The sequence below is a fragment of the Ailuropoda melanoleuca genome, chromosome 16, assembly GCF_002007445.2.
Source record: "Ailuropoda melanoleuca isolate Jingjing chromosome 16, ASM200744v2, whole genome shotgun sequence".
Classification (NCBI taxonomy): Eukaryota; Metazoa; Chordata; class Mammalia; order Carnivora; family Ursidae; genus Ailuropoda; species Ailuropoda melanoleuca.
Window position 1 is genome coordinate 84,383,441 of NC_048233.1, and position 67,535 is coordinate 84,450,975.

Here is a 67,535-nt window from a genome sequence, read left to right on the forward strand (position 1 = left end):
AAAAAGATTTTATTTATTTGACAGAGAGAGAGAGAGTACAAGCAGGGGGAATGGCTGGCAGAGGGAGAAGGAGAAGCAGGCTCTCCACTGAGCAAGGAGCCCGATGCAGGACTCCATCCTAGGACCCTGGGATCATGACCTGAGCCGAAGGCAGATGCTTAACTGACTAAGCCACCCAGGTACCTTGATCAATAGGCATTTTTAAAAAAAATATTAATGAATGCATAGATTTAAACATGTTTGATGTGCTTTGATCTGTTAATATCTGATCATTATTCTTATTGAAGTTCAAATTATTCCATGTCTGACCAGTGGAAACCTTTTCAACTCTGTTCTTCAGGCCTTTTGACACAATTCCACAATTCTGGTGTCCAAGATCTGGAATCAGAAAGCTTTCAGAGGAGCCTGGTTCTTCTTAGTGGGAAATGGTATTTAGAGACCACAGTCTGAGTGCTAGTATCAATAAGTATTGATACCAGGTAAGTCATTGTACATCTTTTCAATAAATAGTTAGGCTACATAGATAATATGAGATGCATCAGGAGTTCACATTGATATCTCCTTTTCAAATTTAGGACTACAGGATTTTAATTTCACCTCAACCATCTTATGTATTTCTCCTGTGTTAAAAAAAAAACAAAACAAAAAAACAAACCAAAAACCAAAAACCTTTATTTTCTTTTTTCAGAAATAGAGCAATCCATTCTTAAGTTCATATGCAGTCTCAAGGGACCCTGAATAGCCAAAACATCTGGAAAAAGAAGAACAAAGTTGATTTTAAAACTTACTACAAAAGAATACTAATCAAACCAATATGGTACAGATATATAGACCAATGAAATAGAATAGATAGCCCAGAAAAATAAACTCTCACATATATGGTTGAATAATTTTTGATCGGAGTGCTAAGATCATTTGGTGAGGAAAGAACAGTCTTTTCACAAATGGTGCTGGGAAAACTGGATATCCACCTTCAATAGAATAAAGGTGGACCCTTACCTTACATCATATACAAAAATTAACTCAAAATAGGTTGAAGACTTGAAGAGCTAAAACCATAAACTGTTTTTTTTAAAGGAGGAAAGAGAGAGAATGAGGGAGTGAGCACATGGGGTGGGGGAGGGGCAAAGGGAGAGGGTGAGAAAGAATCCTAAGCAGAGTCCAAGCCCAGCGTGGAGCCCAACACCAGGCTCAATCTCGCAACCCTGAGATCATGACCTGAGGTGAAATCAAGAGTTGGACGCTTAACCGACTGAGCCACCCCAGCGCCCTAAACTATAAAACTCTTAGAGGAAAGCAGAGGGGAAAATCTTCATGACATTGGATCTGGCAGTGATTTCTTGGATATGACACAACAGCACTGGCAACAAAAGAAAAATAGGTTTCAAAAAAATAAATTGGACTTTATCAAAACTGAAAACTTCTTTGCATCAAAAGGCACTATCAACAGAATAAAAAAGCAACCCACAGAATGGGAAGAAATGTTTATAAGTCATGATCAGATAAGCATTAATATTCAAGATACATAAATAACTCCTGAAACTCAACAACCACCACCAAAAACCCCAATTCAAAAATGGGCAATGGACTTGAACAGACATTTCTCTAAAGAAGTTATAAAATGGCCAATAAACATATGAAAAGATGCTCAACATAATAGCATCAGAGAAATGCAAATAAAAACCACAATGAGATATCACTTCACACCCATTAGGATGGCTGTTACCAGAAAAATAAAATAACAAGTGTTGGTGAGGATGTGGAGAAATTGGATCTCTTGTGCATTACTGATGAGAATGTAAAATGGTGCAGTTGCTGTGGAAAACAGTATGGCGGTTCCTCAAAAAATTAAAAAATTAAACAATACCATATGATCCAGCAATTCCACTTCTGGTATGTGTACAAAACACTTGAAAGCAGGAACTCAAAACAGGTATTTATATACCAATGTTCATAGCAGCATTACTCACAATAGCCAAAACATAGAAACAACCCAAATGTCCACGGCCAGATGAATGGATAAATAAAATGTGGTACAGACATACAATGGCATATTCTTCAGCCTTACAGAGGAAATGACACTCTGATACATGCTACAATATGAATGAACCTTGGCGACGTTATGCTACATGATACACAGCAGACACAAAAGGAAACGTATGGTTCTACTGATACAAGGTACCTGGAATTGTCAAATTCATAGAGACAAAAAATAGAATGGTGGTTACCAGGGGCTGGGGAGACGGTTGGGGGGGATGGGGAGTTAGTGTTTAATGAGCACAGAGTTTATGTTGGGGATGATGAGAAGAGTCTGGAGTGTAAGTGTACTTAATGCCATGGAACTGTACACTTAAAATGGTTAAAATGGTAAATTTTACATGCTACATATTTTACAACAAAAAATCTCCGTTCTCAAGATGCCAACCAATTACTCATTTGATGTGTTTCACACTATACACAAAACACTCTCAGAATAACAACACCAACTGCCACCAATAATGTGGGTATTGCAAATAGAATATATTTTTGCAGTACTTGCGCTTAGGTATATATGACTGGGGGTACATATCCGTTATCAGGTTAAGGTAGTTCATTTCTAGTTCTAGTTTACTAAGAAAGTATATGGTAAATGGGTATTGGTTTTTGTTTTTTGTTCCAAATGCTTTTCCCACACCTACAGAGAAGATCATATGATTTTTGTCCTTTATCTGTTAATGTGGAGTATGATGGAATTGCCTAACAGTAAACCATCCTGTATTCTTGGGACAACACTAACTTGGTTGCAGTGTGTTATAATGTTGACTTTGATTCACTGATATCCCAGGAAGGGATTTTGCAAGTATATTTCCATCTCCTTATAAATGTTAGAAGCAGCTTGTTAATTTCTATAAAACAGCACTGAATCTAAGATCAATTTGGGGAGCATTGATGTCTTAGTATCAAGTCTCTGAGTCCATGAGCATGGTATGATCTACAGTTGTTTAAGTGTTTTTTTTTTAAGATTTTATTTATTTATTTGACAGAGGGCACAACCAGGGGGTGCGGCAGACAGAGGGAGAGCAAGAAGCAGGCTCCCCACTGAGCAGGGAGCCCAACATGAGGCTTGATCCCAGGGCTCTGGGACCATGACCTGAGCTGAAGGCAGATGCCCAACTGACTAAGCCACCCAGACACCCCTAGGTTTTCTTTAAATTTTTATGTAATGTCTTGTAGTTCTCAGTGTACAAGTCTTGCACATCTTTTGTCAAATTTATCTCTAAATATTTAATATTTTATGGTATTTTTAATGTTTTTAATTTTTGATTGTTGCCTGCATATAGAAATATTATTTATTTTAAAATTCATTTATTTGAGAAAGAGAGTGCATGCATGTGGGGGGGCAAAGGGAGAGAGAGTCTTAAGCAGACTCCACGCTGAGCATGGAGCCCGACACAGGGCTCAATCTCATGACCCTGAGACCAACCTGAGCTGAAAACAAGTCAGATGCTCAGCCGACTGTGCCAAACTGAAATGTGCCTTGAAATGTAATTTATTTTTGAATATTGCATCCCACAACTTTAATAAACTCATATTTTGTTCTTGTCGTTTTGTTGTAAATTTCTTGGGATTTTCTACATTGGTGATCATGTTGTCTGCAAATAAAGTCAGTTTGTTTTTCCCTTTCTAATCCAGATGCCTTTAAATCTCTTCCTTCCTCCCTTTCTTGCTTTCTTGTTCTAGCTAGAACCACCAGTACAAGTCTGAATAAAAGTGGTGACAGTGGACATCTTTGTCTTTTCCCAGGTCTTAGGAGGAAAGCACTCTCTTTGATCATTAAGTAAAATGTTTGCTGCAGGTTTTTTATAGATGCCTTTAATCAGGTTGAGGAAATTCCTTTCTACTACTACTTTGCTGAGAGATTTTTTCATGATTATTGGATTTTGTCAAATGCTTTTTCTACGTCTATTGAGATGATTATATTGAATATACATATTTAACTTCATAAAGCGTTAATATAAAACAGTATCTTAACTGCCTCATTCACTTCCCTGCAGTAAAAAGACCTTAAAAAACTCTTTGGTTTTTATCTTACCCCTCATGATCAATATAGAATTGTGGCTGAATATCTTAGTTTCACTTTTTGTTTTAATTACATCAGTTAGACACCATTACTATTGCTCTAAGCACTTTTGTAGTTGATCATTCCTTCTCACAGTCCGAACCATCCTTCCAGGATAATTTTCTCTCCTCTTGAAACACATCCTTTAAGTTCCTTGAACATATTTCCTGCTATTACACTCTTAATTTTTTATTATCTGCAATGGGTTCGTTCTACCTTCATTCTTGAAAGATAATTTTGATAAGCACACAATTCTAACTTGGTTATTTTCTCTCGATACTCTACAGATTGTCTTGTGGATTCCTCTGTTGTGTTGAGAAGGTTGCTGTTATTCTAACTCTTACTTCTTTATTAGAAACCTGTCCTTTGTTTTTGGCTGATTTTAAGATCTCCTCTTTGTCTTTGATATTTACTGTAGTTCCAGCAGAAGCTGTCTAGCCATGGATTTCTTTCTACTTAACTTCCTTGGGATAAATTATGTTTTCCAGATCTGTGGATTGATGTTTTTCACCAGTTGTGAAAACTTTGTATCCATTGTCTCTAAAAATATTGTCTTTCCTCTATGCTCTCCGTATGTTCTTTCTGGGACTTATTAGTAAAATAACTAGAGAGGCCTCAGGCAAAAAAAAAAAAATACTTGCAACACGTAGATCCAAAAAGGTCCTTATATTCAGAATACAGAAAGAACTCCTACAAATCAAAGATGAAAAGGGAAACAATAAAAATTGGCAAAAGAGTTGAACAGAAACTTCACAAAAGAAGATACACAAAGAAATGGCTGATAAACACACAAAAGAATACTCATCAAGAGTCATCAGATTGGGGCGCCTGGGTGGCACAGCGGTTAAGCGTCTGCCTTCGGCTCAGGGCGTGATCCCAGCGTTATGGGATCGAGCCCCACATCAGGCTCCTCTGCTATGAGCCTGCTTTCTCTCCCACTCCCCCTGCTTGTGTTCCCTCTCTCGCTGGCTGTCTCTATCTCTGTTGAATAAATAAATAAAATCTTAAAAAAAAAAGTGTCATCAGAGAATTGCAAACTGAAACTACAATAAGATACCGGTTCACATATTCTACAATAAAAAAGACTAAAACATCAAATGAGGAAGAGGATGTGAAGCAACTTGACCTCTTGCTGGTGAGCACATGAAGTGGTACAACCACTTTGGGGAACTGTTCGGCACTTGTAAAGTTAAATATACGTTCACCCTATGACCAGCAATTTCACTCTTATGTATTTTCCAAAAATGAATTTTTAAAAAAAGCTTTCACAAAATGCACAAGTGTGTTTATAGCTTTTTCGTAATATGAGAAAACTGTAAACTACTCAAATGCCCATTAGTATAATCCATTTGTGAATGGACAAATTGTGGAATCGTCACACAATGGACTACAGTTATTGCACCTTGCACCTTGCACCTTCTGCCGTGGAAAAGCAGCAAAGTGTCTGCTAGGCAGCTTTTAGATTTATTTTTTTGAAGATTTTATTTATTTATTTGACAGAGAGAGAGACAGCCAGCGTGAGAGGGAACACAGGTAGGGGGAGTGGGAGAGGAAGAAGCAGTCTTCCAGCGGAGTAGGCTGATGTGGGGCTTGATCCCAGGACTCCCGGATCAAGCCCTGAACTGGAGGCAGATGCTTAACGACTGCGCCACCCAGGCGCCCCAGCTTTTAGATTTAGACAATAGCACGTACTACATTTGGGAATTCTGTTCTGATCCATTCACTGAGTGGCTTGAAGGCTGCCAGGTTTAAGCACAGCCCAGAGCACGAGAGAGCTCTATGTATGTATAGGTTAAGGTACAAGGGTCTCTGCCTATCATAATCTACGAACTGTCACCCCATCAAATTCAAAGTGATATATTCAAGACTGAGTATGTGCAGATCCAAAGGGCAAATGTAAGTTTCATGACCATATGGCCTGATCTCTATCTATATTATTACATCAATATAGCTCTCTCTGCTCATGCCTTGGGATTCTCTATTACCAGCTAACTGAGAGGAACCAAAAGTGGTTTGCTGCTGTTCTACAGACCTACCCAGGGTGAAAAATGGTGGTTAGGAGTTATCTTCCCAGTGGGCAGAGCTTCAAGCAGTAGATTTGGTCATCAACTTGGTGTGGAGTGAGAAATTAATGGCTCAGAATAGGGATATGTATGGATTTCCAGGCAGTGATGAACTGGTTGGTCAGGGGTCAGAAGTAGCAAGGTTGAGAGGTCTGAGACAAGGAGATGTAGGGAAGAGGCATGTGAGTGGACCTTATGAGAGTGGAAACGAAGTGCATGGATCTTTGTGTCTGGTGTTACTGCCCACCAGACAGCATCCATCACAGAGAGAAACTAAACAATATGGTGGACAAGATGACTTGTCTCATAGATGTAAGCCAGCTTTCCTTTTAGGCTACTCTAGTGTTTGTACAATGGGTTCATGAGTAAGTACTACAGTGGCAGGGATGCAGGTTACCTATGGCCCAATAATGTAGGCTCCCTTTCACCACAGCTGGTAGCAAGTGAATTTCACTGGGACCTTCTGCCATGGAGTGGCTGTGATTTTGTTCATACTGGGATTAGCATGCATTCTGGGTATACATTTGCCTTCTGCACCTACAGTGCCTTGGCAAGGACCACTATTTGAGGGCTTAAAGAGCATTTGATCTACCAACCTGTGACCCATTTTATAGAGAATGAGATGGAACAATGGTCACATGACAGACTCCACTAGTGCTACCACACACTGTATGACCCAGGAGCTATTGACCTGAGAGAATGCTAGAATGACCTCTGAAAGGTAGCTAACGTACCAGCTTAGGAAGGACACTGCCTTCAAGATGCAGTGTATGCTTTTAAGCTATGGCCAACATATGGCCGTAGCTTCAAAGGGAATGTGATTTTACCAAGGACGTAAAATTCCACCAAACCCAAAGCTATGTCTACCGCTTAGTCACGTCGGGCTCCTGGTGCCAGTAAGCCAGCAGCTAAAGAAAGGAGCTCTTATACTGGCAGAAGTAACTAAATCTGATTATTATGAGGAGGTAGGGTTCTTCTATATGGGGGGGGGCAGTGGAAACATATCTGAAACTCAAGAGGTTCACTGACATACCTTTTGGTGTTTCTATGCCTATTGGTAAGTATGTATGGGCAATTGCAGTAACCATAGAGAGACAAGGATGAGGTTTGGGTTAACCCACTGAGCCAGCAACCATGTTCATGGATTGGAAGGTTCAGTATTGTTAAGATATCAATTCTCCCTAAATTTATCTATAGAATCAGTGCAATCTCAATCAAAACAGTGGCAGAATCTAGTATAGACATTGACGAATTGATTTTAAAATTTATATGGAAATGCAAAGGACCTATAATAGCCAAAACACCTTTGAAAAAGAACAAAGTTGGAAGAATTATATTACTTGATTTCAAATTTATTTTAAACCTGTATATTGGGCTTTGATTAAAGAGGGTTTACTGGGGCGCCTGGGTGGCACAGCGGTTAGGCGTCTGCCTCCGGCTCAGGGCGTGACCCCGGCGTTACGGGATCGAGCCCCACGTCAGGCTCCTCTGCTATGAGCCTGCTTCTTCCTCTCCCTCTCCCCCTGCTTGTGTTCCCTCTCTCGCTGGCTGTCTCTATCTCTGTCAAATAAATAAAAAATCTTAAAAAAAAAATAAAATAAAGAGGGTTTAGTGAAGTTTTAAAAAAAAAAGCTATAGTAAACAAGAAAGTGGGATATTAGTGTAAGATAGACCTACAGATAGATGGAACAAATTAGACCAGAAAGAGACCTATTCATGCACATACATGATCAACTGATTTTCAACAGGGGGACTAAGGTAATTCAATGGGGGAAAGGTTGATCTTTTCAAGAAGTGGTGCTGGAATAATGGGGCAAGGGTGGGGTGGGAAGGAAAGAACCTTAATCCTTACCTCACAGCATATACAATAAGCGGTTTCTCGTCTCTGCTGATATTTACTGCTGGTAGTATACTTTCATGTGTTTGGTGGTGGTTGTTTGAGAAATCAAACAACAGTCCTGTAGGCTTAGCTTGAGAAAGCTTCCCTCCATGGAGGGTTCACTTTTGCTTTTTGTTTCTGCTATTAGCTTCTGTGGAGGTAGAGAGCAATAGGACCATTGAGTCCACTTTAGGACTAATTCAGCCGCTCTTGTGGGTTTAGCTCTAACTAGGAGTGTCAAAAGCAGCATTTTATCCTTGTTCTTGTTCTGAGAATTTAAGAGTGTTGGCCTAATGTTAATTGTGTTTGCTAAATATTTGAAATATTTAAAAACTGCAATTTTTTTGTCTTACTGATAAAATTACTGTTGCTACAAATGACTAATACAAAGTTTAACACAAAGATGAACAGTTTAATAAAACAATGTAAATATTGCCTATAAAACCATCTAAATAGTTTTCTTGTTGGAGCTGGTTGGTGTTGTTGGTGGTGCGTGTGTGTTTTTAAGTAGGCTTCACACCCAACATGGAGCCCAACACAGGGCTTGAACTCAAGACCCTGAGATCAAGATCTGAGCTGAAATCAAGAGTCAGGCACTTAACTGACTGTGCCCCCCAGGTGCCCCATTGTTGTTAAGTAGGCTCCACACCCAACGTGGGGCTCGAACTCATGACCCTGAGATCAGGAGTCACGCGCTCTACCAGCAGAGCCAGCCAGGTGCCCATGGAGCTGGTTGTTCTAATAAAGAAGAGCAGAGCTAGTCCTTAAACCTCCCAGTTTATTTAGTTATTTTTAAAGTTTTATTTATTTGAGAGAGAGAGAGAGAGAGTGAGCAGAGGGAGGGGCAGAGGGAGAGAGAATCTTAAGCAGACTCCATGCTGAGTGAGGAGACCCACATGGGGCTTGATGGCGGGGTGGGGGGGCCTTGATCTCACAACCCTGAGATTATGACCCGAGCTGAAACCAAGAGTCAAATGCCCAACTGACTGCACCACCTAGATGTCCCTATTTATTTGCTTTTTAAAAGATTTTATTTTTGGGGTGCCTGGGTGGTTCAGTCGGGTAAGCGTCTGCCTTTGGCTCAGGTCATGATCCCAGGATCCTGGGATTGAGCCCCACATCAGGCTCCCTGCTTGGCGGGGGGCCTGCTTCTCCCTCTCCCTCTGTCTGCCGCTCCCCGTTTGTGCTCTCTCTGTGTGTCAAATAAATAAATAAAATCTTAAAGGAAAGATTTTATTTTTAAATCATCTCTACACCCAACATGGGGCTGGAACTCACAACCCCAAGATCGAGTTGCATGCTCTATCGACTGAGCCGGCCAGGCTCTCCAAGCTTCCCAGTTTAAATAAGGGACTTAGAACCAAGTTATCCGGCAGTTTTTCTTACACATATGAGAAATATCTGAACCAGTTATGGATTTAATGTCTGTTTCTATAACTCTCCTAAAAATGACATCTTCCCTATCTCTTGGTATTGTCCTCCCAGTGATAATTTGGGAATGTATGAATCAAAATCATATCTAACTAGGAAAGTACACCTGGATATTTAAAGAAATCACTGCCTTGCCCCTTTCTGGCCACCAGCCAGTTGATTTACTTTACATGTGACTTGTCTTAGTTCACTGGGCCCTGGGAACCAGCTCCCCTGGTTAGCTGGTCTAACAGCTAACACCGAGCATTGATTGTGTGCCAGATTTTGAGCTAAATGCTGTACATGGGTGATCATTTGAATCTAATGCCCACAGACAGTCTTTGAGCTAGCTGTTGTACCATTCGTCTCCACATTACATGTCAAGTAGCAGGTTCAAAGACTTTAGGTGACATGCTTAAGGTCACACAGCTTCTGGAGAAGCCAAGATTTAAACCCATTTCTGTCTGACTTGAGAGCTGACATTTTGTCGCAATTACCTACAACAATGTGACCAGGGAGCCAAGTCCCAGATGCAAATTTGGGGCTTGATGGCTGGAAGGACCCTTGGGGCCCTTCAGGTCTGCCTTGAAGCAAGTCTCTTCCAAGTGTCCCTCCACGTCGACTTTTGGCTCCAACGTGGTCAGTTCAAGCAACAGGATGCTCAAAGCAGTTCTGGGTTTTCAAGGTCCTTTCTGATGTGGGGCCAGAATCTGCCTCCCATTAGATGGTCAGCCTTTTGCCCTATGGGGCCTTAGAGAAGACATGAGGCTAGTCCCCACCCTAGGGAATCCCCTCCGATCTTGACTCATTCATTTACCAGATATTTACTATGTACCCACAATGTGCCTGGGACAGAGCAGTGAACAAGACGGAGTTGTGGTCCTGGTGGAGTTGGCATTTTAAAGGGGGAAACAGACAATAAGTTCCATGTTGACAGTGTCTCTCTCTCTCTCTCTCACACACACACACCCTTCTAGTCTCTCTGGATCATTCCAGTTTTCCAGATTCAAGACTCTTTGAAAATGTGGCCCAGAGGAGGTAGTTATACAAAGAGCAGGGCCATGGGCTAGCTGTGCTGACCCCCTGCAATGTGCTCTGGCTTGTTTCTGGGGTTTGGGAGGGCCACAGATCTAGGGTAATCCCAAAGCTTTACTCTGTCCCAATCTTGGCAATAAAGGAAAGAAAATCCCGTCTCCCCATTTCCATACACCAAACAAGCAGCAGCAGGACAGGCCCAATTCACTGGCCTCCCTACCCTCTCCCAAACTCCAGGGTCCGCACTCCCACCTCTGCCAACTCTCTCTTGCACCTGTTACCCAGCTCCTCCTCTAGCCAGAACACAGGGGCACTTCTGACTAAACTCACATTCTGCCCTTCTCCAGCCCAAAGCTTCCTTGCCGGTTCTCACTGCCTCCCACTCCCTGTCTCAGCCCCCTTTCCCCTCTCCCTGTCTCTGGCCTCTTCCACCACCCAAATCTCTTTCCAGTTCAGTCATGGCCCAAGATCAAGTGTTGGCACTCTTCCCTCTGACTTACACCCTTCCTGTTCACCTCCCTAACCCTACTCCAATGGATATTTGGAATAGGAGAACATCTGAGATAGAATCCAGGTCAGACACACACACACACACACACACACACACACACACACACACACACACGTTTCCTTTTATTTTTTTTATTTTTTTTTAAAGATTTTATTTATTTATTTGACAGAGATAGAGATAGCCAGCGAGAGAGGGAACACAAGCAGGGGGAGTGGGAGAGGAAGAAGCAGGCTCCCAGCGGAGGAGAAGCCTGATGTGGGGCTCGATCCCAGAATGCTGGGATCACGCCCTGAGCTGAAGGCAGACGCTTAACGACTGCGCCACTCAGGCGCCCCACGTTTCCTTTTATCTTATGACTCTCCCTCGTCACTGACTCAGGACACAGTGTAACAAAGGAAGTCATGATGCTGGTTTCAGTGTCCTAACAATAGGTTTGGAAGAATGAACGCTACCAAGGGGAATCATGAGAGAATGAAGAGGGGAGAAGACAGGAACAGCAGAGGTTTCAGAAAGGATCCAAGAAGTTGGGGTGTCCCCTCTGTATCCCAGCCCCCCCCAGTCCCTACCCTGGCTGAGGTACAGAAATAAAAACAGAACCCAGAGAGATCGGGTGCTGACAGCCCCACGCCTGTGTCGTGATTCCGGGCTGGAGCCAGGGTCAAGGATGACGGTCAGTGGGAACCCAGAAGGTGATCTGAGGGGCCTCACAGAGTCCCTGGGCATCAAGAGGGATGGGGCACAGAACTCCTTCCACCAAGAGTTGTATGGTTTTGGCGTCAAGAGATGGTTAGACCTGGAGTAGCCTGACCTCAGGGCTGGGAGGGCCAAGATGCAGAAGGGACCACGCGGACTTCCCATAGGTGCCGGCAGAAGATGCCCTCCCCCAGTGATGATACTACGCAGCCTTTGTGGAGTGCTCACAACGTGACACCTCATGTGAACGGAGCTCACTTACATCTCAAAACAACCTTGTGAGATACTATTACTCTCATTTTACAGAGAAGCAAATGGAGGCAGAGAGAGGTGAAGACACCCACTCAAGATCACAATATAAAAGTGGCAGGGCAGGTATTTTCACTAAAAAAAGTCAATTTTATTAATATATATTTGCATACAATAAATGCATATATTTTGAGTGTGTAGTTCGGTACATTCTGACAAACAGACATCTCTGTATCCATCACCACAATCAAGATACAGAACACTTCCATTTTCCCAAAAGGCTCCCTTGTGCCTCTTCCCAATCTCCGCACCCATCCCATCCCCTAGGCATTAAGTGATCTGCTTTCTGATACTATTAATTCATCTTTCCCAAAATTTCATAGAATGGAATCCTACAATATGATGAGTACTCTTTTGTACCTGGCTTCATATGTCCTCTACTGGAAAGTTTTCATTCAATTTTTTGCTCCTTACTGATTTTGAGTGTTTAGCGTTCTTTATTATGTCTGGATTCAAGTCTTGAATTTGCATACAAGTGGGGCAAATCGTTTCTCCCAGGCTGCGGTTTGTGGTTTGCCTTTTCATTTGCAATGATGTCTTTCTAAGAGTGGATTTTTATTTATCAATTTTTTTTTCTTTTATGGTTTGTCCTATCAAAGACCCCTAAGGTCACAAAAATTTCTCCTGCATTGTCTTCTAGAAATTTTATAGTTATAGTTTATACTTTAATATTTTTAATTTCACATTTAGGTATATGATCTATTTTTTTTTAAAGATTTTTATTTATTTATTTATTTGACATAGACAGGCAGCGACAGAGGGAACACAAGCAGGGGGAGTGGGAGAGGAAGAAGCAGGCTCACAGCAGAGGAGCCTGATGTGGGGCTCGATCCCATAACGGGATCACGCCCTGAGCCGAAGGCAGACGCCTAACGACTGCGCCACCCAGGTGCCCCTATTCTTTTTTTTTTTAGATTTTATTTATTTATTTGTCAGAAAGAGAGAAAGCACAAGCAGGGGGAGGAGCAGGCAGAGGGAGAGGGAGAAGCAGACTCCCCGCTGAGCAGGGAGCCCCACGTGGGACTCGATCCCAGGACCCCGAGATCATGACCTGAGCTGAAGGCAGATGCCCAACCGACTGAGCCGCCCAGATGTCCCTATATGATCTATTTTGAATTGGTTTTTGCATAGGTTAAGAATTAAGGATCAAACTCCCCCCCCCCCCGCCCCACCTCAAATGGAGGTCCAGCTGGTCCAGCTTCATTTGTTAAAAAGCCTGTCTTCTCCTCATTGAATTATCCGGACTCCTCTGCCTCAAATCAATTGACTGCATATGTGTGGATTTATTTCTGGACTCTCTTCGGTTCCATTTATCTCTGTTTTGATATATGTTTCTATTCTTATGGTAATATTACACTGGGGTGTAAATCCTCTGATCCCATTCTTCTATTTCAAAAATTACACTGGCTCTCCTAGATCCTTCGAATTTCTGTATTCATTTTAGAATCAGGTTCTCAGTTTCTACCCATAAAGCCTGCTGAGATTTTGATTGATTTTCTTTTTTTGAATCTGTAAAATTGAATCTCATTCTCAAAATGAAAAGGCTGCTTAGAAACAGTATACATTTTCTTTTTCTTTTTTTTTTTAAAGATTTTATTTATTTATTTGACAGAGAGAGAGACAGCCAGCGAGAGAGGGAACACAAGCAGGGGGAGTGGGAGAGGAAGAAGCAGGCTCATAGCGGAGGAGCCTGATGCGGGGTTCGATCCCGTAACGCCGGGATCATGCCCTGAGCCGAAGGCAGATGTTTAACTGCTGTGCCACCCAGGCACCCCACATTTTATTTTTCTAAAGATATTTATTTATTTGACAGAGAGAGAGAGAGAGCATAAGCAGGAAGAGTGGCAGGCAGAAGGAGAGGGAGAAGCAGCCTCCCCACTGAGCAGGGAGCCCGATGTGGGGCTCGATCCCAGGACCCTGGAATCATGACTTGAGTCGAAGGCAGATGCTTAACCAACTGAGCCACCCGGGCGCCCCAACAGTATACATTTTAATCAAATTTCTAGAATATGTAATTATGAACTGTAGCCACGGAGGAACCAAACTTAGTGTAATCTGAATAATTATTCCACTTAAATCCTTATTAAAAAATTAGCGTTGGTGAGGATGTGGAGAAATGGGAACTTTTCCGCTTCGCTGGCAGGGATGTAAAATGGTACTGGCACTATGGAAAACAGTTCAGTGAATCGTCAGAAAGTTAAACACAGAACTAGCGTATGATCCAGCAATTCCACTCCTAGGTATATATCCAAAAAAATTGAAAGAAGGGACCCAGACAGATAGATATACACCACTGTTTATAACAGCATCATTCACAGCAGCCAAAAGGCAGGAACACCTGAAATATTCCTCAACAGATGCACGGGTAAACAAAATGTGGTTTATACATACAACGGAATTTTATTCAACCATAAAAAGGAAGTTCTGACACACGCTACGGCATGGATGAATTTTGAAGACATTATGCTAAATGATGTAAGCCAGACACAAAAGGACAAATATTGTATGATTTCACTTATATGAAGTACCTAGAATAAGAAAATTCTTAGAGACAGAAAGCAGAATAGAATACAGGTTACCAGGAGTGGGAAAGGGAAATGGGGAATTATTGTTTGTGGTACAGAGATTATGTTGGGGATGATGAACAAGATGGATAGTAGTGATGGTTACACAACATTGTGAATGCATTTAATGCCACTCAATTGTACACTTAAAAATGGTTACAATGATAAATACCATGTTATGTATATTTTACCAAAATAAAAAAAGGAAACCTTTATTAATAAATTGATGGCATATATTTAGTTGTGTTTAAAAATGGAATAGTATAAGCATGGGCCAGAACTGGGCTTCTCACTTTAATCTTTTTTAAATGTGCCCCATTATCTAAGTTTGTATTTGGGCCACATGAACAAAACATAGCCCTTGCACTCCGGGAACTTACATTCTACTTGAAAGATACAGGTAATATATCAAGTTCAGAGGTAATATATCAAGTAGAGATAAGTGTAATGAAGAAAAGGGATTATTTGATAGTATTGTATCAATAAATTTTGCATCTATGTTCATGTCGGATACTGGTCCATGTATTCTCTCCTTGTGATAGCTATGGTTTTGGTGTCAGGGTAATGCTGGCCTTATAAAACGAGCTGGGAAGTGTCTCCTCTTATGTTTCTGAAAGAATCTGTGTAGGATTGGTGTTATTTTTCTCAACTTTGATAGAATTCACCAACCGGACCTGACATTCCCTTTGTGGGAAGGTTTTAATTTATTAATTCAATTTCTTTAATAGACATAGGATTATTCTGTATATTTTTTTCCTTCTTGAATCAGTTTTGGTAATTTGTGTCTTTTAAAGAATTTGTCCATTTCACATAGATCACTGAATATACTAACATATATAAAATGTTCAAAATATTTACTTGCTATCTTTTGTCTTTTTTTAAAAAAAGATTTTACATATTTATTTATTTGTCAGAGAGAGAGAAAAAGAGAGAGAGAGAACACAAGCAGGGGGAGCAGCAGGCTGACAGAGAAGCAGGCTCCCCACTGCGCAGGGAGCCCGATGAAGGACTTGATCCCAGGACCCTGGGATCATGACCTGAGCCAAAGGCAGATGTTTAACGACTGAGCCACCCAGGTGCCCCCCTTCTTTATCTTTTAAAAAGATTTAAATAATAATAAATCTTATAGGGGCGCCTGGGTGGCGCAGTCGTTAAGCGTCTGCCTTCGGCTCAGGGCGTGATCCCAGGGTCCAAGGATCGAACCCTGCATCAGGCTCTTCTGCTGGGAGCCTGCTTCTTCCTCTCCCACTCCCCCTGCTTGTGTTCCCTCTCTCGCTGGCTGTCTCTGTCAAATAAATAAATAAAATCTTTAAAAATAATAATAATAATAAATCTTATATATTTATCCACATAGTTAACCATTTCTGTTGTACTTCATTGCTTTTTGTAGACCCACTTTCATCTGATGCCATTTTCCTTCCACCTGAAGGACTTCACATTTCCCCCCCCAACATTTCTTATGGTGTGAATTTTATGTCTTAAAAAGTCTTTGTCAACATGTTTGAACATCTTTTGCTGGGTACAGAATTCTATGCTGACAGCGTTTCTGTTTCAACACTTTAAATAAATCGCTTCATGGGGCGCCTGGGTAGCGCAGTTGTTAAGCGTCTGCCTTTGGCTCAGGGCGTGATCCCGGCGTTCTGGGATCGAGCCCCACATCAGACTCCTCCACTGGGAGCCTGCTTCTTCCTCCCACTCCCCCTGCTTGTGTTCTCTCTCTCGCTGGCTGTCTCTCTGTCAAATAAATAAATAAAATCTTTAAAAAAAAAATTGCTTCCTTGTCTTCTTGCTTGAATTGTTACAAGCGAGAAATCTGCTGCCATCCTTATTTCTCCATATGTAATGAATCTACTTTTTTTCCTGACTGCTTCCAAGCTTTTCTTTCAATCACTGGTTTTGAACAATTTGATTATGATGTGGCTTGATTTGGGGTTCCTGCGCCCCCCCCCCGTTTCTTGTGCTTGAGGTAAACTGAACTCGGATCTGTGAGTTTACAGTTCTCATTAATTTAGAAAATGTTTTGCTATTATTTCTCCAAATATTTTTTTGTCCTGCTCTCCTCATTCAGGGACTCCAATCACACATGTCTCAGGCCACTCAAGGTTGTCTCACAGCTCACTGATGCACTCTTCAGTTTTTGTATTCTTTTTCTGTTTCATTTTGGATAGTTTCTTTGACATATCTTCAAGTTCATTAATCTTTTCTTCTGCAGTGTTTAAGTTATTAATCCCATTCAGCATATTTTTCATCTCAGACGTTGTAGTTCTCATCCCAGGAAACGTGATACGGAAATTTTTGTATCTTACATGCCCCTTCTTAGCTTTTTAAATATACAGAATAGTTACATTTTTAAGTGTCCTTATCTGCCAATTCTAACATCTGTTCATTCTGGGTCTGTTTTAATTGATAGATTTTTTTCTTTTCCCTATGGGTCATATTTTCCCACTTTTTTGGATGTTTGTAATCTTTTGTTGGATGCCAGGCATTATGAATTTTACTTTTTTGTATTTTTGTATCCCTATAAATTTTTTTGACTTGTGTTTTGGGACATAGTTAAATTACTTTGAAATGGTTGGATCATTTTGAGTCTTGCTTTTAAGATTTTGAGAGTTGTTTTTTTTTTTCTCACACTAACCAATTCTCTGACACCAACTAAATGTCCAACTAATCATTTCAGATCTGACACTATTTGTAGTTAGCACAGACCTCACAGGTTAAGGGCTTAGTCACACAAGACTGTCCCTACTTCAGATACCAGTTGCAGATGGGATGCCCAAGCTACCCACATTTCTGCCTGGCCTTCTACAAATCTGGGGGGTTCCCATGGCCCCCCTCCCTCAGGTTCAATAATTTAGTAGAACTCACAAGAGCTCAGGAAAGTGCTTTGCTTGGAACTACTGGTGTATTGCAAAGGACATAACTCAGGAACAGCTAAATAGAAGAGAGGCATAGGGGAAGGTATGGGGGTTACAGAGCTTCCATGCACTCTCTGGACACACCACCTTCCTAGCGCTGGGTGTTCACCACTCTGGAAGAACTCTGCATCCTGATGTTTAGGAGTTTTTATGGAGATCTCATTATGTGGGCATGATTGATTAAATCATTGGCCATTGGTAATTACAACCTCCAGTCCCTCTCCCTTCTTTCAGGGTTGGGCTGGGGCTAACAGTTCTAACCCTCTAATCACATGGTTGGCTCCTCTGGTTACTAGCTCCCAAGGGGCCCACCAATAGTCACCTCATTAGCACAAATCTGAGTATCACTTTAAGGGGCTCATTATGAATAACAAAAGACATTCCTATCATTCACTAAATCCCAAGGGTTTTATGAGTCCTGTGCCAGGAACCAGGACAAAGACTATATTTTTTATTATACCATAGATCTATTAGGTGAGACCAGAGCAGCATTTAGTTTGGGGCTAATTATTCCTCACTACTGAGGCAAGACCCACCTAGGACCCAATGCCCCATGTATTATGAAGTCTTTCATTCTGACTCGTGGGAACAGACACCATCTTTGGCCCACAGATATCAGTTAGGTCAGGGTGGTCAACAGTGTTATTCAGGTCTTCTGTATATTTACTGTTATTTTCTGTACCTGTTTTTATCAATTCCTACGAGATGAGTGCTGAAGTCTCTAATCGTGGATTTTTCTGTATCTCCTTTTGGTTCTGTCAGTCTTTCCTTCATGCGTTTAGAAACTCTTATTGAATGCATACAGTTAGGACTTCCATGCTTTCTTGATGATATAACCCCTTTACAACTATAAAATATCTCTCTTTATCCCTGGCAATATTTCTTGTTCCAAAGAGAGCTATAGCACTCAACTACCAGGTCAAATGACTAACACCATGGCTCCAGGTAAGCCCCTTTCCCCTCCATCTCTACCTTAGATTCAAATCCACATCACAAAAATTACTCAGATTAGCTTCCCCACCCTCCAGGCATGATAGATCTCAAAACAGAGATTAAGCTGGATTGTGGAGAAAATAAAGGTTCTCTGCTTTCTCCACAGTGTTGCGACTACTGCATGGATAGGACTGATGAATCAATGGATGGATGCTCTTTAATGTCACAGACAAAGCCCATCTCTTCCTCCTGTGTCCCGGTCTGTCAGCCTACTCTACAGGCTTCTTTCTGGATTTCTAAAGCACTCTCAACCAGCAACTCTCCCAGATTCTCTTGCACATCCTCTTCCAGCCAGGTCTTCCACGCTCTGCCCAGCAAAGTTCCTACTTCCTCTGATCCATCTTCCGAGGACACCAGAAGCCCCCTCACTGTCACAATGATGTCACTTTGCATCCTGATCTCAGCCCATCCCTCAGGCAGCTCCCTCTCCAGTTCTCATTGTTAACTACTCCAAACCTGAACCTCCTTTTGTCCCTACACCCATGCACACCCTCAACAAAGCATCTGCTCTCCCACTCCCCCCAAAAAAGAGACCAAGGAAAAGGTTCTCAAACCTCACAAGACCTCGGCAGTCTAAGGCCCCATGACATCACAAGCTAAACATGCAGTCGTTGATTGAACCAAATTTATTTTAGCTACTATCATCGTGTACTTACTCTACGGAGACCTCTACATTCGATAGTTATTTATCTGTCACAACTACCGATTGAAAGAGGTGTAATTATTCACACATTATAGATTAGGAAATTGAGGCTCAGAGAAGTTAAATTACTTATTCAATCGGGTAGCCAGTAAGTGGCAAAGCAGGGATTCTTTCTGCGACATCACTTTTACTCAATAGTATGTTAAAACATTTTTAAGGAAGATAAGATCTGGGGCACCTGGGTGGCTCAGTCATTTGAGCATCTGCCTTTGACTCAGGTCATGATCTCAGGGTCCTGAGATCGAGCCCCAATTGGGCTCCCTGCTCAGCTGAAGGTCTGCTTTTCCCTTTCCCTCTGCCCCTAACCTCACTCATGCTTTCTCTCTCTTTCTCAAACAAATAAAATATTTTTTTAAAAAGATAAGATTTATTTTAAATAAAAAATAAAAGTAAAGAAGAAATAACAATGTAAAATAAATTCTAACCATAAAGTAATATTGACAGGATATAATCCAAATATATCTTTCATTGCACTAAACACGGGGGACTGAAATGTTGAAAAAAAAGGTAAATTACCAGGTTAGGTTTAAACAAAAAAACCAAACCAGCCAAAAATAGTGTAATACTGGCATAAAAACAGACATACAGACTGACTGGAATAGAATTGAGACCCCAGAGGGGGTCCTGAGTGGCTCAGTTGGTTAAGTGTCCAACTCTTGGTTTCAGCTCAAGTCATGATCTTATGGACAATGGATTTTCAACAAGAGTGCCAAGACCATTCAAAGGGGAAAGGACATGGGGCACCTGGGTGGCGCAGTCGTTAAGTGTCTGCCTTCGGCTCAGGGCGTGATCCCGGCGTTCTGGGATCGAGCCCCACATCAGGCTTCTCTGCTAGGAGCCTGCTTCTTCCTCTCCCACTCCCCCTGCTTGTGTTCCCTCTCTCGCTGGCTGTCTCTCTCTGTCAAATAAATAAATAAATAAAATCTTAAAAAAGGGGGGGGAAGGACAGTTATTTCAACAGATAGTGTTGGGGAAACTGAATATCCACATGCAAAAGAATGAAGCTGGACCCTCAACTTACATCATATACAAAAACTAATCCGAATTGGATCAAAGATAAATCTAAAATTTTAATTTGCATTGGTATAATTTAATTTTAGATTGGTATATGAAAGCAAATACCAATATGAACAATAGAACTATAACATCACATTGAAAGACGCTTTAAAAATGGAACAGGAGGACCTGGGGGGGCTCAGCTGGTTGAGCATCTGACTCTTGATTTCGGCTCAGGTCGTGATCTCACGGGTGTGAGATCAAGTCCCACGTTGGGCTCTGTGCTGGGCATGGAGCCTGCTTAAGATTCTCTCTCTCCTCCTCCCTTTGCTCCACGCCCCCCGCCCCCAGATCATGCACCTGAATACTCACTACATAAATAAATAAATGGAACAAATAGGTATCTCAGGTTTTGGGATGGCTAGACAAAATAGCATCAAATGGTCATGTATCCCCAAACTAATAGATACATTTCATACAATTTAAATTAGATTTCTAACAAGTTTTCTCTTTTAAACGGTTTAAATGATTTTGAAGAATACTAAGCCTGGGAATAGTCAAAATATATAAAAAAGAACAGTGAGGGGGCCTTGCCTTCCCAGAAAGGAGGCATTATGAGGACACTACGATCAAATCAATATAGTATTTGCAGAGAAGTAGACAAATTTATGGAGCTAAGTCAGGGCCATAGAACTGGGTCCCTATCCATTTTAGGATTAATATATGACACATAGGGTATTTTGATTCAGCAGGGAAGAGCTGAATTATGTAATGAGAGGTGCCGATACACCGTTCGTTGCTAATCTGGACCACGTAAATTCCAGAAGGATCAAACACTTAAATGTTAAAAATAACATAGTAAAAATCTCATAAGAAACTTGAAAAATGAGAAGACCATCTTAACCAAGGCTGCAAACCCAGAAGTCATCATGGGAAGGATTGCCATCTTTGCTTAACAAAAAAAACCCTTAAATGTACACATGCCAAAGATACCAGCCACAAAGCAAAGGAACAAAGGATGGATTTAGAAAAGATATTTGCAAAAGCAAAGCTCCTACCAACCAAGGTGGGACAAACAACATAACAGAAACTGAGCTAAGCATATAGAGAGGCAACTCGCAGGAGAGAAGCTCCAGTGGCCAACAAACACAAGGAAAGATGCTCATCCGACAACAGGCTCGGAAATGCAAATTCAAGTTACGCTACTCCTCCACTTGACTCATCAATCTGGCAGAAATTTAATAAAGCCTTTAAGACCTGTTGCTGATGGGAATATGGGCAAACAGGAATTTGCATACGTTTTTCGTTGCTTAAAAAAAAACAACAACACAACCCACACATTTAGCTAATATTGAGTTAAACTGAAAATTCTTTCAATCCAGTAATCCCCACTCAGGGAAACCCATCCCTTACACTCTGAGGGATTTTTTGTAGCTGTGTTCGTGTTGGCATAAAGCCAAGAACAAAGCACAAGGCCCCAGAGAGCTGAATTCCACCTGTGGACTATTACAGGCACTAAAGAGTGAAGCAGGGCTGTTACACCTGGCTTGAAGGGAGTCCCCACGAGGTACTGCTGAGCGAGGGAAGTGCATTCGGTCAAAGCACTAAGAGTGACTGAGAAACCCAATGAAAACACATCCTGTGTATAAACATTTGCACATATTTACAATCCTATATAGGCACAAAAACACATATGTTATGGCCATGAATTCATCAGGTTCTCCAGAGAAACAAAACCCACAGGATGGTAACACTGTTGGAGGTGGACCAGGCTTTGCAATGGTTGTGGGTCATCCAAGAACAGACATATTTTTAAAAAATTTTTTTTAAGAATAGAAATATTTTTACACAAAAAGTATATTTGTGGTGAAATAAAACTTTAAAAAAACAATTTATTTGAGAGACAGCGACAGAGCACGCACGTGAGCGAGTGTGGGGGAGGGGCAGAGGGAGAGGGGAGAAAGAACCCCAAGCAGACTCCATCCTGGGCATGGAGCCCGATGCGGGGCTTGATCCCAGGACCCTGAGATCACAACGTGAGCCAAAACCAAGAGGTGGACGCTTACCTGACTGTGCCACCCAGGCGCCCCATGGGGTGAAATAAAACTTTTGAAAAGCCTTCCTGAACCCTCCATCTTCAGGATGGTTCTAGGCAGAGCCCAAGTCAACCTCATGGCTCAGAGGACCACCTGATACGTGAAAGTATGTTTATTAGGAAAAATGCAGCAAGCACCAGATAAACGCTACCTAAGAACAATGGAAGTCCACTCTTGTTAAGTTCGAGGAAGAAAATCTCACATAAACTTTAAGATGACACAGTCCTTAAAGGATTCCTGCCCAGCAGTCACTGCTGTAGCCACTCAGACCACTCCCTGAGTCTCTCTGCTGAGGTGGGGTCTGCGCTCCCGGGTTCAAATGATGTCTCTGCTAATCCTTGGTTCTATGACTTGGTTAAGTCCCCAAGGTCTGAGCCTTCATGGTTTACTTGTCAAATGGGTATAGCACCTAACCCCATGCATGGGTAACTGGGTCAGACTCATTTCTCCAGCAAATGTTCATTAAGACTCCTTTGTGCAGGCACTGGGGAAATAGGGACTGATGACACAGAAATGTCCCCAGCCCCAAAGAGCCTGACTTTGGGAAGGTGGGGAGGGAAACACACAAGTCACCAGATGACAAGCAACTTGGGCTGTGAGGTCCAGAGGAAGAGTCATCTGAGCTGAGAAAGCATTATCACACTACCGAGGGGGCAAACAGGAAGAGCAGTGCAAGGTCAGAGGAAGGGCTCCAGGTGGGAAGGGAAGTGTCCTGGACCTCCTGTGACAGACATCAGCTCTTGTCTATCTCCAGCCTTTGAGGGGCCTCTCTCTCTCCCCACCCCCTTTCTCTCATCTATGTACTCCCCACTCCCCACGTATGATCCTGCAAACCCACAAATCATTCTGTATCTTTCACAATATTTGATTTTTTTAAAATAAAAATGACTGAACATAAACATTGAATCGTTTTCCTGTAATAGACTTGTACTAAAAGTTTCAGACTTTCTGTAAAAAGATAATAATTGAAAGATTTATCATTATGAACCAATATATCACAAGACTGTATATGTCAATGACAACTAAAAATAATCTCCATCTGATTCAGACATTTGATGAGAGAAAAGGTTAAAAGAAGGGAAATGAAGGGCCCCTGGGTGGCGCAGTCGGTTAAACATCCAACATTTGGTTTTGGCTCAGGTTGTGATTTCAGGGTCATGGGATCAAGCCCCGTGTTGGGCTCCATGCTCAGTGGAGTCTGCTTGAGATTCCCTCTCCCTCTGCCCCTCTTGGTCGTGCAATGTCTCTAAAATAAATAAATAAAAAATTTAAAAGACCTTATTTATTTGTCAGAGAGAGAGCATGAGAGAGCACAAGTACGGGGAGCAGCAGGCAGAGGGAGAAGCAGGCTTCCCGCTGAGCAGGGAGCCTGATGTGGGGCTCAATCCCAGGACCCTGGGATTATGACCTGAGCCCAAGGCAGACGCTTAACCGACTGAGCCACCCAGGCGTCCCTAAATAAATTTTTTTTTTAAAAGGAAATGAGGGCTGCCTGGGTGACTCAGTCAGTCCAGTGGGCATTTTCTTGGCCTTGCTGCTGTCTACACTGGTGATTCCCAGACCTGAACCTTCCACCCAGGACTCTGTGCCAAGGAGCTTTTACCCCCACGTTGAGTTCAGTGAGCATTTCAATGCATCGGGATCTTATGAGGCATAACCGAGGTGCACACTTTTGGAAAACACAAGTCCACGTTCCTTTCCTCTGAAGAGACGAATTCTTGGGATAAGGATCCTCCTGCAGGATCTGAGACTCCCAGAGATTTGGGGCCTGGGTGGAGAACCACAAGCCCCCAACAGGATCAAGGCCCCTGTCTTCTGGTCCCTGCCGGGCAGGGCCTTCTCTGTCACCCCTTTGGCCCACCTCAGTCTGCGGGCCCCTTCAGTCCCTGCCTCCATGGCAGTAAGAAGCAGCCATACTCAGGCTGCTGCTTGGTGTGTCGTGTCCCCAACAACCTTCATTCCCTGTTACCTTTTAAAACTTCAATCAGATACGTTATTTTCTTGTTCCAAATTCAATGGCTTCCCATTGCACTTAGCGCAGAATCTGACTTCCTCACACGTGTGCCGTGGAAGGCTCCGTGACTGGGCCTTGCTAGCTCTCTGACTCCTAGATTGTCACCCCCCTAGTCACACTGGCTTCTCTTTCCTGCAGAACACTGAACTCGACCCCCTTACCCGCCATTCCTGCTGCCTGAACACGCCGCCGCCAGATCTTCTACGGCTGTCCCTCCTCGTTTTTACAGTTTTAATTCCAGCATAGTTACCCTGCCGTGTTAGATCAGTGCCAGGTGTACGACAGTGATCCAGCGATTCTGTACATGACTCAGTGCTCGTGGTGGTAAGTGCACTCTTCATCCCCTTCACCTATTTCCCTCCTCCCTGCCCCCCACCCCCCGTAACCACCAGTTTGTTCTCTGTATTTAAGAGTTTTTGTCGGTCTCTTTTTCTCTTTGTTCATTTGTTTCTTAAATTCCACATGTGAGTGAAATCGTACGGTATTTGTCTTTGTGTGACTGATTTCGCTTAGCATCATACTCCCTAGCTCCATCCACGTTGTGGCAAATGGCAAGATTTCATTCTTTCTCTGGCTCAGTCATGTTCCATTGTGCGCTTGTACCCCGACTTCTTTATCCACTCTTCTTTTTTTTTTTTTAAAATATATTTTTTTCAAGATTTTATTATTTATTCGACAGAGTTAGAGACAGTCAGCGAGAGAGGGAACACAAGCAGGGGGAGTGGGAGAGGAAGAAGCAGGCTCCCAGCGGAGGAGGCCTGATGTGGGGCTCGATCCCCTAACGCCGGGATCACGCCCTGAGCCGAAGGCAGACGCTTAACCGCTGTGCCACCCAGGCGCCCNTATCCACTCTTCTGTCTCTTCATTCAGGTCTCAGGTCACATGTCAGCCCAACAGGGCCATCCTGGCTGCCTCTCCAGCCATTCCATCCTCTCCCAGCTGCAGCTGCTGTGCCGCTTGGATGGACGGACACTGGCTTGTTTAAACCAGTGGAATTCCATCCCCCCGGCCAGAGACACATGCCCTAAGATGGTTCACTCAGAGGGAAACCCACGACTTTCCTTCCATAGCTGGGTGAGACATTTTTTTCCTTGGACCTGGCCTCGGACACATGTAGCCCCCAGAGCTCAGGGCAGCTGTCCTGCGATCAGGAGAGAAGCCCACCTTAATGTAGGAGGAAGGTAACCATGAGGAGGCTGGAGTGGAAAGACAGAAGCTTCACTGCTGAGGACACTGATAATGCCTTTGCGTGCCTTTGGGCCATGTCGACCAAGACATTCCCTCAACCCCTTCTGGGTGGTAGAAATCCTGACTGACAGCCCTTAGAGACTGACCGGGCCTCACTCTCAGCCAGATGACACTGTTTTATCATCGACACTTACCACTTACCCCTCCACGGGGATTATTTTTGTTTTATTATGCGAACTACTCGTGTCCATCCCCCTCGAATAGGGGCCTCCTCTGTTTTCACTCAAGTTGCTCCTGCACGGTGTGGCACACTGTTGGTACTCAATTAATGTTGTTGAATGCTGGATGCCCTGATCACCAGCTGCTTCTTTTCTCCTTTTTTACTCTCTTTGTTGTTGCTGTCCTCACTTCCTGAAGTATCCCCAAGTCCTTTCTCTGGCCAACACTTACTCAACCTCTAAACTGTAGGTCATGTATTAGATGTTCTGGGATCCCTCCCTGGATCTGTCCCCTCTGAGCCCTAGCTTTCCTTCCCATCTTACAAGACCAATCACTCTCAGCAGTGAATGTCAGTTCACATCTCTGGCTCCCTGGGGAGACCATGTGCTTAATCCATTTGACAGTTTTTAACTGAACGACTATGAGTCAGGCCCTACTCTAGAAGCTGGGAAAACAGCACTGGACAAAACAATATAAATACTGTGTTCACAGTCTTACACTGTAGTGAGGGAAAGACAGTTAACAAGTGAATAAGAAAAATACGATTCGACAGCTGGTAATCAAGGCTATCTAGGACAATGAAGGAAAGGAGGAGGGGGATGAGGTGGGTGGGGGATGGGCAGGCTTAACTGGGGAGGTCCGAGGTGGCCTCACTGAGAAGGTGACATTTGAGCAAAGGCATGCACGAGTTGAGAGACTGAGCCGGGTGGATAAATGGGGAGAAAATGTTGCAGGTAGGAAACAGCAAAGGACTAGAGAAAGGAACTTTCTACTATGTCCTGGAAACATGAGGAGGCCGGTGTGACTAGTACATAGTGAGGGGACAGCAGGAGAAGCAGAGCGGTAATGGCGCTGGATTTATACAGGGATTTTGAGTTTTACTCTCAGTAAATAACAAACCACTGGTGGATTTTGATCAGGGTGACACGGTGTGAATTATACACACACGCACATATATACACACACACATATATGTATATTTTAAATAATTTATTAGCGAGAGAGCATGTGTGCGCATGCCCGGGTGGGAGGAGGGGCAGAGGGAGAGGGAGAAGCAGACTGCCTGACGAGGGGCTCAATCCCAGGACCCTGAGATCATGACCTAAGTCAGATGCTTAATTGACTGAGCCACCCAGGCGCCCGGGTGTGAATTAATATTTTTGAATGATCCCTCGTGTTCCTGTGGCTGAGGCCACTGCAATAGTTGTGGGAGGAGACGGTGGTAGCTTGCACCAGAGTGGTAGTGGTGAAGGCAGAGAGAAGTGACAGAGCCGAGAGTGTCTGCTGACTGGCTGAGTGTGAGAGAGGTAAAGTCGGATGACTTCAGGTTCTTGGCCTGAGAAACTGGATGGATAGATCATCACCAACAGGGACAAGAAAAACAGTGGAAGGAGACAGTTGGGAAGGAAGACCAGGAGTTTGGTTTTGGACATGACCTCTAGACAGCCGGGTAGAGCTGCTGAACGGGCAGTGAGGACTGAGTTGGGGGGAGAGATCTAAGCTGAAGATATGAATTTGAGAAACCTCGGCATGTGAATGGTGTTTAAAGCCACAAGCCTACAAGGGATCATGAATGGAGAGTGTGGAAACAGACATGAAGTCCAGGCTGAACCTGGGGCCCGTGAATATTTAGTGGTCATGGACAGGAAGCGGAACAGCAAAGGAGATAAGGAGCAGCCATGGAAATTGGAAGGGAACCAGGAGGGTCTGGTATCCTGGAAACAAGGACAAGAGTGTTTCAAGGGGCGCCTGGGTGGCACAGCGGTTAAGCGTCTGCCTTCGGCTCAGGGCGTGATCCCGGCGTTATGGGATCGAGCCCCACATCAGGCTCCTCTACTATGAGCCTGCTTCTTCCTCTCCCACTCCCCCTGCTTGTGTTCCCTCTCTCGCTGGCTGTCTCTACCTCTGACGAATAAATAAATAAAATCTTTAAAAAAAAAAAAAGAGTGTTTCAAGGACGAGACAATGACCAACCATGCCTAATGCTACTGCCAAGAGGATCAAGAAGCAGCCATGGGATTAACATGGGGTCACTGGTGACTCTGACAAGGCAGCAGGGACTGAACCAATGCTAACTGTAATACACAGCAGGCCCTGGATAAACATTTATTGATTTATTGACTGTGATCAGTGAATGGCCAATTTTGACAGTCTTCCAATTGTCCCATTCTGGTTTTACCTCCTTCAATCCAAAGACAGTGCCACCAGGGTGATCCTTCCAAAATGCAGATAAAATCATTCCCCACTTATATCTTCAATGCAAATCATGCTGGGATGAAAATCTGGAAAGTTGTACATATAAGGAAGGATGCTGTTTGTAATAGGGGAAAATCGGAAATAAGTTGGAATACTCAACAACAGGAAATTGGTTATGGCAGCTAAGATGAATCTAAACAACAAAACACAACATAGCCACTAAAGTACTGCTAGTGAATACTTAGTGACAAGGGTTCGATTTATGTTGCTAAGCAAATGAGTTGGGAACAGCACAATATACACAATCAAGAACCTACTTTCGTATTGAACAGGCAACACAATAGTCTATAAAGCAGAGGATGGCAAACATTTTCTGTAAGGAGCCAGATAGTAAATATGTTAGGTTTTGTGGACCATATCCCAGGCACAACTATTCAGTCTTAATGTGAAAATCCTCATAGATAAAATGTAAATGGTGAGTATTTGAGCCTCATAATTTTCATGCGTCAGAAAGTATTCTTCTTTTGATGTTTTCCCAGCCATGAACAAATATAAAAACCATCCCATTTGCTGTAGGAAAACCAGCAGAGGGTTGGATTTGGCCCACAGGCCAGTTTGCCCACCCCTGGTCTACAAAACAATCAACCAAAATGTTCACTGTAGACATTTTCTCGTGATGATCTGAGATCATACTTTTCTCCCCTTTATCTTGGTCTGTTTTGGGAAGACAGTTTCCTCCCACATAACTGTTTGGCTCATCCCTTCACCCTTTTCTAAAGCTTTACTCAAATAATACACTTACAGCCAGGCTTGCCCTGTGTACTCTGTTTAAAACTGCAACCTCGCCCAAAAGAGACGGCTCCTTTGGCTTGCACTTTTGTGTGTGTGTGTGGGGGGGGGGGGTTTCTCATAACACGTATCACTTTTTCATATACTAAATAATTTAATTTTAAATATACTTGTGATCTATACCTTTTTCCTCCCAACCCCCAAGAGGTCAGGCTTCTTTACCATATTCACTAACGTATTACAGGCTCCTAGAACAATGCCTGGCAGATGCTAGAGGATCACTAAATATTTGTTGAATGCATGCACGAATATTATTTTTAAAATTAGAAACCTAATATACAAAACAAGCCGAAACATCTGAACCCCCATCCCCAAGAAAGGAAGTCCACAAACTGCCAGGCACAAGGTCCGTTCGCAGTCTGGCCCACTTCTCCAGCCTCCCACTCCCCCCAGACCCGCCCCCGGCGCCAAGCACGCGCAGTTCCTCCCGGCGACGCCTCCTGCTGCCACTAGGAGACGCCCGAGCCCGGCCGTCCTCGAAGTACAAACCTTGTCCCACGTGATCCGCGCCGTATCCATGTGACCGGCGTCGCACCCGGTGGGCGTCACGTGACGGACTCCGCTTTCCTCCAATCGTTGTGCGCGTTTAGGGGATTCCTCCCCGGACTCGGGCCGAAACTTAAAACACCCCACTCTCCCGCCAGCCAAACGGCACGGCCGCCTGCTTCCAGCTGGGCAGGGGTGTCTCTCAAAAGTCTTCTTCTAAGGCCGCTTCAGGAGGCGCAGGCCTACAGCGCGTTCAGTCCCGGAAGTGACGTCCCCCAGAGGGGCCGGAAGTGGCAGTGGAGGGAGGGAAGATGGCGGAGGTGGTGAGTCCGGTGCCCGGGGCGGGGCGGAGGGAGCCAGGGGAGGTGGGTAGAACCCGAGGCCCCCCAGTAGCCGACCCTGGCGCCGCGCTGTCTCCCCAGGGGGAGATAATCGAGGGCTGCCGCCTGCCCGTGCTTCGGCGGAACCAGGACAACGAAGATGAGTGGCGTGAGTGACGTCGGGGGGCGGGGCTAAGGAACCTGAGGGCGAGGGGCGGGAGGGAGTCAACCGAACCCTCGGGAGGGGGTGGGGCCTCTATAATCCTGGGGCGGGCGGGGCGCAGATACCCAGGAGGGGCGTGGCTTTCTGCCGTTCGGATAGACAGGGCGGGGCTTGGAGAGGGGGCGGCACTTGGTGACTAAAGGGGGTTCGGGCGAAAGCTTCCAAGTGCTGGGGTTTAGGAATCCGGCCTGGGGTTGGGTGGAGATCAGGTCTTGGGAGGGTGGATTCTCATCGTCTGGCTCAACTAAGGCTCCCGCCTGTGTTGTTCCCACAGCCCTGGCCGAGATCCTGAGCGTGAAGGACATCAGTGGCCGCAAGCTTTTCTACGTCCATTACATTGACTGTGAGTTTTGGGCTCGGGTGAGGTAGGGCTGCAGGGTGGGGTTGGGAGATAGCCTCTGGCATTCCTTCCTGAGCCATCCCCACTGCTGCAGTCAACAAACGCCTGGATGAATGGGTGACCCACGAGCGGCTGGACCTAAAGAAGATTCAGTTCCCCAAGAAAGAGGCCAAGACCCCCACCAAGAACGGACTTCCTGGGTCTCGCCCCGGCTCTCCAGAGAGAGAGGTGGTGAGTAGGTCCCCTGCTTCACCTTTTCTCTCCTGCCTCCTACTTTTCTCATCTCTTAGCCTCAGGGGCTTTTGGATGGGTAGAAGTCTGCACCCTTCCACTCTGGCTTCAGCTTGCAAAGGATGGGGGCCAAATTGTAGCTTCCAGAGTCCAGTAGCTGTTCCTATGTCCTTGAGAGGGCAGAGGGTGGGGCTTGATTACTCCACGTTGAGGGGCCCCTATTCCCCTTTCCCATCCCACCACCATCCCCACCCCAGAGGAAGACCCTGGACCTATCTCTACAGCCGGCCTCCGCCCAGGCCAGCGGGAAGACCTTGCCAATCCCGGTCCAGATCACACTCCGCTTCAACCTGCCCAAGGAGCGGGAGGCCATTCCCGGTGGCGAGCCTGACCAGCCGCTCTCCTCCAGCTCCTGCCTGCAGCCCAACCACCGCTCAACGGTACCCTCAGCAATTCCAGGGACCTTGCTTTCCTCGGAGGTCCCACCTTCTCTACCTTCTGACCCACCTTTCTTGGTTTCTCTCTGCAGAAACGCAAGGTGGAGGTGGTTTCACCAGCAACTCCAGTGCCCAGCGAGACAGCCCCAGCCTCAGTTTTTCCCCAGGTGAGTCCCCCAAACCCTTTTCTTCGTTTCGTCTCCCCTCTGGCAGCGCCTTTCAGGCTCCTCTCACCACACTCCATTCTGTTCTCACCATTTTACCTGCAGAATGGATCAGCCCGTAGGGCAGTGGCAGCTCAGCCAGGACGGAAGCGAAAATCAAATTGCTTGGGCACTGACGAGGTAGGTCTGGGGAAGAGGGAAGCTGGGTGAAAAGGAGGGAACAACGGCAGGATGGAGAGCTTAGTGATTGGTTTAAAAATAAACAAGAAGGGGCACCTGGCTGGCTCAGTCGGAAGAGCGTGCCACTCTCAATCTCAGGGTTGTGAGTCCGAGCCCCACCTTGGGGGTAGTGATTATTAAAAAACAAATAGACTTAAGAAAATAAGTAGATAAACAGGAGGTGGGTAGGCAATGATGGTTGTTGGTAGGCTTAGGATCCAGGGAGAGTTGGTTCAGGTCAGTCACTGGGTGGTCTTTTTCAAACTGCAATTAAGAACTTTCCTAGTTTCCTTTTATTTGGAAAGTGGGGAATATAATATAGTACCAGCCTCCCCTCCCCACCCCCATAGGGTGGTTGTTAGGTTTGAAAAAGGAAAGCTGTGGAAAGGTTACGCGAGCTGTCAGGTGTCCGGCTTGGGCTGTCTTCTGTAACCTGATGTGTTCTACTGGCCCTGGGCAGGACTCCCAGGACAGCTCAGATGGAATACCGTCAGCGCCACGCATGACTGGCAGCTTGGTGTCTGACCGGAGCCACGACGACATTGTCACCCGGATGAAGAACATCGAGTGCATCGAGCTGGGCCGGCACCGCCTGAAGCCGTGGTACTTCTCCCCGTACCCACAGGAGCTCACCACGTTGCCTGTCCTCTACCTCTGCGAGTTCTGCCTCAAATATGGCCGGAGCCTCAAGTGTCTGCAGCGTCACTTGGTACGAGGGGCCCCAGGGGCTGCTTTCCTACTACCCCCTACCCTGCCCCAGCCTCTGATCCTCCTTTCTTCCTCAGACCAAGTGTGACCTGCGACATCCTCCGGGCAATGAGATTTACCGCAAAGGCACCATCTCTTTCTTTGAGATTGACGGACGTAAGAATAAGGTCTGTAACTGAGGGGCAGCGGGGGTCACTGGCACTGGTGGTCTGGGGGAAGTTAAATGAGCAGCTCTCTCCCGCTCAGGAAAACCCTGAGCAGTCTGGTCAGCAGATCAGCTCATCCCGCTTTTGTTGATTTCCTGCCGTAAGGCAGGTGTTGAGGAATAAAGATGCCCAGTAATTAGACAAAGTCTCTGAGTTCACAGTCCGTGGACAAAACAGATTTGCCAACATCCCAGGGATAAGTGTCATGAAACAAAGGGTGGGTTATGAGGACCTGGAAAGGGCCAGCAAAGCTTCCCAGAGGAGGCGCTCTTTGATCCTTGACATAAAGGATAGGTGGGTAAGGGGATCCCAAGCAGTGGGGTTCTGAAGGGCAGGCGTGGATGTACAGATGGTGTGAAAGGTAGAGATCATTGTGGCTGAAAGGCAGAGAGGGTGAGGCAGGCTCTTCCAAGAGAGCTCAGATGGTGAGAAGGTGGTCAGGGGAAGAGTAGAGGTCACTGCAGGTTTGGGGCTTCAAACCTGCCTTAGTCTGTGGCTGTGGGAAGGAAGAAGGGAGTCATCTGGATGCACTGTTAAGACTGTGAGACCATTCTGGGGGCACAGAAGGCAATGAGGGAGAAGCAGGCATCTTGAACCGCAGGGGAGATCTCTGGCTTGGGTGCTGAGGAAGCTGGAGGCAAAGATGCTGCTTTCACACTGTTCTTACGTGTGGACTTTGGCGTCCAGATGGCAGTGCCCAGCAGCTGGTTAAAAAGCCATGTCTGACATGCAGGAGAACATACATGTAGAGGTAAAGCAAAGCAGCAAGATTAATCATTTTGCTGGGGCGACCCCTAAGGCTGTTACTTTCAATTTCAGAATATCTTCTCTGCATCATAGGCTAGATCAGTCTCCTATAGGTGTGACTGCAGGCGGGAGAGCGTTGTGGGTTTTTTTTTTTTTTTTTAAAGATTTTTTTAAAATTTCTTTATTCGACAGAGATAGAGACAGCCAGCGAGAGAGGGAACACAAGCAGGGGGAGTGGGAGAGGAAGAAGCAGGCTCATAGCGGAGGAGCCTGATGTGGGGCTCGATCCCATAACGCCGGGATCACGCCCTGAGCCGAAGGCAGATGCTTAACCGCTGTGCTACCCAGGCACCCCCGTTGTGGGTTTTGACAGGCAGATTCCTAGACTGTCACCAGGGGAGAGCTGCTTTCCAAAACCTTGGCAGAGTCTGCCTTCCTCGAGACATGCCACCATCTGTTGACTGTTGTTGCTACACAGACGGCAGTAGAAGCCCCCCCCCCCGCGAAGGATTTAAGTGGAGGTATGGGGAACAGGGGTAAACCTGCCCCAGCCCCCAGCAAGGGATCTAGCTGGTCAGACACTACCCCGGAGCTGGTACACGGGTGCCTTGACACTGAGAAGTCATCCTGCCTGAGCGGCAGGGACAGCCCGGCTGATGGAATGGGTCAGGCCCCAGGGAGGAAGGCCCTTCACCGATCAGCATCGGGTAAAGAAACAAAACAGCCACATTTAAGACAGGGGACCCAGAGTGGTGACAGGCGTTTTCCTTTGCAGAGTTATTCCCAGAACCTGTGTCTCTTGGCCAAGTGTTTTCTCGACCACAAGACATTGTACTATGACACAGACCCCTTCCTCTTCTATGTCATGACAGAGTATGACTGCAAGGGCTTCCACATCGTGGGCTACTTCTCCAAGGTGAGCACTCACCCGGATCCTCTCTCAGCTCTGCCCCGAGCTGTGTCCCCCCACCAACTCACCCACCCCCGTTTTCCAGGAGAAGGAATCGACAGAAGACTACAACGTGGCCTGCATCCTGACCCTGCCTCCCTACCAGCGCCGCGGCTACGGCAAGCTGCTGATCGAGTTCAGTGAGTATCTGCCCTCTCGTCCAGGGGCGGGTACCTGCAGGCCCAGCTGGGGGGGCCAGCGCTGCCATCCTGCCTCCCCTATACACGTGCTAGGTTGCTGTGACTGTCAGCCCTGCCACCGCAGGAGATGGCCAGAAAGAAAGCTGGGACTCTCCCAAGGTTTTTGCCCTGCTCAGGGTGACTGCCCTGCTCATCTGGGCGAGGTTTTCAGCCCCTTACTCTTCCTTGGCTAAGGTTCTAAGCACCACCCAACTTTTCCCAACTCTGATTCCTATGCTCCCACCCGGGGCCCTGGGCAGAAGCCAGGTGAGCCCCTGTTGCTCATCGGTCTGGTTCTGGCCCATCCAACAAATTCCTGAGTGAGGAGCTGTGCGCCATTTCCCTAGCTGTGGCCTGAGCCTTGCAGACAGTGGATGTTCACAATGCTGTTGACTCAGCAAAAACAAGGAAGCACTGACACGTATGGCTTTGGCCTCTGCTCCTTGGATTCAGGCAGGTCCGTCTCGTGAAGCCCACGAGGGACTCTGCCCCTTCATACATGAACTCTTCGGTGTCCCCCAACTGCAAGGCCCCCTTCTGCTTCCCAGCAGCTTTCCCCACTCCATTCAGTTCACCACTCATGGAATCCTTGGGATAACTAAGCTCTGACCTGGGAGACAGGAGGGAGCCTGAGCTGTTTGGTGAAGACACAGAGGCTTGACTTGATCAAGGTCATGGTCCATTTGATGAATTTTATTAATGGAATGAGGCCAAGATGGGGTCCCATCCTCAAGAAACCCACAGTTTGGTAGAGTGGGCACTTAAAAGAAAATGAATCTAAGCCTTTAAGGTCAAACGTCAGTGGAGACAGGAATCAGACAAGGTCACCAACGTGATGTGCTCAGTTCTGCCCAGCCGGAGCGGACAGGTGCACCAGAAGTGCCCACTGCAGGCAGTTCTTGAGGGCAGGTCGATGTTCACTGGGGAGGGGCTGGGAGCTCCCTGCTAAGGCGAGTGTGGCCTCCAGTTGATCTGTCAGGACATGCACTGGAGGGCCCAGCAAAGTTGAGGAGGAACCCAGGTGTGCCCCCTTCCTCTTCCGTGCTGCGTTCCTCTAAAGCAGCCGCCTCTGTCCCTCTCCCCACCAGGCCGCTCCGCGGAAGTTGCAGGAGGCTGGGCCAGACTGGCTGATAAAGATTGGGAAGGGCGGGCAGAAAGGGCTGTGACCTAATGTAATTATGACTGAGGGTGAAGAAGGGCTTCTAGAAGTAATGGAGACACCCTAGGACCCTGAAGGAGGGAATAAAGACTCTGCCAAGAGACACGAAGCCATATAAGGTTTTGCAGGGCCTGAGGGACTCACTGGGAACTGTCTGCCAGTGGCCAGTAGTCCGCAGGGTAGAGGAGGGCAGAGCAGTCAGAGAACCCCTGGAGAGGTCAGTTACCTGCTGAGGAATGGCTGCCCTCTGACCTGGGAAGTGCACTGGTGCCTCTCCTTGCCTTCTGTCAACACCTAGTCGGGCCATTGCGCCTCGGGTCACAGCTAGGGGGACTGATCTGACTGCAAATCCAAACGTCCTCAGGCCTAGACCCCACGTGGGGTTTGCCGTCCCTTCTCACAGACCCAGGCAGGGTCTGGTATGATGAAAATCAGAGGCACTTGCCTTTTGTGTCATTTTCTGTGCACTCCCCTGGCTCCGAGTACTCTTCCAGGTGGAGTCTTGCTGCTCCCGTCAGTACCCTCCACAGCACAGAGATGAAGAGCGAATGCTCATTAGTTCTCTACAGGGAGACAGACGCAGCAGACAAGCCCCACGTGCCAGGTCACAGAACTCCCACGTGGCAGGGCCGAGATGGGAAGCAGACAGTTCACTTCTGTAACTCCTGTTCTGAAACGTTGGTTGCACAAAGGTGTGATCCCTTACCCTTCCTGCTCCCTTGCTGTAGGCTATGAACTCTCCAAAGTGGAAGGGAAAACGGGGACCCCTGAGAAGCCCCTCTCAGACCTTGGCCTCCTATCCTACCGGAGCTACTGGTCCCAGACCATCCTGGAGATCCTGATGGGGCTGAAGTCAGAGAGCGGGGAGAGGCCACAGATCACGATCAAGTGAGCCCAGCCCTACCTCCCACCCTGGGGGTGCATGGCATGGCTCGTCCTCACGCCTGGGGTTCCTGGGGGCTTGGGGCAGAGGTGAAGGCCTCCAGAGGACCTGATCTTTGCCCTCCCACAGCGAGATCAGTGAAATCACCAGCATCAAGAAGGAGGATGTCATTTCCACCCTGCAGTACCTCAACCTCATCAACTACTACAAGGTAGGGAGGCAGGCGGGGAAGACAGGCGTGTGTCGGGCTGCCGAGTGCGGGCCCCGCGTGGGCTGACCCCCTGGGCCCATCTCCCACCCAGGGCCAGTACATCCTCACGCTGTCAGAGGACATCGTGGACGGACACGAGAGAGCTATGCTCAAGCGGCTCCTTCGGATCGACTCCAAGTGTCTGCACTTCACTCCCAAGGACTGGAGCAAGAGGGGAAAGTGGTGACCCGATGCCGTGCACAGCAGCGGCAACAAAGTAGAACTGGAGCTGGCAGCACATCCCACCCCTAGCGGGCCCCACGAGAGGCACACCAAGGGAGGTGGGGCTGAGGACAGCTCCATAAGGAGAGGACAGGCCTGATAGGGGCTGGCTGGTGCCCAGCACCGAGGTGAGCTCAGGGCTCGGGTCAACTCCAGGGTCAGCTGGCTGCAGGTCTGGGCCTGCTATGAACCAGGGACTGGACGGAGCCAGGCAGCTGTGTACAGCGAGATGGGGGGGGTGGGTGCACTCTGTACAGAGGGCCAGTGGCTGTAAAAATTTCTATTGTAAAGTAGGAGTTGTGGGGGTTGGGTACTGGCTGCAGAATTCTGGCCTCTCTTGCCCTCACTGCCCCCCCACCCCGGCAATAAATTGTTTCTATAGGCCCAGAGCCATGAAAGTTTCTTCTGGGAGAAGGGGCAGTGCTAGCTTAGGGACTCCTCCCAAGGTGCCCCACAAACTCACAGGTGCTGTGAAGAGCATGTTTATTGGGGGTCATGGAATCCGTGGTTCCAAAATGAAGAGCTGGTTTATTGGGGTGAAGGGAGTGGGTGGCTTTCAATGTCAAGTTCCGGTTCTCAGTCTTCAGGCACCTGTGCGTGAATCTGCAACAGGAGTCACCTCTACCATTGGATTTTGGACACAGAGTGACTGGGTGGCGCACATGTTCTAGGAGGGACCTGGCTACTCAAAATGATAGCCCCTTCTATACAGTTCAGAGGTGGGGAAGCCACACTGCCCCCGACCATTCTGATCCTCCATTCAGACCCAGGCTCCATCTGGCCCATTGTACTCCCCAGCCCTGAAGCCCCAAATCCACTCGGGCAAGATTCTGGATAACCCATGAAGTAATGGATGGGGCTGGAAGAATGAGGGCCATCCCCCTACTCACCGCTGCAGCCAGGCTGGGCCAGGTTAGGGCCCCGCGCACTTTGGCGTCCGGACCGGGGATTGTCTCCAGGCCCCACAGCATGAAGCGGCTGAAACTGGCGGTGGCTCCGATAAATTGGTCCTGGGGAACGGGCCTGGCTCAACATCGGGGCCACCAATGCCGCCCGCACCTCCCTCCAGCTCTGTCCCCCGTGCTCACAAAGTCTCGCTCCAGCGCCTCAGGGGGTTCCGCCAGCTCCTGCTCCTCTCGCTCGTCATTCCATGAATCCTCCGAGAAGTCCTTCCCCACCAGCACCTCTCCCTTTTCTTCCATCACCATCACGTATCCCACGAGGCCCGGCGGCACCACCACCTCCTCGCCCCGTAGTCTACGGCCCCGAAACGACACTTCGAGTCCTGTAGGAGGCAGGTGCAGAGCCTCGGTGAGGGCCCCATTCAGGCCTTGCGGGGCAAGCCCCTTGGAACCCTCCCGCCCCCTCTAGTGGACCACGATCCCCAGGAGCCCTCGAGCCGCTCCTCACCGAGGAGAGTGCGGCGGGGGCGCGGGGGCTGCCGGGAGCCGTAGTCCGGCAGTGAGCTCTCACCATCGGGACCCTGGCGCATGGCTGGGGTGAAGAAGCGCTCCACCGGGGCGGGCCCATTAACCAGAACCTCGCAGGGCAGAAGGTGCAGCGTGGCGAGGGCGGCGTCGCGCAGCGTGCCGGGGCGCAAGTGGACGCGGCACTTCTCTACCGCCTTCTCGTCGCTACTTTCCATCCTCCGCCGCGATTCCGCCGCTCGCGGGCCAAGGCCAAAGCTGGCGCGTAAAACGCGCGGAGCCTGTCGGGAGGCCGGGAACGATCAGCGCAGAGCCTCTTGGGAGGTGTAGTTCTTCCCTGAGGCTCCTCCGAGGCTCTGCGAGCCCCGCCTCTCTGTGTTCAAGTCCCCGTCTTTTCTTCTTGAAAATGTTTTTCAGTGGTACGTTCATATTGTAAAAAATTAAAACCATTCCTAAAAATACTTTTTAAAATGTTATTGGTAGGGAGAATTGTTTGTGTGTTTAACGGGGACATCAACCCTTCTTCAAATGCATTGGAGATATTTTATCGGAGTTTGTGGTTTGTTTTCCAAACTATGACTTTAATTTTTTGTGGTAGATTTATCAACCTTTTCTTCTTATGTCTTTTTTGTTTTCGCAATACTATTTGTTTTGTGGGTTCTTAATTCTAACGTTTATTAGATATATTTTGTTAGATATATTTTGTCAAGTTCTTTTATAAAACAAGCACATATAAAACTGGCAATTAACGTGACAATTGCATTTAATTTAGGTTTGAGAAAGTGAAACACACCTCCAGACATCCAGGTGCTGTGCGTGATGTTCTGTTAAACACGAACAATTTCACAGAACATCAACGTCGGACGAAGTCACTCTGTGACGTGCAGGATGAAGACAAAAACAAGATCACTCTATAATCATGTGAACATCGACAAAGACAGGAACATTGTCCAAACCACGAAAATGATGAAACATCCCTCCATCTTGGGTAATATAAGTGACATTTACCAATTACAGCTTTAGCTTTTGTCTAGGTAAGATTTGTTAACATATCCCATCCTAGAAATACTCCCACTTCCTGGCAGTATCCAATCCAGAGAAAAACTATGGCTTTCTTAAACCCTCCCCCAAATCACCTAGCACAAGCCCAAATCCTATAAATCCTTCCTAAACACCCTTTTACTGAGATACCCAACAGTGCAAGAGTAATAAACCCATTTGTTCAACTACAGATGTGTTCCTGGTATCTTTGGCTGGAGGATATTAACAGATTAGAGAGTCCTGCTTTAGTTTTCTATCAAGAATAAGATACATAATACTATTTATTCATGTCTCCTTTTACGTCTGTCTGTGCCATTATGAAGTTCTTTATATATTATAGTTACTACATATTTTAAATTTATTCCTAGATAGTTTTTGTTTCTGGTATAAATTAGATTTTTTTTCCATTTTATTATTATTTTTTAGAGACAGAGGGGTGGGGAGGGGCAGAGGGAGAGGGAGAGACTTTTTTAAGATTTTAATTATTTATGAGAGAGAGAGAGCGGGGGGAGCAGCAGAGGGAGAGGAACAAGCAGACTCCTCGATGAGCGCAGAGCTCGGCTTGATCTCATAACCCTTAGGTCAATACCTGAGCTAAAATCAAGAGTCAGTTGCTTAACAAACTGGGCCACCCAGGTGCCCCATTTTCCATTTTATTTTTAACCATTATTTAAAGCAGAGGTTGGCAAATCTCACATATGATCTCTGTCACACTCAACTTTGTCATTGTAGCATAAAAACAGCTATAAACAATATGCAAATAAATAAGCATGGCTGTCTTCCAGAAAAACTTTTTTGCAAAAACAAGAAGTGAGCTGGATTTGGTCGGCAGGCAGTTTTCAGGAAACTGTTGATTCTCACACATTAGTTCTTAAACCAGATAGATACTGAATTCTTCTGTTATTTCTAAGAGTTTTCATTTTATTTTCTTGCGTCTTCCAGAATTAGTCCTTCCACTTCCAAACAATGATAACTTTGCCTCCTCACTGCATTGTGTAATTTGCAGCATTTTTGAGCAGTTTCAGAACAATCTCACATTTACTAGTATCAGTGGACATCCTTTTCTGTTTACTGAAATTTTCACGGGAACGCTTTGCTATTTCACCAATAATCATGAAGCTGTTTTTTGGTTTGTTATACATTCTGGTTAAAGCTATACAACTAACTGTTTTTTTGTTTTTTTGTGGTTTTTTTAAAGATTTTATTTATTTATTGGACAGAGAGAGACAAAGCGAGAGAGGGAACACCAGCAGGGGGAGTGGGAGAGGGAGAAGCAGGCTTCCCGCCGAGCAGGGAGCCCAATGCGGGGCTGGATCCCAGGACTATGGGTTCTTGACCTGAGCCAAAGGCAGACGCTTAACAACTGAGCCACCCAGGCACCCCAATGCTATTAACTGTTTTTTAACTCAGGAGTAGATGTTGGATTTTATTTTTATATTTTTGGCTCTGCAACTTTCCCACAGTCTGGATTCTACTGATTGTGTTCCTAGGGTCATGGTCATCTGTCCTATATTTCCTGCAAATTAGTAGCAAGTTCTAGAAATTTCATCAGATTCTCTGGGGGGAGGAGGCAAGACTATTTCAAGGGGCTGGCATCTTTTTCTGTCAGGGGATACCTCATGTCTCTTCTCTGAGAGGTTAGCAGTCATGGATGATCACTGCCTAGATCCTTTCATTCATTAGGGGCTACAAGACTGATATTCTAAGTCCACCATTCTTGTTTTATTTTTTAAAGATTTTTAATTTATTCATTTGAGAGAGAGAGAAAGCGAACAAAAGGGGAGAGGGAGAAGCAGACTCCCCGCTGAGCTGGGAGCCCGGAGACATTGGGCTCAATCCCAAGACCTGGAGATCATGACCTGAGCCAAAGGCAGGCGCTTAACCATCTGAGCCACCCAGGTGCCCCCTAAGTCCACCATTTTTCTTTCACTGTCTATCATACTTCTATAAAGACAACTCCCCCTCATCAACTATCTGGTTGCCCCTTGGTACAGTGAGTATAAGAAGAGCGAAATAATTGCTAGATACTTTCCTTTTATTTCTGTTTTTAAAAATAATAAATGGTTTCCCTGGCATGCTCCAACTATGACCTTTTTTTAAAAAATTATCATTATTAAAGAGTAGATTTTTTAACATTTTGATATAATTTAGCTAATTGTAGTTATTATTCTTTTTAAAAAAAGATTTATTTGTTCTAGAGAGAAGCAGAGGGGTAGAAGGAGAGGGAGAGAGTCTTAAGCAGACTAGGCTGAGCAAGGAGCCTGACGCAGGGCTGGATCTCACAACCCTGAGATCAGGACCTGAGCCAAAACCAAGGGTCCTGCGCTTAACCGCCTGAGCCACCCGGGCATGCCGTGGTTATTATTCTTATCCATCCCCACATTGTCGCATCTTGCCAGTGCAAGCCTCTTCAAGTTAGCTCATGAGTCTTTTTATGTGAACTTTTTGAGTTTTTTACAGTTTTTTTTTTGCTTGTTTTCCAGAATCACAAGATGTTCCTGGCTCGTTTGTACCTCATTGTTCGTACATGTGTATCTGTTTCTTCTGCCCCTAGACTTGAATCATCCATTTCTACAAGGATCCCTGGTTTTCTTACTAGGAAACTGTATTTACTAAACCAATGTGAAATTTGATGTGCTCATTGCCACTAGATTGTTTCTAGATGTTTTCAGTGGACAAAGCTAGGAGATATGTAGATTTCTCTCTTAAAGGGAAAATACATCACAAGATCCTACTGTTACTTCTAGGACGACAGGGCTTTACTAACCTCACTGCTTGTACATTTGTATCCTGTTTTTCTCTTGCACTGAAAAATGCCAGTTCTCATCCACTTGGTTTCCCACTATATACGCAACAGTCTTGGAAGAAAAATAACAGCACCACAACTAACAATAACATTAATACACAGTTTAAGCATTTATTTTGTAGTTTCCTTTGTCCTTAACATATATTCCACTAGAGATATATATATATAATTCAATTACTGTTTTTAAAAGTCACTGAAATGGGGTGCCTGGGTGGCTCAGTCGGTTAAGCATCTGCCTTTGGCTCTGGTCATGAGCTCAGGGTCCTGGGATTGAGCCCCAACTTGTGCTCCCTGCTCAGCATGAGGTCTGCTTCCCCCTCTCCCTCTGCCCAACCCACCCCCTACTTGTGCTCTCTCTCTCTCAAATAAATAAAATCTTAAAAAAATAAATAAATAAAAGTCACTGAAACATTAGAAACATTGTTTATTCCTTTAAAATATTAGCCTAAATTGATGTACATTGAATTCAATTTCCTGATATTTTGTTGAGGATTTTTACACCTGTGTTCATGAGTGAGATTGATCCATAGCTTTCTTTTCTTGTATCTGGTTTTGGCGCTAGGGTGATGCTGACCTCATAGAATGAGTTTTGAAAGTATTATTACCTCTGCTTCTATTTTCTGGAAGAGATTATACAGAATTTTTGTTGTTCTTTCTTAAATGGGTTTTCACCACTAGAAGTCACCTGGGGAAACAACCAGGCCCGATGATTTCCTTTTTGGAAGGGTTATTAATTATTTTTTGTTGTTGTTCATTTTTATTTTTTTTTAAGATTTTTTTTTATTTATTTATTTGACAGAGATAGAGACAGCCAGCGAGAGAGGGAACACAAGCAGGGGGAGTGGGAGAGGAAGAAGCAGGCTCATAGCGGAGGAGCCTGATGTGGGGCTCGAACCCATAACGCCGGGATCACGCCCTGAGCTGAAGGCAGACGTTTAACCGCTGTGCCACCCAGGCGCCCCTGTTGTTCATTTTTAAATAGATTTTTATCTTTTTCAGATTTATCGCAGGATTATTGCTAAATTATAAGATATTTAAATTGTATATCATGATGATTTGATGTGTGCATACTCTGTGAGAGGGTTCCTCCCGTCCAGTTAATTAACACATCATCACCTCAGATGTTTATTGTTATAATTATGTTATATATTAATAATATATAATGGTATCTATGATACTTTATATACTTATTAATTATTGATTCAAATTCTTTAATGTATATAGGCCTATTCAGATAATCTATTTTTCTTTTTTTTTTTTTTAAAGATTTTATTTATTTATTTGACAGAGAAACAGCCAGCGAGAGAGGGAACAAGCAGGGGGAGTGGGAGAGGAAGAAGCAGGCTCCCAGCGGAGGAGCCTGATGCGGGGCTCAATCCCAGAACACTGGGATCACGCCCTGAGCCAAAGGCAGACGCTTAACGACTGAGCTACCCAGGCGCCCCAGATAATCTATTTTAATTTGTGTAAGTTTTCTTACTTTACATCATCCAAGGAATTGGTCCTTTAAGTTATCAGACTGCAGACAAAGTGTTGTTTGTAATATTCCTTTATTATCCCTTTAATGGCCATGGGATCTGTAGTGATGACCCCTCTTTCATTTCTGGCATTAGTAATTTGTGTCTTCTCTCTTTTCTTCTTAATCTGGCTAGAGGCTTATTGATCTTTCCATAAAATCAGCTTTTGGTTTCACTGATGTTCTCTGTTGATTTCCTGCTTTCATTTCATTAATTTCTGCTCTAATTGTTGTTATTTTTTCCCCTTCGCTTGCTTTACGCTTATATTACTCTTCCTTCTCTAGTTTCCTAAAGCCGGAGCTTAGACGATTGATTCTTAGAGCTTTCTTCTTTTCTAATATATGCATTCAATACCATAAACCTCACTCTAAGTGTAACTTTCACTGAATCCCACAGATTTTTGACAAGTTATATTTTATTTTCATTTAGTTCAAGATATTTTAAGTTTTCTCTTGAGACTTCCTTGATCCATGTGTTATTTAGAAGGGTGTTGGTTAATCTCCAACTATTTGGGAATTTTCCTGCAATCTTTCTGTCATTGATTTCTAGTTTAATTCCACTGTGGTCAAAGAACAGATTTCTATTCTTCTAAATTTGTTAAGGTGTGTTTTATGGTCCCAAATGTGGTCTTTCTTGGTGAATGTTCCACTGCACTTGAGAAGAACATGTAGTCTGCTGCTGTTGGAGGCAATATTCTATAATCTATAGAAGTATTCTATAATTAAATCCAGTTGATTCACAGTACTGTTCAGTTCAACTACAGCATTACCGATTTTCTGCCTGCTTGATCTGGCAGTTACTGATAAAAGGGTGTCAAAGTCTCCCACAGGCAGTGCATTTGTCTATTTCTCCTTTCAGTTCTATCAGGTTTTTGCCTCATATGTTTGTTGTTGTTGTTTTTTTTAAAGAGAGGGAGTGGGGAAGGGTAGAGAGAGAGGGAGAGAGAGAATCTTAAGCAGGCTCCACACCCAGCACAGAGCCCGATGCAGGGCTCAATCTCATGACCCTGAGATCATGACCTGAGTCAAAATTGAGAATCAGACACTTAACGGACCAAGGCACCCAGGCGCCCCCGCCTCATACGTTTCAATGCTCTGTTGTTAGGCACATCACATACACATTAGGGATTGTTAGGTCTTCTTGGAAAATTGACCCCTTTATCTTTCTATAATGCCCCTCTTTATCCCTGATAATTTTCCTTGTCTGAAGCCTGCTTTGTCTGAAATTAACACAGCTAGTCCAGCTTTCTTTGGATCAATGTCAGCGTGGTATATCTGTCTTCACCCCTTTACTATTACTCTCTCTGTGTCTTTATATTTAAAGTGGTTCTCTTGTAGACAACATATAGTTGGGTCTTTTTTTTTTTTAATCCATGCTGACAGTCTCTGTCTTTTAATTGGCGTACTCACAATAAAAATGATTATCAATATGGTTGGATTACTATGAATGATGTTTTCAGTGTTTTATTTGTGGCACTTTTTAAAAAAATCTTCCCCTTTCTCTGTATTTATTTATTTATTTATTTATTTATTTATTTATTTATTTACGATTTTATTCTTTGGGGTGCCTGAGTGGCCTAGTCGGTTGGGCATCCTACTCTTGGTTTCAGCTCAGGACATGGTCTCAGGATCATGGGATCCAGCTCTGTGTCGGGCTCCATGCTGAGCACAGTCTGCTTGGGTTTCTCTTTATCTTTTCCGCTGCCCCTCAAAGCTCCCCCCTCTCTCTCAAATAAATAAATAAATCTTTTTTTTTTTAAAAAAAGACTTTATTATTCTTTTTTTAAGGTAATCTCCATACCCATCGTGGGGCTTGAACTTGAACTTACAACCTTGAGATCAAGAGTCACACGTTCTGGGGCACCTGGGTGGCACAGCGGTTAAGCATCTGCCTTCGGCTCAGGGCGTGATCCAGGCATTGTGGGATCGAGCCCCACATCAGGCTCCTCCGCTATGAGCCTGCTTCTTCCTCTCCCACTCCCCCTGCTTGTGTTCCCTCTCTCACTGGCTATCTCTATCTCTGTCAAATAAATAATAAATAAAATAAAATAAAATAAAATCTTTGAAAGAGTCACACGTTCTACTGACTGAGCCAGCCAGGAACCCCTGCCTTCTCTGCCTTTAATTGGCATTTTATATGACTCCATTTTCTCTCCTCTCTTAGTGTATCAATTATACTTAAAAATTTTTTTATTTGTTGCCCTAGTGTTTGCAGTATATGTTTATATTTCATCTAAGCCTGCTTTCAAATAACACTATACCACTTCCAGGAAGTGCAGACACCTTGTAACAAAGCATTCCCAGTGTCTGCTTGTACCATTCCCTTGTTATATTGCTGCCATTCATTTCAAGCTGCCCTGTAATTCTTGAAGCTAACTGTTCATACCCCCCAAGATCCCACTTCTGCTTTGCTGTCACGTTCCCTGCTTACTAGGTATTTGACCTCATGGGTAGTTCTCTACGACCAACTGAGGAATAAAAAGCCCAAGCCGAGCTTACAGATGGCTTACATCGAAAGCTGGTACCAACCGGACATAGAATATGTGTCGTCACAGCCCATGGGGGCCAGAAGGAGAGGTGGACGGCTAGTTATCCACTTGGTCTAGAAAGACGATGACCAGCAGTCTGGCTCCACATCAAGATTTCTCCACCTTGGGGCGCCTGGGTGGCACAGCGGTTAAGCGTCTGCCTTCAGCTCAGGGCGTGATCCCGGCGTTATGGGATCGAGTCCCACATTCGGGCTCCTCTGCTATGAGCCTGCTTCTTCCTCCCCCACTCCCCCTGCTTGTGCTCCCTCTCTCGCTGGCTGTCTCTATCTCTGTCGAATAAATAAATAAAATCTTTAAAAAAAAAAAAAAAAGATTTCTCCACCTTGACACGACGGACATTTGGGGCTGGATAATTCTTGTCGTGGGGGCTGACCAATGCGTTATAGGATGTTTTAGCAGCATCCCTGGTCTCTATACACCCGATGCCATAGCAGCGCCCCTCCCCCAGTCCCCTACAGTTGTGACAACCAAAAATGTCTCCATCTATTGCTACGTGACTCTTAGAAAATGAGACCATCCCTGGTTGAGAACCGCTGCTCTACAGTGATTCATGGTGGAAACGAAAGGTCAGGCCGATGTTCTGGGACATGGAAAGAATGTGATTAGAAATTTGGTGGCTCAGGGGCGCCTGGGTGGCACAGCGGTTAAGCGTCTGCCTTCGGCTCAGGGCGTGATCCCGGCGTTATGGGATCGAGCCCCATGTCAGGCTCCTCTGCTATGAGCCTGCTTCTTCCTCTCCCACTCCCCCTGCTTGTGTTCCCTCTCTCGCTGGCTGTCTCTATCTCTGTCAAATAAATAAATAAAATCTTTAAAAAAAAAAAAAAGAAATTTGGTGGCTCAGATCACTATGTTGTTTGTATACCTGAAACTAATATAATAGTGTTTGCCAGTAATACCTCAATAAATTAAAAAAAAGAAAAAAAGAAAAAGAAAGAAACTTAGTGGGGTGCCTGGGTGGCAGCACCCGAATCTTGGTGTCAGCTCAGGTCTGATCTCAGGGTTTTGAGATGGAGCCCGGCCTTGGGCTCTGCATTCAGCTCGGAGTCTGCCTGGATTTCTCTCACCCTCGTCCTCTGCCCCTCCCTGCCGCTGCGCACTCTCTTTCTCTGAAATAAATAAATAAATCTTAAAAAAAAAACGAAGAAAATAAACTTAGTGGCAAAGAGGTCTAATAAAGAGGTATGTGCATAGGCTTCTCGGAATGGGGTCAGTATAATGTTGTATCTCCTGGATAAGGGTGTAGAAGGCGACATGTCAGAGCCCGATAGGCTCGTGAAAAAAAGTTGTCATGGGCCAGGGATGGAGACTGCAAAGTGAGCTCAACAATAGGAATTTCCCTCCAGCAAAGCTAATCTGACCATTGCCACAGATAAATGCCTCACGGTCCAAAAGGAGAGACCTGCACTGAATTCCCGGTAGAGCAGAATCTCTTCCAAGAGATCAGCGAGACACTCAGTTTCAGTTTGATGACATCGTATTGCCTCTACGACGGAGGTGGCAGAAATTCCTCTCCATGATCTGCTTATTCTGGAAATGGCTTTGCTAATGAACATATCTTTCTAGCGTCAGGCAGCTGTCCTATAGGATATGGCATGTCCTTATCCTAATGGTATCTACGAATTTTCATCGATAGTGGTAACTGAGTGATGACATGGAGAGGTCAATGTCATGGAGAGAAAAGCTCAATGTTACTTACAGTTCTGCTGGAGACAAGAGCACAGCACGCCGCACAGGGCCATGTGGGGCAGCACCGGAGCTGACCAGGAGTCAGAGAGGAGTGAAGGGAAGGCATACGTCACTGCCTTTTTCGGGGCTTCTGTGGAAAAGTCAAGGCAGGGAAGGGTAAACAGCTTAGGATTGGCTAGTTTGAATACTTCTGGTGGACTTTGGGGCATAGGGATTGTCCCCAGGTGCCTGGTACCAGGGCTGATCTAGGGCAAGGGAATATTGGCGTGGCATTTGAGAGGGAAATGGAGGAGGTGGTTCACGGTGCGGGCTCTGGATCACAGGGGACATGTAAACAACTTCAGCTGGTGTTGAGCCGAAGTCATCTGCTTAGCCCACTGAGCCACCCAGGTGCCCCCCTTTGCACATGTTTTGATTGGGTTGTTTGTCTCTTTGTTGTTGAATTGTAATAGTTCTTGATATATGTGGATACTATATCCTTATCAGATATATAATTTGCAAATGTTTTCTCCCATTCTGTGGGTTGTCTTTTCACTTTCCTGATTGTGTCCTTTGATGCACAAATTGTAGAATTTTTGATGAAGGGGCGCCTGGGTGGCTCAGTCGTTAAGCGTCTGCCTTCGGCTCAGGGCGTGATCCCAGGGTCCTGGGATCGAGCCCCGCATCAGGCTCCCTTCAGCGGGAAGCCTGCTTCTTCCTCTCCCACTCCCCCTGCTTGTGTTCCCTCTCTCGCTGTGTCTCTCTCTGTCAAATAACTAAATAAATCTTTAAAAAAAAAAAGAATTTTCAATGAAGTTCAGCTTACCTATGTTGCTGCTTATGGTTTTAGTGTCTTATCTAAGAATCCATTGCCAAGTCCAAGGTCATGAAGATTTACCCCTATCTTTTCTTCTGTTTTATAGCGTTAGCTCTTACATTTAGGTCTTTGATCCATAGTCAGTTAATTTTTGCCTTAGAAATTGCATATGAATTTTAGGATCAGCTTTTCTGTTTCTGAAAAAAAAAAAAAAAAGACCATCCAGACTGTGATACAAGGATTGCACTGAACTTGTAGATAATTTGGGGGAGTATTACCCTCTTAACAATATTCAGCCTTTTGCTCCGTAAACATGGATGCCTTCCCATTATTTCCATCTTCTTTAATTTCTTTCAGAAATGTTTTGTAGTTTTCAGTGTATGACTTCTGCATTTCCTTGATCAAATTGATTCTGAAGTATATTATTCTTTCTGGTGCTATTATAAATGGAATTTTTTCTTAATTTCCTTTTCAGATTGTTCATTGGTAGTGTATAGGGTTCAGTAGACACCCTTGAGATCTATTATATTGATTATTGTGTTGTTTACATCTTCGATTTCATTCCTTGTTTTCGGTCCTCTTCATACCCTCTAGTTCCATCCACATCATGGATTTTTTTTCTATACAAAAATCTTCATTTTTTTTTAAAGATTTTATTTATTTATTCAACAGAGAGAGAGACAGCCAGGGAGAGAGGGAACACAAGCAGGGGGAGTGGGAGAGGAAGAAGCAGGCTCATAGCGGAGGAGCCTGTTAACCGCTGCGATCCCATAACGCCGGGATCACGCCCTGAGCCGAAGGCAGATGCTTAACCGCTGTGCCACCCAGGCGCCCCCAAAAATCTTCATTTTAACGTTTAAAAGAATCACATGCATGATTCATCCTGACCATTTTACCAGGCTTGGCCACCCAATAAGTTACTCACAAACGTAGGTACTTGGAAGGTTACTGCATACTTCTTTCACTGATGGAGTCAGAGTGAAGTGGCCAGTCTCCCCACAGTCAGAGCCCAACTTCCAAATGTCAAGATTTCATTCTTTTTTGATGGCTGAGTAATATTCATATCTATATCTATATCTATCTATCTATCTATATATATCTCACATCTTCTTTGTCCAATTACCAGCCAGTGGACAGTTCAGCTCTTCCCATACTTGGCTATTGTGGACATTGCCACTATAAACATTGGGGTGCAGGTGCCTCTTCGAATCAGTATTTTTTTTTAAAGATTTTATTTATTTATTTGACAGAGATAGAGACAGCCAGCGAGAGAGGGAACACAAGCAGGGGGAGTGGGAGAGGAAGAAGCAGGCTCATAGCAAAAGAGCCTGATGTGGGGCTCGATCCCATAACGCCGGGATCACGCCCTGAGCTGAAGGCAGACGCTTAACCGCTGTGCCACCCAGGCGCCCCCGAATCAGTATTTTTGTATCCTTTGGATAAATACCTAGTAGTGCAATTGTTGGGTCGTAGTATAGTTTCATTTTTTTTTTTTTAGGATTTATTTATTTGGGAGAGAGAGAGCAGGGAGAGGGGCAAAGGGAGAGCGAGAGAGAGAATCTCAAGCAGACTCCCTGCTGACCATGGAGACTGATTCAGGGCTCGATTTCATGATCCCGAGATCACGACCTGAGCAGAAATCAAGAGTCCAACATTTAACTGAATGAGGCACCCATGCCCTGGATAGTTCTATTTTTAGCTTTTTGAGGAACCTCCATACTGTTTTCCAGAGTGCCTGCACCAGTTTGCATTCCCACCAACAGTGTAAAAGGGGTCCCCTTTCTCTGCATTCTTGCCAACATCTATTGTTTCCTGAGTTGTTCATTTTAGCCATTCTGACTGGTGTGAGGTGGTGTCTCATTGTGGTTTTAATTTGTATTTCCCTGGTAATGAGTGATGTTGAGCATTTTTTTTCATGTGTCTGTTAGCCAATTGTATGTCTTTGGAGAAATGTCTGTTCATGTCTTCTGCCCATTTCTTAACTGGATTATTTATTTTTTTGGGTGTTGAGTTTGATAAATTCTTCATAGATTTTGGATACTAGCCCTTTATCTGTAGTGTCATTTGCAAATATCTTCTCCCATTCTGTCGGTTGCCTTTTAGTTTTGTTGATTGTTTCCATCACTGTGCAGAAGTTTTTATCTTAATGAAGTCCCAATAGTTCATTTTTGCTTTTGTTTCCCTTGCCTCTGGAGATGTGTCTAGTAAGAAGTTGCTACGGCCAAGGTCAAAGAAGTTGCTGCCTGTGCTCTCCTCTAGGAATTTGATGGATTACTTTCTCACATTTAGGTCTTTCATTCCTTTTGAATGTATTTTAGTGTTTGGTGTAAAGAATTGTCCAATTTCATTCTTCTGCATGTTGCTATTCAATTTTCCCAACACCACTTGTTAAAAAGATGGTCTTTTTTTCCATTGGATATTTTTTCCTACTTTGTCAAAGATCAGTTGACCATATAGTTCTGGGTCCATTTCCGGGTTCAGTATTCTGTTCCACTGATCTATGTATCTGTTTTTGTGCCAGTGCCAAACTGTCTTGATGATTATAGCTTTGTAATAAAGCTTGAAGTCCGGAATTATGATGCCTCCGGCTTTGGTTTTCTTTTTCAACATTACTTTGGCTATTCGGGGTCTTCTCTGGTTCTGATATTTCTTTCTCTATAAGGTGTACATTCTTTGATATGTTTTTTGATGATTTTATTTATTTATTTATTTAGAGTAAAAGTGCCAGTGGGGGAAGGGGCAGAGGCAGAGGGAGAGAGAGAAGTCAAGCAGACTCAATGCTGAATGTGGGGGGATGTGGGATCTCACAACCCTGAGATCATGACCTGAGCTGAAATCAAGAGTTGGACACCTAGCCGACTGAGCCACCCAGCCACCCCTATTCTTTGATCTTTGATTTATAAGATAAATTTATAAGATAAATAGGAAGGCTTATATTTTTGTTCTGGTGTTTACCATTGTATTTATACCTTTAAAAAAACCCTCAGTTTCAAAACTCTGTCTGGCTTATCCATTTTTACTCATACTTTTAACTCCCACCTATTGCCTGTTTTATCAGTCAGGGTCCAATCAGGAGAGAAATCACACAGTAATTTGAATGGGGGAAGTTTAATATAAAGAATTATTAACTATAACAGGGGACTGAAGTACCAAGGCATTGACCAGTAATAGGAAAATGAACTCCAAAGCATATAGAAATAGCAGATATAAGAAGCAATTACTCCCCACCCCCACCAGGCTCCATTTACAGCAAGGCTGTGCCCAGAAGAGCACCTCCCTTCCTACCCATAAGTCTGAGATCCAGATCTGGTTGGACAAAGCATGCCTGTGGCTCACAGGGTGGCAGAGATGTTACTGTGGTTCTGTGCTGGTGGAACTCGCTGGAAAGCCATTTTGTAGGGTGCCTGGGAAGCCTGTTTATGCGGAGGTGTCTCACTGGAGATACTTTATTTTATTTTTTTAAGATTTATTTTTTTAAGAGAGAGAGAGAGTGGGCACAAGTCAGGGGAGGGGCAGAGGAAGAAGCAGACTTCCCATTGAGCAGCGAGCCCGATGTAGGGCTTGATCCCAGGATCCCAGGATCATGACCTGAGCTGAAGGCAGACGCTTAACTGACTGAGCCCCCCAGCGGCCCCTCTCACTGGAGATACTTTGCTGCAAAACTGTCACGCACTACAGGAGGCTGGTGCTGGCACAGCCATGGTGCTGAATCTGCTTGACGCTTGGAGCCTTGGGTCCTGGAGAAGCTTCAGGGGATGGTCTCGCAGGTCCCTTAGGAGGAGGAAGGAAAACTTCCTTCTGCAATGGCTCCTCTGCGCCCTCTGCTGACAAAGCTTAATAGTGAGCCAGCGGCACGGGCCGATATTTAAAGGGGCCTGATTTATTTTCACAGAGCAGCCAATAAGAGTGAACTTGGAGCTGAGAGTCACCCGTGCCCCACCAGTGAGCTTTAGCCTATTTTCCTCCCTCTCCCTTCTTCTCCCACGCTTTTAATTACGTTAATTACATTAATTATTGCAATATAAAACATTTTTTTACATATTTACCCTCATGCCACCTTTGTTTTAGCCTCAGGTCATATATACGTAGATTCATCATCTCTCGGTTGGAAGAAGTGCATTCCCTTTCAGACTGGCTCCTGGGCGCCCAATTCCTGAAGCACTTGCTGAAAAACAGAAACCTGTTTCCTATGGCCTTGATACTTGAAGGACAACTTGTTTGAATATAAAATCCTTGGTTCACAAAAAGTGCCGGCCCACTGCTGTATTGCTTTGTGTGTTGGCTTTTAAAAATCTGATGCCATTCTGATTCCTTTGCCTTTGTAAGTTATTTGGTCTTTCTTCCTGAAGATCTTGAGCATTTTTTGGTTTGTTTGTTTGTTTTGAGAGATTGACAGTGAGGGAGCCAGTGGGGGAGGGGCAGGGTGAGAGGGAGAAAGAAAATCTTAAGCAGGCTCCATGCCCAACCTCACTGAGAGCATGACCTGAGCTGAAATCAAGAGTTGGAAGCTTAACCAACTGAGCCACCCAGGTGCCCCTTAAGAATTCTCTCTCTCTCTCTTTTTTTAAAAAATATTTTGAAATCTAATGGTTTTATGAGGATGTGTCTCAACATTGATTGTTCTGGGATAATTTTCCAAGTTTCCCAGTGGGCCCTTCAATGTGCAGATTTTTTGCTCTTGGAAAGTTTTCTTGTTGTGTTAAATATCAGGTCTGGTTCATCGTTTCGTTTTTCTTCTACGACTCCAATAATACAAATGGGACTCCCTCTTTGACAATCTTCCACCGTTATCGTGTCCTGACTTCTTCTTTATCGCATTTTCATTCTCTTGGTTGTTTTCCTTTCTTCACTGTCCCTTATTATATATTTATTTGAGCCTATTCTCCTTTGGGCATCTTACAATGTAATCTGTATTCTGGATAATTTTGTCTGTTTCTTCCATTTCTCTCCTGAGTTCAATCAATCTTCTTCATTCTTTTCCTGCGTTCTATCAGTTTCCATCCTTTTCCAAATTTCTCATTCTGGGTGATTTGGCTTATCCTCAAACGCTTGTTCTGAGCATATGTAGCTCTGTTCGGAGTGCGGGTTCAGCTTCCTGCTGCTTTGTGGCTGTTAATTCAGGGATGTGTGTAAATTTCCCTTGGTTGATATGCAATGAAATTCATTTTTTGATATTTTGCAATGACTCCATATGACCCTGTTAAGCTTTCCTTGCTCATTTTTGTGGCGCTGGGCGTTTTCTTCCAAGTTTACTGATCTCTCTTCTGCCTCATCTGCCGAGTCCAGATGCTTTCATGGGTTTGTTTGGAGAGTGGGGAAGGAGCTGTGGGTCCTTTGATTTTGTTCTTTCATCTTGCAGAGCCGTGAAATTTCTCCATTTGCTTCTCCTTTGACAGCCAAATGCCAAAGGCGCTTCTCCCTTCCTTTTTGCCCTTTGCTCTCCCCGAATCTGTGTGTTTCAAGACTGCCCAGTCAAATCACCATGTACTTCGAAATCCCCGTCTTGTAGTCAAAGCTCTGACCTGCTCTAGACATGTCTTTACATTTTCGGACTTTAGGTGGACTCAGTCTTTCTGGGAGGTCTTCCATCAAGCGTCGGCCCCGACTAGCTCCCCTCTTCTCCTCTTCTAGTTTCTCTCTGCCAGTCTGCCCAGAGCCCGTGTGGGGTGGGGCTGGGACGGGGACGGGGATGTGGGAGACCATGAGCTGTCACTTGTTTTTTGCTTGTTTTTACTTACAGGTAGTTTTAAGCTTGAGCATTTTATCTCCAGGTTATACTGAGGGTTGGTTTTGTGTAATTATATCTTTCTCTTCTCTTTATTCCATATTATTTTTTTGGCGTGTAGGAGATGGGACCCTGCGCTGCTACCAGCATTGTCTTTACCCATCTGGAAGTCTGTCTCAAAATATTTGCTTCTCATCCCTGCAGCTTTGGGCCTTGCTAGTTCAGAGTCCTTGGTACCAAGAGTGAATGCTAACGGACACAGCACTGGTTCTTTTGAATGGGAAGGGAAGAGCGCTACCTTGTCATTTTGCCCTCATCATGCCTTGGAACCAATAGCTCTGAAAGGACGATTGGTCCTGGTGATCAAGGAGGAAATTGTTGTGGCCACACAATGGAGAGGGAGGGGGAGTCCCCAGGACTGCCAGGCTCAGTAATGACGTTCACTCAAAAAAACTAAAGACACTCAACGCAGGCAGACTTACCAAGGACTCAGTCCTCTCAGGGATGAAGGTCACCTTACTAGGTCAAGAGCCTGAAAAAAAAAAAAAAAAAAAAATATATATATATATATATACACACACATACATACATATGTATATAAAATGGATCATAGAAGAAATAAGTTATAAATACCAATCTAGGGTTGAGAGAGAAAATACAAAATGCCCGATTATATCTGAATTTCAGAGAAACAACTTTTTTGGGTGTGGGGGCAAAAGTAGGTCCGAATGTTTGGGACATATTGATATGAAAAAATTATTTGTTGTTTCTTTGAAGTTACCTGGACACCCTGTACAATATTCTTATTTGCAAAAGCTGGAAGCCCCAGTTATGGCCTTGTAACTCATTACACAATACTTTCCTCCTTGCAAGTAAAATATAGCTTAATTCCAATATTCCTCCCCATATCTTTTCCCCTGTGTCATGTGAAGTGTGCGTTATAACTGATTACCTTCCTAATCCAGTGCGTTCGCTACAGAGTCCCGGGACGGGGTCATGACTCAACTATCAAGCATCTCCATGTCCTTGAGCATTTCCGCAGCGGCCATACCAGGGTGGGGGGTGGGGGGCCAGGAGCCCAAGTGCTAGCAGGGAATGTTTTGCCCCAGAACTGACACTCTATGTTTCAGTAGCCAGAGCTGGTCTCAGGGCCGGGCCTAACCTCAGGGAGGTGGGGAAAGGTATGAATGTACCGGGAAGTGGAGAACCAGCAACTGGCTCACATTGCTAATGTCCAGACAGGTGGCCAGGGGCTGATGGAACTTGGGGTCTTCCCTTTTGGGAGGAAGTCTTGGTTGTAGGAGGGGTTGTTGCGGGAGCAGGTGGTTGTTGCTATGACCTTCGGGAAGTGAAGTGTGAGCAGGGGTACTTGGGCATGGAGCATACACGGGGGTGGACCGTGTGGACGGCGTGGGCTGGGAACTCATGTCCATCCCTACCTTCCTAGGTGTACCGAGAGGATGCAAAGCTAAGAACTTGAATTACTCAGACATCACTTAGTCCAGTTAAGCACACGCGTGCCTTGTGATTCTGCTCCTAGTGTGTGTCCCAGGCACTGTCACAGAGACACGTGAGGGGACATATATGACGTCCACTGTGTCAGGTGTGTGTGTGGGGGGGGGAGTTGGAGGTCATCGGGGCCCAACACTGGAGAGGTGGGTGGATGCATGGTTGGCTCGACAGACAAAGGGATGGTTGGTGAGTCCTTACGCAGGCCAGTGATCTTAATCTTAGGCTAAGGATTAACCCTACCTCCCGCGTCTGAGGCAAAAAGAAAACAAGCGTTCTCCAGACTCCCCTCTGCTGGAGGTCTGTGGGAGACACACGCGGCCCACTCACTGATGCCCTCTGAAGGACCTGGGCAGAAGGAACCAGGCCAAAGCCATTTGGCAACTTTGGGAGCTCAGCCTTTCTGTAGGGTGCCCACACACCAGCTTCTTGGGGGTCAGGAGGCCATGCTGGCAGCCCCACCCGCCTTCCAGCGGCCGGCCCAGCACCAGGTGCTGAGAGGAGCTGGACGGCAGGCAGGGAGGGCAGTGTGTTCTGGAACTCACCAGGCCGAGACTGGTTCCCGGAGGCCCCTTTCTCTAGCCTTCCCAGCCACCTTAGAAGGAGCCGGGTATCCGCAAACAGCTGGACAAGCTTGTTTCCTGGAACCAGCCCCTTCCTGATTTGCCGTAGCTGGCTCAGATCACACGACTGACCGCCGTACCTCAAACTCTGGACAGACCTCCTGGCCTGACCTGGAACAGCCCCGCTTGTCCCAGGCCCTGCTTCCCTTTCCCATCCTGCCACAATTAGGAGGGGCAGGAATGGCCCACAGGAACCTGTGGGCTGGGAGCCCAAGAGGAAGGGGCCCTTCACCAGCAGAACAGTTAGGCCCGAGCCCTGGTCCTTCTGGGGCCAGCACTGCTGACTCCTGCTCCTATGACCTCCCAGGGGCTGGCCCCAGTACGGGGAGGCCTGGCCGCTCTGTGGCCCTCTGGCCTATGCAGCTCTCCCTTCTGACGGTGTGGTAATGGAAACCTGCTCCGAGATGACAAAACCCGATTACTAACCAGCTGGGTGACCACAGGAAAATCATTCAACCCCTCTGGCCTACAGATTTCCTCATCTGTGGGGCCCCGCTGAGCTGTTGCAAGCATGCCGTGAGGCCCCATTGTCTGTGGAAAATACCAGCTTCGTGCCTGGCAGCAGAGTTGGCCTCCATACATTTGAACCCAAAGTATCTCACATGTTTGGGAAAAGGACAAGGGGGACTAGTTTTTCCTACCTGGAAAATTCTCAGGTCCACAGGTTGGGTTGGAGCGAGGAAAAGTCGGCTTTGCTGTAGCGCACATCGGGGGGGCTCCCTCTCGCCGGCTCCCAGGCTATGCTGACGGGCCCTTCCTAGAGCTGGCTCCGATCACTACAGCATGGGGAGCCCCCTCCCTGGGGAGGGGCCACCGGACCACTGCAGCCTCCTGTTTCTGGCCTTTGGACCGTCGTCCTAGCTAGTCTGAGCTCCCTGGGGCAGGGACCCCACAAGCTCTGGTGCTGAAAAGCCCTGGTCCCCGGTGAGGAGGCCTAGGGCCAGCTCCCACGTTCCTAAGTTGCTCCATGGCTTTGGGCTGAGCCCCGACCCTCTCTGGGAAGCAGAGACAGTATATTTTTTCTCCTCCTTGCCAGGCAGGAAGAAACTTTGGAGCCCTGCAATACGGGGGTTCCTAGTCTGGAAGTTTTCCAGGAGCCTCTGCCCCCCGCCCCAACCCCGCTGTGTGCATGCCCCCAGCCAGGGCTCAAAAGAAAACAAACTAGTGAAGGTCATTGGTGAATGTAAGGTTTGTTTCTTTTTTTAAGAAAGGAGCTACAGGACTGTGTTCTGGCCCTCAGTGCCCTCCTTGGGCAAGATCATCTCAGGTTCTGGCCTGGCCTCCAGGTTCAGACAGCGGCTGACAGCCCGCGGAGGTAGTCCCCGGCCAGGGGCAGCACAGCCCAGTCGTCTGTCCGTAGGGCCACAGGCACTCCGTCCACCTGGGCTGCCTCCAGTCGCAGCAGCAGCCTCGAGTCTGGGGGCAGGCGGATGGCCACATGATAGCTGGTGGGGGGCTGGGCCACCACCACAAAGGGCTCCAGGTGGCAGGACACCAAGGCCTCCAGCCCCTGTGGCCCAAGAGGGCACCAAAGGCGACTCTCGGTGCCCTTTGGCAGGCAGGAGTCCCAGAGCTCCTCGAAGAAGCCCTGCTTGTCCCCATCGGGAGCCTGGGGGAAAGGCAGGAAAAGGTCAGCAAAGTTCACAGGCAAGGGCGGCAGGTGGGCATGGCACGTGAGGCCGGCGGGGGTGGTGTACAGGGCACGCACGCCCAGCTGCGTGGGAGCCGGGTGGCGGGGCTGCAGAGGCAGGAGCAGAGGGCGGCAGGGGCGGCCCGGGAGCAGGCAGGGCACGTGGATGGCCCCCAGGGGCGCGTAGAGCTGTCCTTCTACGCGGAAGCGCAGCTCCAGAGAGTAGACGGGCTCCAGCACCTCCACTCGCAGCCGCAGCACGGGGACCGCGCCTGCTGCTTGGCGGGGCCCCACACTCAGCCGGATCGGGGCCGGGGCCTCCTGCACCATCAGCACTGCGGCGAAGCCCTGGTTCTCGGCCACCAGTGAGGAGGTCAGTGCAGGGGCGGCCAGCGAGGGGCCCAGGGCCACCCCCAGCTTGGGCCCCGCCAGGTGGGCCAGGAGGATGTAGTAAAGGCGTGCGTGGTCCCGCCCATCAGGGTCCTCCAACTGCCTGGCCAGTGCCTGCAGCAAGTCGGCCAGGCCTTCCCCGACACCTGCCCGCAGCAAGGCCCGGCAGACCTGCAGCAGGGCCTGCTGGAGGCCCCAGTCCGTGCAGTGGGCCGCCTCGGCTTGCAGGAAGCTGAGGGTGGCACTTGGAGCGTTCCCATCTGCCACTTTCGCCAGTATCTGCAGGTGCCAACGAAGGGCCTCGTCCCTGCCCGGCCTGGACACCACCTCTTGCCGCAACACCGCTCTCAGGGGCTCCCCCAGCTCAGGGCCCACCCTGTCCAAGAGATCCACAAAATGGGGAGCCAGCGCAGGCCGGGTTCGGTACAGTCGGGCCAGTCCATGGGTCAAGGGCGTCAGCACTGCAGGCTGCGTGGCTAGACAGTGAACGACCAGGTAGGAGGCCTGGAAGCAGAGGGTGGCCAAGGCCTGGGGGCCCCCATCCAGGGCTGCCCTCTGCCGCAGGCCAACCAGCAGCTCCTCCAGGTACTGCCGGGGGCTCCAATCCTGGCCTTTCTCCTCCTTTTCTTCATCTTCCGCACAGAGCAGGCACAGCAGATGCAGGCGGGCCAGGAGGGCCATCGGGTCATGCAGGAGACTGGGCAGGAGGCCACGGCACAGCCGGGGCGCCAGCAGCAGGGGGGCGGCCTCCTCGCCTGTGGGGCCTAGAGGCCAGTTCTCAGGGAAGTTCAGCAGGCAGTGCAGGTAGAAGAGATGGGTGGGCAAGGGCAGGGCTGGGTGCTGGGCGGCCAAGGTGAGCCGGCGGAGCAGCAAGGCCTCATCCTGGGCCGTGAACAGGGCTTCGCCAAAGGCTGCCTTGAGTGCCAGAAGGGCATGCAGCAGCGTCAGCTGGGCCGTGCCCAGCAGCCGTACCAGCTGTGGCTTGAAGAGCACTGGTGGCTGCCCCCGAAGACCCCGCAAAGCCCAGCCCAGCAGCCACAGAAGCTGGGCCTGAGCCACCGGAGTGAGCAGGTAGGAAGAGTCCAGAAGCTGGGCCACAGCAGCCCGCAGCTCCCGGGCCTCCTCAGGATTGGGCTCCAGCACTGCGAGGCCACACTCCTCCTCCTCAGCTGCCGGCCAGCTGGGTGCCTGGGGCTGAAGGTGGGCATCCCCTTCCTCGGCTAGTGCCCAGTTCCAGGGACCACCAGCCGTGGGCGTATCCCCCGCCACGAGCAGGCCCTGCAGGCCCGCCCTCGCCCTGGCCTGTATCACCAAGGTGTTGCGCAGAGCAAGTGCCAGCAGCAGGCTGAGCGGCTGGACTGGCCCTTCCTGCCCCAGCAGGCCCCGGAACAGCCCCAGGCAGCCCCCCAACAGCCCAGGCTTGCAGCTCTCCAGCTCCCGCAAGCACTCACACGCTGTGGCCTGCAGGGGGCGCTGCTCCGAGGCGGGGCCAAAGCCTCGCCCCAGATCGCGGCCTGAGGCCAAGCCAAGAAGTAGGGGCAGGAGCCGGCGGGAGGCTCCCGAGGTGGGGCCCAGCGCATCTCCTGCCGCCAGGGCTGTGGTGGCCGCCAGTAGCAGGGGCCGCCGCAGGGCTGAAGGCCGTGGGGGCAGAAGGACCAGGGTGTCCAACAGGGAGGTGGCGGCTGCCTCGGCCGTAGCGGCGTCCGGCCACAGCTGGGCTGGGTACTCCAGGCTGAGGGCCAGCAAGGAAACCTGGGGATGGGGGATTTGGGTGAGAATCACGAAAATGAGGTTCGGGGCGCGGTGGGCTGAGGTGACCAGATGGGCCAGGGCAGGGGGTGCACGCAAGGGCCTACCTTGGTCTGTTCGCTCAGCTTCTCACTTCTCAGTTCGCTCAGCAGGTCACGACCCAGATCCTCACCCTCGGGACTGGCCATGAAGGCGGACGGGCTGGCCCGGAAGGCGCCCAGGCGCTGGGCCCAGGCTTCCCGGCTCAGGGGTCCCATGGTCCGGCACCCAGGACCCTGCAAAGAAGCGAGGGAAAGTCAGGCCCGCGGCCGCCAGAGGGCGCCCGAGCAACTGCGCGCACCCCGAAGGGGCCGCCGTCACCCCGGGGCCGCCTCGCAAATCTCAGCCGCCCCCTGCCACGCGTAGACGCCAACGGGTTCCCCGCGCCCGGATCCTGAGATGAAACCGAGAAGTTTCGGGGGCGACGCCAGAGCGGCAACCAAGGGTCCCCGCGGGGCAGGGCCGCCAGCGCGGGGTGCGTGCCGAGGGCTCATTAGGCCTCCCGCCAGCTGCCGGCACCGAAACCACAGCGCCGCCCCGGCCCCCGGCGCCCGCGGTAACGGGCCGGCCGCTCTCACCGCGCCTGACTCAGCCGCCGCGGGCGCTCAGGCCGGCCGGCTCCTTCCGGGCCGGCGGNCGCACGGCGCGTGGGCGGCGGGGGCGGGGCCGTAACGGGGCCACCGCCTCCCCTCCCGCCCCGCCAGCAGGTGCCGACTCGCCGGTTTCGCTGGGGCTGAGTAACTGTCCCGCTGCGCGCGGGCCCCCCTTCCCCGAAACCGCCTCAGGCCCGGGCAGAGGCGGTGGAGTTGGGTGGGCCCGGGCTCCCGGATGCCGGGGTCCCGTCCGCGTGCGGGCTGCGATCCCAGGGCCTTCCGGGGGGCAGCGCCCGCCATGCCCGCGAGGATGGCAACCAGCGCGCCCCCCGCTGGCGTCCGGGCGCTCCGCACCCTCCGGGGGCGTGGGGTGTGGGTCTCTGGGCTCCCAGGGTGCCCGCTGGGGGGTGTGCAAGGTGCGGTCCCGGAGCGCCCGCAGGAAGTGCTCCTAGCAGCGCCGGCCGAACCGGTCGGGCGGGCGCCTCAGGGCTTGGCTTCGCTTCTCCGACGCCGGCCCCGGCCCCCCACCGGCTGGGCTTGGGGGCGCGGAGCAGGCGCCGGGGTCACCGCGGGCGGAAGCTGCTGACCTTTGCCGTAGGCTATACCAATAGTTGACAGGCGGCAAGGGTTGTGGCAGCCGAGCCAGGGTAAAGCTGGCAGGGCAAGGCCATAATCCTGGGTGAAGCCGGGAAACAACGGGATGCAGACGTGCCGAGCGGCCAGCCCGGTGGATCACACACGGCATGACTAGTACGGACACGGAAACAGACTTCACCGCTGAAGACCCAGGGCCAAGCAGTGCACGAACCCAGCACTCTTGAATTCCAGTGGGCTGATCAGAGCTGTTTGGCGACACTCAGGGGGCTTGCCTGGAGCTCACCAAGCAGCAGCGCCTCCTGGGCCCAGGACCCACACGGCAGATGCCCCACTGACCGCTGGCTTCCGGGGCCCAGAACTGCGGGCGTCCAGGCCCCACAGGCTACAGTAACGCCTTTGGCTCTAATTAGCCGCCTTTGAAGATGAAACAGATCTGAGCCCCCATGTTAGCGCTGCCAACTAGTTTCTCTCCTTTCTCCAGGCTTCGCGGGCCCCTCCCTACCCCATCCTTCTGCCCTCCAGATGGGAGGTGGTAGGGAGTGGTGCAGTAGAGAGAGCTGGAAAAGAGGCTGTCTGGGTGCCCGCGGTGCCAGGGATGCCAGGGGGATGGAGACGGATCCACCCCGAGGGACAGGTCCAGCCAGAAAGGCCGGTCCCAACTCCCTGGGCCCTGGCTCCATAGTTGACTCACAGGCGGCAGTCCCAAACCACTTCCCTCTAGGTGCCTCAGTTTCCCCATCTATAAAATGGGAGTGATGACTCCCGCCCAAGAGACTGTGGGGTGGGGCAGCCTGGCTAATTAAACCTAAGATGAAAGAGGCCAGGATGAGAGCAGCCCTGGGAGGGAAGGCAGTTTGGGGGTAACAAGGAGCCTGTCTGGTTTCCCTGTCTGAGGCCCAGAGGGTGCTGATAACTACACACCCCTGGCCCTCACCACTCACAGGGAAGGAGGAATGATTATGAAACATCTTTTACAATTTGAGGAGACAGGCTTCAAAGGGTCAGGAAATCTGCCACTGGCTTTGGCCCTCATTCAGCCTCTGACAGCAGCGTTTCTGCACCTTGGCTCCTTGGGGCCGGGAGTCTGGAGGGAGGGAATCTGCGTGTGGTTCCCGGTGTTGTGGTGGGTGCATCTACACGGATTCCCAGGCTCAGAGCAACCCTGGGGTATCTGGGGTTGGGTACCATTCACAGATGAGGAAACGAAGGCCTGGAGAAATGCAGTCACTTGCCCAAAGTCACAGAGCCTCTAAGAGGTGGAGCCTGGGCGTCAGGAGACAGCCCCTACTGCCCCTGACTTGGCCCTCCTTCCACACCAGCTGCCGTCAGGCCTCTGGGGTGTCCAGGTCCTGGGATGGGCCTCCCCCTTACCTGCCTGCCCAGATGTCCCTGCCCTGTTCCTCTGTGGGAGGGTGGCACTGGTCTGTCCCTGGCACAGGCCAGGCAGAGAGCTAGGCTCAGCCCACCAGAACCAAGGGCATGAATCTGCAGTCAGCAGGCCTGTCCAGGAAAGTGACCTCCCAGCCAAGTGGGCTCACGTGTGGGCTGCAGCCAGGTGGCTAAGCAGGGAACTCCCCCACTTGATGTTCACACCTCATTCCTTCTCTTCCTGCTCAGTTTCCAGCCTCCCCGGTGAAGCCCAGCTTTGGGGAGACACCAGACACAGGGCTTGGAAAAGGGAAAGTCAGCTTCCCAAGGGGTCCCGAGCCTCAGTTTTCTCATCTGTAAGATGGAGACATGGCCAACCCATCTTCCCAGCACTGGGTGCTCCCTGGGGATACAGGGATGCTTTAAAAAGAACACATCGATAGGCAAATCCATAGAGAAAAAGCCGAGTAATGGATACCGGGGGCTTGGGGAAGAGAGGAATGGGGAGTGACTGCCAATGTGTACGGGGTTTCTTTTGGGGTGATGAGAATGTTCTGGAAGATCATGGTGATGGCTGCTCAACTCTGTGAAGATACCAAACCCCCTGAATTGTATACTTTAAAAAGGTGAATCTTATGGTATATGAACTATATCTAAATAAAGCTGCTACATGGTGTTAAAAGAAAGAGGTCCTTTGTATGGAACTTACTAGAGGAGAGGGGGTCAACAGACAACAAACAAACAGGATAAACCAAAATTTCACAGAGGAAAAGATGCTGCAAGGAAAACAGAACAGGGTAATGTGCCAGAGGTGACTGGGGGACAAGGATTTAGCTAGGGTGGTCAGAGGGGCCTCTTGGAAAGTGGGGAGGGACGCTTGGCTGAAACCTGAATGACAAGAGGTAACCAGTCATCGTGTGGGGAGAAGCGTTCTGGGAGGAAGGCGCAGAGGAGGAGAGGCCTGAGTGGGACCAGGTTTGGGTGGGCTCTGAGGATGGCGGGCACACGCAGAACCAGCAGGAAGGGAGAGGCGAGCGGCCAGGAGGCCAGGAGGGACCAGAGTGCACCAGGCCTCCAAGACGTGATTCGAGCTGCCCTGGGAGCCGCTGGTGGTTTGGGCTACGGGAGACCGCTGGCTGTGGGTGGGGGAAGGGGGCCAAGGTGGCTCAGGAGGCTGCCGTGTGGCCAGGTGAACCGTGACAGGGCCTCGGCCCAGGGTGGTAGCTGCGGGGCTGGAGGTTTGCGCACAGGCCAGCTGATTTGGGAGCTCCCAGGACTTGGCGGTGGGTGGACGTGGAGGGTGAGGGAAGAGGGGGACAGATGACTTCGGCCTTTGGCCCTGAGTACTTGGGGGCTGATGCTTCCTGTCTCCGCAATGGGGAAGGCTGTGGGAACTGAATACGGTCTGGCAGGCCAGGCATGCAGCCACCAGGACAGACTCCCCTGGCTCCTTGGCCTAATCCAGCAGGAACCTTTGGCTTCTCCCTGGACGGCTCCAGGGGCTCCAGGGGCCCAGATGGCTACTGCTCCCCACCCCGGCTCTGCCGAAGGAGCCTTTGCCCACCCTGATGGCGGGACGGTTGGGAGGCCCATGGGCAGGAACTCCGCAGCGGCGGACGAGTCAGTGTCCGGCCAGCACTCGTGGTTTCCCAGGGGCTTTGTGGCCTCCCCGAGGCGATTGTGGAACAGCGGTGGAAAGGCCACGGTCTGAGACGCGCAGAGGCCTCGGTGGCCAGGGCACCATCAGCCTTCTTTAAGGCTGAGTCCCTTTTCAAAGGCTGCTAGACTTCTGGGCAAAAGCAAATCAACAACATCTCTTGACCACTTTGAGGAACAGAGCTGGAACTGGGAGCCCCACTTTACAGATGTGTAAACTGAGGCCCTGACAGGTTAGGTGGCTTGCCTCAAGTCCCCAGAGACTAAAAGCCTGGGGCAGCCCAACTCATCTCCCAGACAGAAGCCCTTCTGTCTTCAGCCTCCCTGCTTCCCAGCCTCCGCCCCACCTCCACCCCCTCCAGGCTCCCCTGCTAAGCTTTCTAGGAGAACAGTTAGGGGTTGTTCCAAGCCTTCTCCATCTAACTCCTGCCCCAGCTCTCCCCGGGCTTCTCAGGCTGGGAGCCCAGCACCGAAGGCGGGAGCCAGCCACCATTCTTTGCGGAGCACGGTCCTTGCTTGCTTGCTTGCCGGAGTTCTGCCTTCCTTCACACCCCTGTCCACTGCACCAGCAGGAGAGGTCCGCTCAGAACACCTAGAATCAGCTCATGGCTCTGTGTGCAGGTGGTCCAAGCCACCAGCACCTCCTACTTACTTGTCTCTCTGATCCTCCGTTCTTCCACGGCTTCCCACCACTCTGAGCCTCCCATGACACGGCACAGCTGCCTCTTCAACCTCAGATCCCACACCCTCCCGCCCCTCACAATAGCCCTCGTGTTTTGGTTCATCTCACAGACACTAGGCTCACTCCCACTCTAGGGCACCAGCTGCTCCTTCCATGGATCCGGCTCTCCCCTGCTCTCACAGCTGGCCCCTACCGCTTTTTCAGGTCTCAGCACCCCCGCCTGTCACTACCCCAGCATCAAAGTCATGCATCACTCTAAAAGTTTCCTTCTCTGTCTTGCGTCACAGAATCAGTGCCAAGCAAACGGTAGGTGTTCGATACTTGCAGACTGAATTAAGGAATGAGTGGATGATATCCGACACTGTGTGAACGGAGTAGAAGGTGCCTGCCGTCATGGAGCCCACGGGTTAGCCTGGTGTTTATCCAAGTTCACACTCATTGTCTCGTTCCAGGGCGGCTCATGAACCACAGACTACAGCCTATGGCACACATCTGATCTGCAATCGTATTTTGACTTGTCCCATGTTTTTTGTTTTTTCTTTTTTCTTTTCAGCCAACTTTTAAAAATTGGTACATTTCACATACAAATCTGGATTTTTGGCTTCTTTTCGAAAATGGACAGATGTGGCCACATTGGGTTTCTATGCTCAAATGACATGATTGTGACTGTCCCTTTCGATAGGCACGTTCCCCACCATCCCCACCATCTCTCTCTTTCCCTGACACCTCATGTCTGTGGCCTTCTATCACCGAACCTACCCTATAGCTTTCCTTATAATAAATTTGCTCTGAATCCATGCCTCTACCAAAAGTTGGAACATGAAAGGCTGAACGGGTCACATGAGTCAAGAGAAAGAGATATTCATTCATGCAACAAATATTTATTGATAATCCACTATGTGCCAGGTACAGCTGTAGACATGGAGAAACAGCAGCGGACAGCATGGGTGACGAGACCTCCCTCCGGACATGTGGAACATTCTTTCTGCAAGTGGAGACATTTGAGTGGTTCCTTTCAAACCGCCCCCCACCCCACGAGAAAGACTGTGCTTCTTGTGTCCAAGTCATCGGTGAAGACTTCGTTTTCACTAAGCGCCTACTGTATAACAAGCCCCTGTCCGGGTCTGGCACAACCAAAATGCTCAATAAATACTTGTTGAATTAATTCACTAAATTTACCTCCTAGACAGGCTGTGTTGGTCAATGCTGTTTCTCCAGGATTTATACAAAAGGTAAGTGCATAGTAGGTGCTCAGTTCATGCCAGTTGAACCAAAGGGTGCAGGTAAGAAGGGAGGGCAGACAAAGTATGTTTGGGGTGCAAGAAGGCAAAGCCCTGGGACAGGAAGGGGCAAACAGGGCCGTCCCCGCTACTGCGGGAGCTCACAGTGACCCCCAGGGGGTAGGTGACAGGATTCTCAGGTGATAGACTAGGAAACAGGCTGGAAAGGAAAGCCCCTTTGCCAAACTCACAGGCCCCAGCACCGAGTGAAGGAGGAGGCCCATCTGCCCCTGAAGGGCACAGTCTCCTCACCCACCTACAGGCGCTCCTGGACCACCTGCGGGCGGATGCAGAGGGACTGCCCAGAGTCGGCCAACAGCCTTCTGCCTCCCTTTGACACCTGAATTTGAATTGTGTGAATTCATTTATCAAGCTCATTTCCTCTTCATCTGTTCCAATACACGTTTAACATGTGGGAAAGGTGTATGCGTGGTAGAGATCCTGAAATGTTTATTTTATATGGGGATAGAAGGCCAGCTAAAAGGAGGAAGGGGGTCCCATTCCTGACCTCAGTAGGCCAGCTGGTAAGAGTGGCCCAGCCGAGGCCACAATAACTTGGAAGGAACAAGTGCTCTGAGGGTGGTCCTCCCTCCAGCTAAACCTGGGGGCTGGGCAGAGCTTGTTGGAGGGTTGGGGGAGGGGGGGGTGTATGTCCCAGGCCGAATGTCAGCCGAGGGTGGGCTGTGGGGGGAAGCAGACAGAGCCTCTGCCTTGCACTGGCTGCAACCAAAGTAGGTTGGGCCTGACTGTTTCGGACGTCCTCAGCCTCCTCGGCCTTGTTGCACCTGAAATATGGCCCTCTGGGACCTGGGTGAGGGTGTTTGCGGGAGTGTAAGGCCCAATGACTAAGGCACTAGGGTCTGGATCCCAGTGGACTCGGTGAAGTTTAAACGCTCCTTCCTCCACGGAGCCTTTCAGACTCCCCCGGCCAGAAAGCGGGCTGCGGGCAGGGATCAGCGATCTGCTCTCCGCGGGCACTCTCCGCTTTGTACTGTGGCCGCGTCGTCCGCGCGGGCCCGCCCACCGGCCTACGCGCTCCGGGCCTCGCGTGCCTGCCGGCACGGAGCCGGAGCCCGGCAAATACCTCTGGGCTGAACCACGAATTGCTCAGCCAGGCCTTCGGGATCCGGGCCGCCTGGGCCCCGGCCCGGTTCAACAAGTGTGGGCGGGGCCGCCGGTTCCCGCCCGACGGCTTCGCGCCTCCCCAGGCGCCCCGGGCGCGTCGAGCCAGGCCGGGCCGGGCCCCGTTGGGCGAGTTTCATTCATCACCCGGAGAGCATGCGAGCGCGGGTGCACATAACGTTGCCCCCTCCCCTCCTCGGCTCCTTCCGAAACTCCGAAGCTTCCGTTTGCGAAAGCTGGCACTCCCGGCTGGGAGGGCCCGGGCGGGCGGCTGCCAGGCCGGCGGGGCAGCCGGG

General features: G+C 48.0%; 3 protein-coding genes and 1 long non-coding RNA gene across 11 annotated transcripts; 2 read left to right on the forward strand and 2 right to left on the reverse strand.

Moving 5' to 3' along the window:
* The first annotated feature begins 118 nt into the window (after positions 1 to 118).
* On the forward strand, positions 119 to 868 carry LOC105236454. Its single transcript, XR_854901.3, has 3 exons — positions 119 to 179; positions 341 to 479; positions 689 to 868. It is a non-coding gene; the product is annotated as an uncharacterized LOC105236454 (long non-coding RNA).
* Positions 869 to 29,404: 28,536 nt separating this feature from the next.
* KAT5 (lysine acetyltransferase 5) lies at positions 29,405 to 36,838 on the forward strand. Of its 5 annotated transcripts, none has more exons than XM_011221567.3 (14): positions 29,405 to 29,541; positions 29,641 to 29,707; positions 30,036 to 30,104; positions 30,196 to 30,332; positions 30,590 to 30,772; positions 30,862 to 30,936; positions 31,039 to 31,113; positions 31,613 to 31,861; positions 31,938 to 32,027; positions 33,589 to 33,729; positions 33,809 to 33,902; positions 35,829 to 35,988; positions 36,113 to 36,194; positions 36,286 to 36,838. In XM_011221567.3, exons 1-14 carry the CDS (start codon positions 29,530 to 29,532, stop codon positions 36,418 to 36,420), a joined length of 1,569 nt encoding a protein of 522 aa, XP_011219869.1. In that variant the 5' UTR covers positions 29,405 to 29,529; the 3' UTR covers positions 36,421 to 36,838. The 5 variants fall into 5 exon arrangements, with proteins under 5 accessions (XP_011219869.1, XP_002916681.1, XP_002916682.1 ...); XM_002916635.4 differs by having other exon boundaries at positions 30,617 to 30,772; XM_002916636.4 differs by lacking the exon at positions 30,590 to 30,772.
* Positions 34,614 to 38,261, reverse strand: RNASEH2C (ribonuclease H2 subunit C). Of its 4 annotated transcripts, none has more exons than XR_004621410.1 (5): positions 37,929 to 38,261; positions 37,544 to 37,740; positions 37,346 to 37,465; positions 35,546 to 35,770; positions 34,614 to 34,928 (listed from the first exon to the last, which is right to left on the reverse strand). XR_004621410.1 is itself a non-coding variant. In XM_034645997.1 (4 exons), the coding sequence occupies exons 1-4, from the start codon at positions 38,098 to 38,100 to the stop codon at positions 35,615 to 35,617; spliced, it is 645 nt and encodes a 214-aa protein (XP_034501888.1). In that variant the 5' UTR covers positions 38,101 to 38,261; the 3' UTR covers positions 34,614 to 35,614. The 4 variants fall into 4 exon arrangements, 2 of the variants coding, with proteins under 2 accessions (XP_034501888.1, XP_002916680.1); XR_004621409.1 differs by having other exon boundaries at positions 34,614 to 35,068; XM_034645997.1 differs by having other exon boundaries at positions 34,614 to 35,770.
* Positions 38,262 to 57,311: 19,050 nt separating this feature from the next.
* Positions 57,312 to 60,585, reverse strand: AP5B1 (adaptor related protein complex 5 subunit beta 1). The gene is made up of 3 exons (XM_034645994.1): positions 60,520 to 60,585; positions 60,010 to 60,177; positions 57,312 to 59,905 (listed from the first exon to the last, which is right to left on the reverse strand). The coding sequence occupies exons 2-3, from the start codon at positions 60,157 to 60,159 to the stop codon at positions 57,422 to 57,424; spliced, it is 2,634 nt and encodes an 877-aa protein (XP_034501885.1). The 5' UTR covers positions 60,160 to 60,177; positions 60,520 to 60,585; the 3' UTR covers positions 57,312 to 57,421.
* Positions 60,586 to 67,535: the final 6,950 nt, after the last annotated feature.

Bases quoted from the DNA above. Each gene is read 5' to 3' on its own strand.
- KAT5 (XM_011221566.3), top strand. From the start codon at position 29,530: ATGGCGGAGGTGGTGAGTCCGGTGCCCGGGGCGGGGCGGAGGGAGCCA. The intron at 31,862-31,937 runs GTACGAGGGGCC...TTTCTTCCTCAG, and splicing joins AGTGTCTGCAGCGTCACTTG to ACCAAGTGTGACCTGCGACA. The intron at 33,730-33,808 runs GTGAGCACTCAC...CCCGTTTTCCAG, and splicing joins TCGTGGGCTACTTCTCCAAG to GAGAAGGAATCGACAGAAGA.
- RNASEH2C (XM_034645997.1), bottom strand. From the start codon at position 38,100: ATGGAAAGTAGCGACGAGAAGGCGGTAGAGAAGTGCCGCGTCCACTTG. The intron at 37,741-37,928 runs GTGAGAGCTCAC...TGCCTCCTACAG, and splicing joins CATGCGCCAGGGTCCCGATG to GACTCGAAGTGTCGTTTCGG. The intron at 35,771-37,345 runs GTGAGTAGGGGG...CCAACGTTTCAG, and splicing joins GGCCCAGCCTGGCTGCAGCG to AACAGGAGTTACAGAAGTGA.
- AP5B1 (XM_034645994.1), bottom strand. From the start codon at position 60,159: ATGGGACCCCTGAGCCGGGAAGCCTGGGCCCAGCGCCTGGGCGCCTTC. The intron at 59,906-60,009 runs GTAGGCCCTTGC...CCCCATCCCCAG, and splicing joins AGCTGAGCGAACAGACCAAG to GTTTCCTTGCTGGCCCTCAG.